Source organism: Pleuronectes platessa, chromosome 11 (assembly GCF_947347685.1).
Source record: "Pleuronectes platessa chromosome 11, fPlePla1.1, whole genome shotgun sequence".
Taxonomy (NCBI): domain Eukaryota; kingdom Metazoa; phylum Chordata; class Actinopteri; order Pleuronectiformes; family Pleuronectidae; genus Pleuronectes; species Pleuronectes platessa.
Genome location: NC_070636.1, coordinates 19345110 through 19417198, shown reverse-complemented (window position 1 = coordinate 19417198; position 72089 = coordinate 19345110). Strand labels below are relative to the sequence as shown.

Below are 72089 nucleotides of genomic sequence, written 5' to 3'. Positions count from 1 at the left end.
ATGCAAACAATGTAACTAGGATATCATATAGGCCTGTCTTGCTTCAAGAACTTCCCAACACACACTTAAATTCAAAGTTTCATGATTTTATTTAATCCCAAAACCCCAAAAAGGCTTGGGACCACCAATGTGTATTTGAGAAACATAAAATGGCCTTAGCTGTAAGGCTTGTTTTAATTTAAGGGGAATATTGGAAGTTGATAGAGGTATTCTCTTTAATAGATGTGATTCTATTTTACATCCACCATGGAAGTTATATTTTCATATGCATATTTGAGGGATTAGGCAAAAACTACTCAACTGATGACCTCGAAGTTTTGAGGAAGGCTCGGGGCATGACCCACAGAAGATCCCAATAAGTTTGGTGTAGATCCAGGATTTTATTTCCGCATTTTTTTTTAACGTTGTATAATTGGAGTTTTTTCATTCATTTCATTGATTTCTCAGTATAATTCATGGAATCTTAATGAAAAAATCAAGTATGTTTGGGGACTGATATTTTTTAGTGTTTACTATTTGGTGCAGATTAAAATAAAAATCCACATCTAGTGAATTTAAATGTTGTTCTGTTACTCCTTGTTGGAGGTATGAGCCCTTCTGGACGCTATTCTATTTACAATATATGATGAGGCAGCGTCTGAGTGCTTAATAATACAATTTTATATATATATATATATATATATATTAACACATACTTTTAGTAAATGTTTGTCCAAGATCAGTGTATTTTCCTTTTTTCCATCCATCTCAGGGATTTAATCAACTCAAGCCTCACAGCTAGGCTAAAGTTTTCTCTTTGTCACACTGACCCCACAGCCTGTGCCACAATATTCTCTCTCAGACAGAGTTGGGAGCTAAAGCTGAGGGTCCGGCCAATACCTGCAGCCGGAAAGCCACTTTGGGCTGTTCCCCTTAAGGCATAATTTCCAAAGAAAAAAAGAAAAGGAGCCGTGGGTGGATGGGCCTTGGGTCCACGAGTTCTGAACATCTGTTCCCTCTACAGGAGCGTCTTGATCCAGTATATCAGAGGGGGGAAATAATGGAGCCTGAGGGAGGGCTGCTGGCCCTGTCGGAGGGCAGGTCTTAGACAATGAGAAGGCTCCGCAGGATTTAATTAACCTTTGCTTGGCTTTGTCGGAGAATGCAGTGTCAAGCAAGAAACACAACCTCTCCGTAGAGTTTCCTGGAGAAGATTGTTAGTGAGATGAGCAATGCTGACAAAATAAAATGAGCTCATCTGATCCAAATGAATTGCCACATTTGCATCCTATCAGAAGTCACCATGATTAAAGTGCATCACTTCTTTTAAAATCCTCTAAAATCCAGAATGGGGATACAGCATCTGGAAACCAGTGGTGACCAGACAAACTCTAACTGAAATACAATGCAAAATGTTCTGTTTGAACCTGAGTGGTGGAGGCTAGAACCGTCTTATAACACAGGACAAGATGGTGCGTGTCCCTGGTACATTTGTGGGTCTTCCACACTAGTTTCATGAAAGGTTGCCGACCACCAGCAGATGTCAGGGGATGTCAGGGGATGTCATGTCCCACAATGGATGTGGGACATGACATCAATTGGCTCCATACAATCGCATTGGGTATTTCAGCCATTATTCACCAAACACCCTCTGCTATGGCAGGCCGAACACAGGCTGATCAGACCTGGATGTGTGTATCCCTAACATCTAGGGGCCCATGCAGTCAGGGTCTCAGGGATTCAGATCCACTGGCCGCAGTTTTCTGCAGTTCAGGATGTTTCTTTTATGGTCTGGTGCATAGATATCCGTGGATGGTTCTTTGAGCAACCTAAGAGGGGATGTTCTAATAAGCTCCTGCAGCCTTTCCAGCCATATTGTGTCGCGCCAACTAAAAAGATGCTAAGTGATTTATTGTCCAGTCTGTAAGAAAGTCACACATAAAGAAGAATGTAAGAGTCCTACTGGACAAACATAACTTTATCATTAGTCTTTGATGAGGACATTTGTAAACACTGTTAGAATTTTGGCTTTACCAAGGTTTGACAAATGACCACTTTCCAAGAAATGCCAACATTTAGCCTGACAGTTAAAATGACGAGTAGCTTGATGTGTAATGTAATATATCATTGATTACAAAAACTCAGGAGATTGGGCACATTTGTATGTTGCAGCAGGTTGAATTGTTTTATTCACAGGTTGTGCAGACCTATTTTTATTCAAATTACACAAATAATATCTACAACTAAAAATCCATATTTATTTGTGATGTTTTTGCATTTCTGCTATATTGAGGGTAGACAGGTAGGGCAGAAGAGAGAGGGGAGATGACAAGAAGGAAACGGCCGCAAGACACTTCCAAACCTTGGCCACTGTGGTAAGGACGCAGCCTCATGGTATGCACTCTAGGTAAGCTAGCAGGCTTCCCTATAAAAAATTCAAACAAATATTTATACACAAATCCTACCAAGTGAATCCAGATCGCCATGGGCATACACACGCACGCACACCCACACCCACATGCTATAAAGCTCTCCTGCATCCACCTCTCTACCAAGATGCCGTATAGGCAGTTGTGTAGTAACTAAATCTGATCCCTGAAACTTGAGAACCACAGGTCTACAGTACAGAGCTATAGTTTATTTATGATAATATACTGTATCTCTTTACACAAGGCCATTTTGGGACCGAGCTGGAAGAGCTGCTCAGGGAAAACTGCCTTTACTGCTGCCACACTAAACATTTATAGTGTTACAATGCATTTGGCAGTGATGGCAATGCTGTCAGACTTTAAGAGAAGTCTACAAGGCTTTTCAGAGACTTCTAATGACGTCCCTTACGCGTTTTTGTCACACAAACCTGACAACCCTGAGCACAGGACACATGGACAGTATTTGTCGTTTCACATGGTCCTATAATCCCAACAGGCAAAAACTACTTGCACTTCTCCAAATGCCATCTAGTTCAGCCCATTCATATTCCTATTTAACTATTACATAGCCAAAGTTATGTTAATGGTAATTAGGGCTTTCTAGTCTTATCAACCACTCCAAGTGCTTCAGCATAAACAATACAGACACCCATTCACACACTCATTTCAGAGTTTACTGCACTATTCACATACAGCCATCAGGGGCAATTCAGGGTTCCGGATCTTGCTCAAGGACACTTTGGCAGGCGCACTGGAGGAGTCAGTGACCGAACCACCATACCCTGGTTGGTGGATGGCCCGCTCTCCCTCCTGAGCCACACCCACCTATGTCACATCTAACGAACTACAACAGATAATCAATATCCCAGTAAATGAGGAGCAGAAAACTTCTTGGACATTGGATCAAATAGGACAAAATACAGCCAACTGCAGTAATATGCTCGCATCTGAAAACAGTTGTGTGAATCTGATGTGCCTCATCCCTGGGGAGCCACACAGGTGAAGGGTTCGTCCTCTGAGAGTGCACGTCGTAAAAATATATTGTATAACAGGTTTGTACAGTGACTGAGGATTTTCACATAAAGAAAGGCAAAACATAAAAATGAAACAAAAACACATTTACACAGAAAGTCTTTCACAAACCTTGAAATAACCTGTGATTCTGTTCGTGTGTTCCTTGACAACAGCAGACAAAGTTATGGCCTTGTCCAACTTGATTCTCCTCCATATTGTTGAATCGTCTCTTCACTCCGAAACGTGTCTGAAGGGAAGGTCACAGCTCTGTGCTTGACTGCAGCGTCCTGGCCACGGGGTTTGAGTCAGCACTCCGGCCTGGTGGTCGCTCAGATTATCCTCCGTCTGTGAAAGACTGGGGAGACATTGGCCTTGGCCAGGGACTCGGGAGCAGTCACAGAAGATTTATTAAAGCAGGTCTGATGAGGCCGCTCCACTCCGGCTCAGCCTGTGCGGCACGGAACGGTCCAACACTTGACAAATTGAAGTTTGTGTTATCCTGGAAACAACCAATGGAAGCTCTTACGATGACTTACGTTGAAAAAATAAGAAATTGTTATTAATATGAAGGATCCCTGGATCAGTTCACCTGCAGTTAGTATGCAATAATGAAAATGTGACCTTTTTATAAAATGATATTTCCATAATCATTCTGTTCCAAATATTGATGAGAATATGGCTCATACTTCAACCCCTTCTGCTTACCATTCCTAGGTATTACATGAATAACTTATAAATTATGCATAAGTCAATTCTTTGAATTCGATGTAGTTTAAAGAAGGTATTGGGACTTTTTTTGTAGTGTATGGATGTATTTGTCTCCTAATGTGAAGCAGTAACATGTGATGAATCAAATACAATGTAACATGACAACTGTGTTATGTTAAGTTTGTGTATTTTAAGGTAACATTAAATATGGCATATGGATTTATACCTATCAATGTTTTCTATTTGGACAGTTGATTTGTTTTGCATTTTTATATGACATTTACATTTTAAAAGGGATTTAATTTGAGGTATTGGTCCCTCTAAGATGATATATCAGTGGTTTAAAGTCGGAACTGCTGCAATGTGTATTTCCATATCCTCTCTTCTGCTTCTCTCTGGAGCTACAGACAGAACAGGCTGTTTTCGCCTGCCTCTTGAGCCCCCCCTCTGATTGGCTGACTGCACTTTGAGTGAAATGCGACCAGGCCATCACCGGTCTCATTCCTGTGCGTTCCCTCTGGTAAACACAGCGGAAAGACAAGCTATGTTTGTTTTTAAGTTTTAGCAGGAAAGTCAGCCAATGTAGGAGCAGTGTCCTGAGTTACAGTGAAGGGTTTCACATAGTAAGGACATTTTAGCAGATATTTGACCAATCTGGGAACTAAATCCTTACCAAGAAATTTCTTCACAATTGTGTTTAGGAAGGTGTGTAATATCATGTCTTAAAATGTTGAAATTCAACTCCCGTGGGAAACCTCCTAAAAAATTGCTCAAAGTTGGGGTACCTTCCTAAACACAATTGTGAAGACATTTCTTGGTAAGGATTTAGTTCCCAGATTTTCATATGTTGCCCTCACTAACAACAGAGTTCTATTCTAATACTCCGTATTAGAACTCTGTTGACTGCCCGTCAGAAGTAATAATGCGTAACCGCTGGTCTCGAGCGGTAACCTTCTAAGGAGGAATGGGGACACTTTCTCTTCCTTGCATCCCTGCAGTGTTTCTTCAGTGGTTTCTCAGTGTTGTTTATTGTGGTTAGCCCTTGTTAGTGTTGTGCCCTGAAAAGGGGAGATGTTAATAAAGTGACTCGGACACGGTGTTTCCTCTGCGCCAGCGTCATCAAGAAATGGTTTATAATTTACAGAATAAATTTACACATTTAAAATAGTTTTTTGAATATAAAATACTGAACAGTTTCATACATTTTATTTTCATTCACTTAAATGGACAGGTAGCAATAAATTGAAATGGCTTATTAATCCTTAAACATTAACATAACTTATTGGTAATAAACTAAAATATCTTAATCCTTATTATTTACACCCATAAACATAGTGAACATTAACCACACACAAACACATCAGCAACATCATACTTTCTGTTTGTGTGTCTGGCTAAGCTAAACATGGTTACCATGCACACAACATCTGTTGCACTCATGCTACCCACGTGCTGCCCCCTGCCTGCCACTGGTGCAGCTAGTTGACACATAAAAGTGTCAACTAGCTGCACAAACACACATTCAACAATCAAAATAAATCTTATAACAAAACAACTCAATATCATGTTCACAGAACATAAACACTCATTTGCTGCCTGAAAAGGGGAGATGTTAATAAACTGACTCGGACACGGTATTTCCTCTGCGTCAGCGTCATCAAGAATGACACCGTGCCCAGAGCTCCCCTAATCCGGCCTCTGCAGGTATATCCAATCGATCAGCAGATCGATCAGCAGATCTTTCAACCAGGCTATACTAATCAAGTGCAGATTAACTAATCTCTATCACAGACTTGAATATTATTTAAACCACTGCTTTAAAAGTAATGTCAGAATATTTAAGTTTAATAACATGCAACTCTCTGTTTGACACTTGACAAAACTAAAACGGCACCATCTGCATTTGAACTATCTACCACATTAGCTAACAAGCTGCAAGCTCAACAAAATGTCTGCTTAGCGTTGAGTTTGGTGTTGAGAGGTGGGGGTGGGGAGCGGGGCAGGTGGGTATGGAGGCCAGACTGGTGCCGGCTGGGTGGGGCTGAGTGTGAGCCCGAATGACATCACATGGAGAGGAAGTACGTAACGAGATGTTTCGATAACATATTTTTAGAATGGACTGAGTGAAAAAGTCTGCGGAGAGACGTTTTTTATACTTTGAGGGTCCTTACTGATCCCTTCAAGTCATTACGGATAGTTAAAGCCCAGAAAATGAATCTTACACGATATGGGCCCTTTAATATAATTATATTCAGTGTATTTACAATTTACAATATAGATTGTGATCTAATTGTGTTTTGTGTCTATTGCTTTATTTATTCACTCACCAACCAGGAGAAGCAATCGTAATCTTGCTGTATTTTGTACAATGCAGTTTAGGGATGCACCGATTTATCAGCCGAACATCGGTAGCGGCCGATATTCGCCTCGTTTACTGATATCGGCTTATCGGTAATAAACTTGACGTTCACCGATATCATTGGCCGATGTTCATGTTTGTGGTAAAACCGGTGGGCACGTGCCGCGGCTGGGGGAGCAGTCCCTCCGTCGCCCTCCTCTCCGCGCCGCCGGAGGCTCAGTGTGCGGCACCGGGAGGTCCTCATCCGGTGGCACCTCACGGCGTCACTGGTGCGGGGGCTTTCTTTCTCTTGGACCGCGGGGCGGTGTCCATCGCCGGCACGGAAGGCGGGCCGTTGGAGGGGACCGGGTACGCGGTCAGCGGCGGCCACTCTGGACGCGTGTCGGGCCCTTCTCGCGGATCACCTCAGCTACGGCGACCGCTGGGGGAACCCTCTATTCGCGCGGGGGGGGGGGGGGGGGGGGGGCACCCTGCGGTGCGCCTCGGCTGGCGCCTAGCAGCTGACTGAGAACTGGTGCGGACCAGGGGAATCCGACTGTTTAATTAAAACAAGCATCGCGAAGGGCCACGGTGGGTGTTGACGCGATGTGATTTCTGCCCGACACTAAAAACAGGTAAATCTGAGGAGGGCTTGTTAAGTTATCTTGACTCACGCAGTGTAACTTGGCGTAAAAAGTATGAGCGTAGCGTCTGTTTAAGTACTTTATTATCATGTGCACCGGCTCTATTCATCCGTCTCATGCACAGGTAACAAGGGAACTGACAACATACGTCATACACACACAAGCCGTAACACATCTAATAAACGGGCAATACCGTAAATCAATGAGAAGAGCGTTCTCTATAATGATACTTTAACAGGGCTGTTTTAGACAGGGTAAAAAGGTGCTGTTTTAAATTATCCTTGTGGTATTTTGACCAAAATATGTTACAGACATTTCATTAAGATCCCAAGGAACCATTTCAACTTGCGGTAAAATGGACATAATATGTCTCTGTTAAATAAAGTTTAGTTAAATCAAAGATTGTTTCATAAATCTGATTCAATTTTTGCTCATTAAAAGATAAGAGTGATGAAGGGCTGACATTTAAAAAAAAAGGTGTTTTTTAAATAATGATTTAATTATTTTTCTGGCACAAAAGGGTGAATGAATCAAAAGAAAAAGAAAATAAACAAATATCGGTATCGGTATCGGCTATCGGCCAGATTGTTATTTTAAATATCGGTATCGGTATCGGCCAAGAATTTCCATATCGGTGCATCCCTAATGCAGTTACAATAAAAGGCTTTCTATTCTATTCTTTTGGTTAATGAGCACACTCCATGGGCTAAGACCGTGCTGTAATCAGTCAAAAAACTCCAGAAGAAAAACAAGTGGCTCTTCAATTAAACATTTCTTGTGTAACAATTTCCGAGGTTAAAAGAGACCTTGATTCATGTCTTAATGACTACTGAACACATTTCTTAAAAAAAATTATTGAAAAAAAAATTGTATAAACCTACTCGCTCTTTATGACCCACTAGATTTTACATACATGTGTAAACACCGATTACATATTTTATCACATGCTCAAGATTTGCCCAGATGATCTCTGGTCTGAGGTAGAGTGATGCAGGAAGAAGAGATCTGTAACATAAGAAGGGGAGAGACCGTTTAATACCCTGCACACAAAGGATTTTAAATGAGCTCTGTTTCTAACAGGCAGCTGGTTTGGGGAAGCAGGAATTGGAATAATGTGCTCCCTTTCTTTTGTGCCTGTTCAAAGTCTTGCTGCTGCATTTTTTGAAACACTTGCAGACGAGATAAACAAGAGTTACAATGATGGAGGTGGGAGCAGGATACGAAAGCATGAATAACTTTCTCAAGGTCAGAAGTGGAGAAAACTGATCTCAGGTTGCAGATGATGCACAGATGCATGAATATTAATTTGAGCTCCTGAATAGTTTATCAAACTTCCATACTGAAATGAATGTGACTCTTGCATATGATTTAACAGAGAGGGTGATGAGCCAAGATGAGGAGGAATAATTTTGGTCTGTTTATGTAGTTTGTTCTCAACGGCTAAGGAGAGTTTGCTGCCATCCAAGGTCACTGAGGTCACAAAGTTAGTTTGAGTTATTAGGCTCAAGCGTGATAGATCTGTGTATCATTCACAAAGCAGTGAAAAGTCAAATAGTGTTTTTGAATAATGTGGCCTTGTGGATGCAAATTGATAGATCGGACCAAGTATCGAACAATGGGGGACAGCACATGACATTGAGGCTGAGGAAGAGGATAGAAACATGCAACTTCAGTTTAAAGTGACTCAATGCAAAGTTTACTCTCAGCAATACTCAGACTCTAGCTTCACCTCTATCGAATTGGGTTCACATAAAATACGGTTTGGGATATTTCCTGAACCCTTTGGCTTTGTTTAGCTCACCAAGTGAAATATGGTCCAATATTGACTCTTGTTTGGTTTGTTTGGTTTCTTGTGACTTTCTCTTTACCTCTACTTTGTTTCCTCCGACAATGTACTCTACAATGTCTCTTTGTTTATTTGTGTGACATATGCCATAAAGAAAGTAATAATGTTCCAGCATGGTGTTGTGCAATAGTAGGAGTAGAATTGACGTTGGCTAATTATTAATAATCATGAAATATGATTATTAAAATAACAATTATTTCTTAAAAATAATCAAAAATGATAAAGCTATTAATTAAGAAATTTAACACATTTAATTAGAAATGATACGGTTATCCATTAATAATAGTTAAAATAATTAATGAAAACAATAAAATTATCAATTAAGAATAATACAAATCTGTAATCATTGCTTATTGTCGCGGGGCACCACCCTGGTTACAGGGACCAACAATTCAATCTTTAAATATCAGTCTCAATGATATAAGTTATATTAATAATCTCAATATTTTAGTATTAATGATTATATAATAAACAATGAAGGGTTTTAAGTTCGAGCACAGGCAATCATAATCCAGCTGTAATCACATACATATGCACAAATAATCACAGACTACAGATACTTTCATTACAAAAGCATTTATTAAAAAGGGGAAATAAAGTTATAATGTTATTCAATGATTCATCATTTTAACAAGCTCCGATATTTCAAAGATAAACACAGCAGCAGCACTTATCACAATTCAGAAAATACATGTAAAACCGGCGGTCTACCTATGTATGTCTGTCTCGGTGTGTGTGTGTGTGTCTGTGTCAAAGTGTCTCTCTGTGTGTGTGTGTCTATGTGTATGCATGTGAAATAAAGTTAGTGTTATTTAATGATTCATCATTTTAACAAACTCCCATATTTCAAAGATAACAACAGCAGCAGCTTATCACAATTTAGAACAACACATGTATTCATCTATGTGTGTATCTGTCTGTGTCTATCAATGTGTCTCTGTGTCTGTGTGTGTGTGTGTGTGTGTGTGTGAGAGAGCGAGAGAGAGAGAGAAAAAGAAGGGGGCGTGGCGATGACGCAGTCACGTGGTGACGTCACATCTAAGATGGCGGCCGATCATGATTCGTGGAATCAAGGCCTAAAAACTCTCAAAATGGCGGATTGACTACAAAACAAGATGGCGGAGCCGTTATGAATTTAGAGCCAGAATGGGAGGAGAGGGAGAGAGGAGGCGTGGCAATAATAGATTCCAAATGGTGGTTTAACTTGCGTTATTCAAAATGGAGTCTATGTTAATGACACCATGTGGCCGGAGCTCACACTGGTGGTCGTCACATGAATTACACCAAGGGATTTTCAGACAAAGAGAATTATTTGTCTCTGCTTTGGCGTTGGGCCGCATGGCTTCCAGATGTGTCCAGCCTCTCTGAATATAGATTTAACTATGTTACATGAACTGTATTCTAAATACAGATCGGATGTGTGTATAAACAGGTTTAGGAGAAAAGAGAAAGAGAGAGAGAGAGAGATCAGGAAACATCGTCAGAGACAACTACTAGCAAAGCAGGCAGTCCAGTTACAAGAGATTTATCTTTTAACAGATGTAAATCTCCGCACAATATCTCTGACGGTAACACGTTAAAAGGAAGCGACGGCTCGTTACCGCGCGCTTCTCGAAAACACAGTAGACAAAGGAGCCGGATGTGACGTCTCGGTCCGCCGTGTAACGGCTAAAAACAGATCAGCGATCTACAAACAAACATACAATCAAACAAATGACACGCTAAGTATTTAAACTAGTCTCTGCCCAGACAATAAAGCCTCTTACTGTGACCTCCGCGGTGTTGCTTGCGCGTGGGGCGCGGATTTCCGGGAGTCCAGTGAATGTCTCGTTAAACCTCAGGATGCGTGCGAACGGGCGGATTCCTGGAAAACAAAATCAGTGTCCTGGCCTCTTAAGCGGTGCTCCGGTGGGTCTCGTGGTTGCAACGGAGATCAGCGCTGGGCCGAATCGAGCGAACTTCTCTTGTTCTTGGAACGGAATTCGGCTTCGTCTCTTCTGCAGGGATGAACAGCGGTTGACGCAGCTGTGGATTTGGAAAGAAAGTCTCTGAGCTCGGCCAGCGAGCGAGCGAGTTCCTGTGCACGGCCTTTTCAAGTTAAAAACAAAAATAGTCTCTATCAAAGTAAGATCAAACTTAAGATAAAAGACAATGAAAGAAATGAAAGAAAGTAACTCTGGTTGCCCCCTTTAGCAACTAAATCATCTGGAAAGACCCGGAGGGGTCTGTTGACGTCTTCAGAGCAGGGAAAAATGGCTGATAAACTAAAAGTTAAGGTTGCCCCCTTTAGCAACTAAATCAGCTGGGAGGCCCCGAAGGGGCCTGGTGATGTCTTCAGTGCAGGGTAAATGGCAGCGATTATTGGGTTGCCAGGGCTTTTATTAACCTGTGGAGGCCCAGCCTCCTTGAGGTGTGGTCATGGGATAATATTGGCTTTAAGCCAATTGAGTGTCAGAGGTCAGATCAGAGTGGGAACGGCCAGGAGCAGAGCAGGGGTTTCTGGGAAAACCCCAGGGAGGAAGTTACCCCCAGAGGAGATGCTATCTCCATGCTTGATCTTAGCTGGAAACTTTAGAGCTGGTTTCATCTTGGCTCACAGGCCTTACTTTTACGACTCATTGTGTGGATCCCACCACATGGCCAGTTCAGCAGGGACTCTTGCCCAACAATGGTACACAAGAGTTACATTGGGCATTTCCGGGCGTCCAGTGACAGACATACAATTCTGCCTATAATAAGTTTGGGTAACACTAAAATAATTTTGAATCATTTCTTGAGGAACAAAAAAAACCTAGTGTTGTTTTAAGGTGTATCTTTAAGGCACTGACCCCTTTGTTGGAAATGTGAATAACATTTGAATGCTTCGAGGGTACTGTGTCTGAGGAAGGAGTTGGATCTAGTTGCAGGAGGATGGAGTAGTTACCTGAGTGTGAAGCTGAAAAGAAAAGATTTGTTATCGTCAGTAATGTGGGTTCAGTTCTGTGAGGCGCTCTGAAACCAGACTGGTATTTTTCAAAAATGCCATTTTGAGCCAGATGGAACAACACTTGTCTGTAATTATTAATTATTATTATTATTATTATTAAGAACTGAAGGAGGAGAAGGAAGAGGCGCTGTTTGTTTTTGTTTTTTAAATAATTAGTCAAATGCATGTTCGTTATATTTGGTAACATGTATGGTTTCTAGGGACATATTGATGATTGAAAGAATGCTGGGGCCAATGGTACCACTTAATTTATTTAAAAACTTTAGCTGGAAGAATATGGAGATACAGATGAAAGTTTTCATAGACAGGATAACATAAAGTCGCTCAGGAAGAGTGATGCTGTTCAGGGAATTTAGTTCTCAGACGAGATGGTTAAAGTACTGTAGTATGGGGTGGAATAATTCAAGGTTTGATGTCAAGCACTTAAAGAAATTCAGAAAATCCTGACATTTGGAGACCGACGCTGCCAAGTGTGAGGTGGAAGTGAAGGAGGTGACAAGAGTTTAACAGACTAAGAGGAAACCTAGAACTGTGATTTATTTTTTCCCCCAATATGTTCAAAGGAGTATTGTACTCTGGCATTTCTGACAGCTAACTGTTATTTTACCCAAGAGATCCTTCAGGATTCGATGTGAGACCTGCAATTTATGCACCTCTTTTCTGTCCTTCTACATTCTCTCTTCATTTCTCTGATATTACTGTTATTAAGCCATGGTGAATGGTGCAACACAAAGCAGGGTGGCTGAAAACAGTCCTGCTGATAAGAGGACCCTGTGCAGCCTTGATACTGGTAACGATCAGAGCCTGTGAGTCTATAAGCAGCTGCAAACCCAGTAGCTGTGTAATGCGGGAGTTGGGAAGAGCAGGGCGGACAGGGGAACCGTGCGGCAAATCAAGGTCCAAATTGATTGCTGTGCAGTCAGAAAGGTGATACTCGTCTGTCACGGGGTCAGAGATGAAGAGAACTTGGGAGAAAATGAAATCCAGTGTATGTTCTCTAACATGGGTTGAGCCTTTTTACACAATGTTGGAGGTCAAAGGAAACAAGTGAATTGATGGACTCATGGGTCAGGGAGTGTTGAAGGTTCAACAAATCTCTGAGAATGAGAATTTTGTGATTACTGACATTCAACAATAAATCCAATACGAGGGCTTTAAGGCTTAGTTCTCTATAAGGGTGGGCATAGGACCAGAGCGGCGCCATTTATTACCTAAGTCATATAATTCACGAGATTAAAACAGGCCGACAGAAATAATTTACCTGGGTTGATGAAAGTGAGAGTGGGCTGTCATTGGGGCTTCATTGAGAGGGGAGAGGTGTCTGACTTGATGATACACTAACAGTCTGGTTTTTGAATGATTTCTTTTCATGTCAAATCAAGCAGACTAACTTTGGATGGTGAGGGAGAAGTGGAAATATAATGACTTAAACAGTAATGAAACTGTTAAACTTTACTGAACAAGACACTTTCCTAAAAATAATGATAATATCTGGGTGTGTCATGGGCCTGATTTACGGATTTACTGGAGGAGCAGCTGCATGTTTGTAGTAGTCAATGTGTGCAGAGAGCAGCTTCACCGGGTTAGGATGATGTACATTAGGCCTGTACAGATGACTATGCTTCTAGAAAAGGTCATAATAGTCATTAAAGACCAGGTTCATCTGTTCTGCTCTGTATTCTCTCTTCAGCAAAGCGTGCAGCAACAGTATCAGGAGAAACGGCCATGGTGCCGCTCATTGGTTGGGACTGTACCAGGTATACTGCTGCCATGGGCCTGGATTGGCTGGGGGCGTATGACACATGGAGCTTCTCTTTCCTCTGTATTCATCACATTAAGGTCTCTTCAGTACATGTCACTGACTTGACTATGTCCTGGGAGTCCTTGGGCTCTATCGTTGTAGATTCAGGTTTTAGGCTCGGGTGTTGTCGTTATCATGGATCGTAGATCATGGATCATGGTGGCAGCGGATTATGGATTATGATTAAAACTTGATTACCTCATATATAATATCCCTTGTCAAATATTCTACCATTACTGATAACACCTCTATGACTACAATTGTCATTTATATCTCTGTCAGACATGAAGATTTACACACCTATCCTTTTATGTAAGAAACTGTCTTTTCTCACCAATGTTGTAAATATTGTAACTTTGTTGATGTGCTCTGTTTCATGCAACATCTGTCGTACTGCTGTCTGTCCAGGGAGAGGGATCCCTTACATGAAACTCTCCCTGAGGTTTTCATGTATTTTTTTCCTGTTATATTTTTGGCGATAGCTTTCAGGAAAGAGATGTAACACCTTGTTAAGCCCTATGAAACAGAATGTGATCTATAAATATGGGCTATGCAAATACAAATTGTATTGATTGATATCACAAAGTCGTTCCTTAGGGCAGAGGTAAGCTGCATGGAGGATTTCAGACTGTTGTTGGCCGATAATATTTGATCAGTTAGTCTCAACCTTATTATGAAAGTGCCTTGAGATAATCCTCGTTGTGATTTGGTGCATTACAAATACAATTGAATTGAACTAGTGCTGAGGTATGAGGCTTAGAGGGAGATTGTGGTGGTGGTGGTGGAAGATCTAATGTTAAGGATGGTCCAAGTATTTTGCCCACAGGCAGGTAAGGACACGTTTGCCAAGGCCGCTGTGTTGAAAAGGAGCCTGTTGAGGTGTTTCATTGAGGGATCAGTGGTAGCAGGATGGAAGAGGCCCCTTGCAGCAGAAAAGGAACCTGGGAAGGTGTTGACATTGCAGCTGTGGCCTAAGTGCGGATGACAGAAGCACCCACAGATGCAACACTCCTCCTATACTCCTACACTTTGGGCCAAAAGTAGAGCAAAGCTTGGTGGATCCATTCATGGAGAAATCAGTTGGACATAGTGGTGCTTCCTCTGACGGGAGTTGTTGAAGGCTGCCTGATGATTCCTCTTCTTGCAGCCTGTAAATACCACCATGGTCCAGGTAACCGTGTGACTGGTAGCTGAGCAGGAGAGTTGCAGCTGTTTCAATGAGGCTGGACAGGAGACAGTTGTTCGTCCACTGATCCATGTCTACACATGTCTTTCTTGAAGGTGATTGTGCTTCTGTGAAGCTGTTTTCAGACGTGCAGTAAACTGAAATGATACAGAAGAGGTCTATGTGAATCCGTGTCTGGTGGCTGTACCGTGAGCCAGTGTGAAGGTCGATGACTTTTCTAACATGTGACAGAAACTGAAAAACACAAAAGTGATTACAAATATCCCAGGGTGAAAAAGAAGAGCCATTCACGAAGAAGACTCTGAGGCAGATGTCAACGTTGATAGACGACAAGATTCAAAGGGATTTGGGGATAAGGGCTAATGCTGGTGTTGATGTGCTGTAAACAAAGACAGGTGATCCCTGCAGTGGAATATAGATATTACTTCCTGCATGATGTGTCACCCTTCACCTGAAAACTCCTTATATCACTGTGTTTTAAAGATGGGAGAATCTCCTGCTGCGTTCTTCATATGTGAAAGGCAAACTTAGAACAAAATCCGGATCCCATTGTGCGGACATTCTCCAGAGTTCATTCTTAAAACTTTAGTTCACAACAAACTGTAAATGACAATATTCCTGGTGTCTGATGCTTGTATAAACAACTCATACGAATGCATTTTCGACGGAAACATTTTCTCTGTAATCTTGAGATAATGCGACATCATCTTGCCCTGTTTAATAGAATGTGAGGGTAGCAGGATTGTGTTCTGTCCCTTCCGAGTCTATTTCTCTCGGGGCGAAATGATTAACTACTGATCTATTCCGGCAGGAGCGAGTTGTTGATAGATCTGTTCCGGGCTCAGAAAAGTCTCTGTGCTGAAAACATGGTGAAGTTTGACTAAAACTTCTGATATTGGACTGATTTTGTTTCACTATGAGCCAGACAGGATTTCTGCATTAATGGAATTCTGTTACAGGCATTAATAAAAAGTTATTACTTTATGGATCACTGTCACGCCTTGCATTTCTGGCAAATAAATAAGGATTTTCTCATAAATCTTAGAGTTCACACAGTAAATTCAAAGCATTACAATATGCTGTATATCGTTGTATATATTGCCCGACATATAGTTTATTCTCCTGCTTCCCAACAGGGGTAAAAATCTAACGCAATGAGGGTTTATGGAAGCTCATAACTGGACTGGAAAGCCTCATAGGTTTCAAGCAATATAGTTCATATTTTTTTCAAATGCAATAAGCTAATTCTCACTAGTCCTCACACACTGAAAAAGGTGTATTGATTCTGTGCAGGCAGGCAAGCTGAAACAAGGTCATTCCAATAATGTGACAAAGAGTATGAATAAGAAAAATGCTCAAAACTTATACCTGCCACTTATTTTCAGTCTATACGGCTTTAATTGAGGGGCCTATTGACACAGATCTAATAACACAACGTGCCAGACTTGGACGGCGCCGTGCACATCTATACCAAAGCACAAGTTCTCACGGGAGAGATGCTTTCTGTCTGCATAAATAAAATGCATGAGCTCCCTGGCTGAAATTTAAGAGATAGCAGCACGGGAAAATAAAGTTGATTGATGATTAATAGATGTCGTCAAAACTTATCTCCCGAGGTGCGCGTCACCACGCCGAGTTCCACCAGCTGTTTCCCTGACAGTGTGGGCCTTCATTAGTACCCAAGATGAAGACATCATATGCAGCCAACACCACACATGCACCAGTCCCGTGAGCACACGCCTCTACGTCCTGCTAACGAAGCATGTTCTGTCTTTCCTGTGAGCATCCTTCAAAGACTTCCATACATCCATCGCATCTTGTGCTTACAGCAAATTAACTTGATCCTCTCTTATCCTCAAAGCTTTGTCACCTGGTCCATTCCCCTTCATTATGACAGCTATCAGCCGTGGCCTCCTGTTAATGGGATTATCCTACATGTTTCACTATAGGAGGAGTGTGTAGGCTGCTGGGAATTATCTCATCTGTCTGCACAGGCCTCTTTTTTCGCTGTGGAGCAGCAGTAACAAGAGAGTGTCTTCCTACACAAGAGGCCCAGAATCCAAAGGAATGGTGTCTGCAATCGACTATTCTGCTCCGCACCATATATATCAAGTATCTATTCAGGGAGAAGGTACTGTGCTAAGGGGAGTGCAAAACAGAGCAGCCACAACATTAAAGGAATAGTTCAAAGAAAAAGAAAAATGCCCTCATTATCCGTTCACCACTATGCAAATGAAGGGGTGGGTGAAGTGTTTGAGTCCACAATAAACCTTTGGAGTCTCAGGGGTAAACAGTGTTGCAGGCAAATCCAATACAATTGAAGTAAACAGAAAAGTTCACTGGAGGTTGCTAAGCTAGTGGACGCAGCCACACGATGGTGTGTCCGAGGGCCTGGGAACGCACCTCGTAGGGAGATATAAGTGGACTACAGGGCTTAAAACATGGTGTAAATTACCTTGTTTTGAGTTGAATATGAATGTCGGGGCTTGTGGACACTTTGGTGACACCACACGAGTAGTATAGAGGCAGGTCATATTTTTTCTGTTATTTTATTACGTCTTAAGTCTCGGCCGCCATTTTTTTGTGTGGACTCAAACACTTCATCAGCATAGTGGTGAGTGGATAATGACTGGGTTTTCATTTTCCTGTGAACTATCCCTTTTTATACCACTTTGAATGCTGTGATAAAAAAAGGTTATGTAAGAGGAGAACAAGGTGGTGGATGGCCCAGTGAATGACGCCTGTTTGGTGCATAGGTTGTGTACGTCCTCAACAATGAATGCGACACATGCAAGAAGCAGTACCCATATCAAGGTCAGGGGCAGTAGCGAGTCCTTTTGCACGTCATTAGCGACAGAAATGGCAGAGAGTTTGGTGTGACCAGATCCATAATAACCCACATATGAACAGTGTGTCATTGCTTTTTATGTCTTGAACTTATCTGTAGTAAAATGTTGTTTGCATCAATTGTAGCCGTCTTTGTTTATGTTTACCGAAACACAAATTTAGAAGTGGTAGAGAAAGATCGGTCGGAGACAGAGCTTATTGAGCGGAGCGCTCTACCATCGTAAGTCAGAGTTCTGTGGTTGTGTGCCCTCTACTGGAGCCCTCTAATAGTTTCTTAGCAAGAATGTGAAAATTAATGTTCCCGATGCAGCCAGCAGTCTACTCTTCAGACCTCACGTCCCATCAGCTATTTACCAACCACAACTGTGATTAATTCCTGAACCCTGATAAGAGCTGTAATTGCTCATATTTCACTAAGTGTTCCATAACCATTTATTTACCAGTCATTAAACGTATCTATATGGCAGTGGTGTATTTTGTATTTAATTAGTGGAATTGGTCCCTAAAAGGATTTTGTCGCTGATTATAATTTATAATTATTCCATATCCTCATTCCTGTCAGGTATTAGTGGGACAGGGATGAAGTCACACACCTCTTGTGAATTCAAGTGTTGCAGAGAGAATCAGGCCTTGACTTGAAACTGTCTCATTTTTAAAGTCATAATATACTCACGCTGCCTGCTTCATTACAATTATACTTTAGAACAAGTTCTCACAGGAGAACAGCATTCTGTCTGCATAAATATCAGGTAGGATGTGTCGGGCTGAAATGAGGAGATAGCAGCAAAGAAAATTAAAGTTTGATTGATGAAGTACTCTGTATTGAATTTACAATTTGTGATCTCATAGTAGGTCTATGTTTGATTTAATAATGACAAACATTTGTTGGTCGCAAACACCCACACTTTGTGAAACTGTTTGCAAGATTTGTTGGGGCCCAAAAGCCTGAAACAACCTTGTGTATTTGTTGGGGCATCCTAATCCTCGGATGGACAACTGACGAGGCCTTCAGGGACAGTGTTTTTATGGGGCAGAGGAGTTCCCTTTATTGCTGAATTTTGCCTTGCAGATCTTTGTTTATTTACATATTTTTGGGGTGTTTTGCCTTCATTGAGAGGACAGTGCAAGCATTAAGTGGGGAGAGAATAGAGGAAGGACTGGGTCTGAACGGTCCCTGTAGTCACAGAAAATACATTATATGCTCTGTTTATAAGGACGGGTGTGTTAGTTTGATGATTATTGAAACTAAATGGAGACTTGCACCACAAATGGCAGGTTGTTGCAGTAAAGTTATTTAATATGAGAAAACAGGCTCACAGTAGCTCTGGGTGGGAGACAGGAGAATCTCGGGGAATCCAAAAAAGATGAGAACAAACTGAAAAAGAGGATCACAGTCCGGCATAGAGGAGAAATACGATGGAGGAAACTGGATGCAGGTGAAACACATGCGGGTGGGGCTGCAAAGTGGGAAAACTGGACAGGAATCAAAACAACCAATTAACACACACGGTGAATGATTTAAAAAATAAAACAGGTCATTGAGTTAAACATCTTTAGATTTTTAAGAGAACTTTAATAAGGGCAGCTCATGACATGGAAACTTGCCTCAGACCAACTCACATTTTGTGTTGTATTTCTGATAGCAGGTTGATGTATGTGGGATTGAGTCAAGAGAGTACAGTCTGTGTGTTAATGGTAATGGAGACACATGTCACCCACTGTAGCACTGCGGCTCATAGAGGCAGATCAAAATAAAAAAATGCTATGCATCTATCACGTCTTCAAAAGAAGAAGATGGATTTGAACCTTTAGTGACTTGTCTTCTGCCAGAGAGAACTGAAACAACTCCACTGGACATTCTGCAACTCAAACCTGGCACATCTGACGCCTCCAGATGAAAGACAGAAACCTCAGCAGCTTTAATCTGCTGTGTCACTGGTATTGATCAACCACACCATCAACGCCTACAGACATTTCATCCTCCTTTTCTGCTACATGGCAGGAGAGGCTGCACGTATGTCCCCTTCAATCCACCCAAGCAGCTTATCACGTGAAAGCATCTAAATATCCTGCAGCCCAAAATCCACAGGAGAGTTTCGCCGACTGCGATGGGCTCGCTGCGTTGTTTGTAGTCTTGTCACATGGTGTTGAACCTTGTCTCTCTCGCAGGGGGAAAGTGGCACTGCTGTCTCCATCCACTGTGACTTGGTATTCCGGTCCTCGTGGAGGAGGAAGGAGCGAGTTTTAATGCCAGGGGACGGAACAGGCAGTGACAGACTCTCCCCGACGTCTCTTTATGGAGTCTTCCTGAAAAACAAAGTCAATAAGACTTTGACCAATATCTGCGCCTCGGATATTGATTATCTGTCCCAGACTATGAGTCCTGGGGTGAGGTGCGGGTGGCGGTGGGGGGCTGGGGCTGAGAGTGAGGCAGGGTCGGGGATATGAACAGAGAGACTGAGAGAGAGGAAGGGGCCAACAGAGCGATAGAGGGAGGGGGTCTTGGATGCTTTTTGATATTTCGCAGACATCATTGAGATGCAGGTGCTGGGGGGGGCACGCTGCTGCTTTCAGTCAAGATCCAGGGAGAAGTAAAAAGGAGGCGGGCTGGCCACGAACCAGAGGGGGGAGAGGGAGAGTCAGCATTCTGAAAACAATGTGACAGCATGCACTGCACCTCTGTATCTTTCTGCTGTGGGCGGCTGTGGCTCAGGTGGGAGTGGGACAGTCGGTTGGTCACCAACCACACAGGGTTCCTTTCCTGTCTCCCCCATTTCGTGCGCCAAAGTGCCCTCAGGCACGATACTGAACCCCAGATTGCCCCTGAGAAAGGTCTACCTAAAGATGCACTGTATGAATGTGCAATGTGTGAATAAGTAATAATAATAATAATAATAATAATACATTTTATTTGGAGGCGCCTTTCAAGTCACCCAAGTTCACCTTACAATAAAATAATACAGGATAAAAGATAAAAGCATGAAAGATAGAAACAACATTAAAACAGAACATCAACATAAAAACAAGTGAGGTGCACAGGGTCCAGTTATAAAGAGTATGCCAGTTTGAACAGGTGAGTTTTGAGTTGAGACTTGAATGATGTGATGGAGTCTGATAAAAGTATTTGCTCATCACTCCCATGGTATCTATCTAATCATATCGGGGGAGTGATTAAGTCGGAGCCTAACCGCCATACACTAAATACACTTCTACTGCTGAAATAAACGTTTGAACGTGAGTTGTCTGTCTGAACCGCAATTGTGCGAGACGTGTGGTCACCGTACAGTGAGCATCCTGCAAGAACATTTGGATACTCTGAACTCTTTTCTGTGAGGTTTTCTCACATCAATGTTTCAGACACAAACTTGTCATAAAATGCTCGTTTCAGCCTGATGGATGTCACCAGTTCAAGAGGAGCTCCGACTCCTATCAGATTTTATCATTAGATTATATTCCACTCCCCTGAAACAGCCTTATATGATGCGATGAGATAAGATGATAGATTATTACAGCCCTCGGCAGGTGATGTTGTCAGTGCAGCTGAGGATAATACTGGACAAATGGCTGCAAAAAGACTCTGAGGCAGCTGTCAGAGTGGAACGATCCTCCCTCAGCTGCTAAGCTGCTGCGCTGAAAAATGTCATTAAAAATCACACAAAGTATAGAAAATACAAAAAAACTTGTCAGTAAGTTGGCAAGGTCGTGAGGATGGTGACATGATGAACAGAATATTAACGCTGAATTAAGTCGTAGTTGTATATTTCGTTTAACTTGATTTTTTGCTTCATGTTTAAAATCCAAATTTTAATTCCAGCTCCTGTCTAAATGTCCTTGCCCTGAATCGATGCAGACTTTTCAGCAGCTGTTCATAGTGCCTCACAGTACAAGCCACATTCACACTCACATTCATACAGTGCTTCTATACGCAGCCATTTTCTCTGTCACACACCTTTTATCCACTGCCAGCACATCCATCAGGGGCAATTTGGGGTTCAGTATCAGTATGCGGACTGGAGGGACTGGGGATGGAAGCATCGACACTCCAGTTAGAGGACAAATCTATACCTCCTGAGCCACAGCTGCCTCACTCATAAATTGTGTATATGCTGTACCACTCAGGATTTGTGCAGGCCCATATGCTGTACCTATATTGGCATGTTCCACTAATCAGTTGTATAAGCCACTCAGGAAAAGATGTGTTTGTATGACTGTTTCTTGAAAAAGCTGATTATGTCAGTGATTGTGTTTACATGTATTACTCCTATTAACATAGCATAGCCTCCTAATGATTATTCACATTAACATTGCATCCTTACACTTGAACACAGGTCATGTGTCATCAAGCAGATGGTATCTGTCACACATGTTGGTGTCAAATAATAGGTGCAGTCATAATAAACTTGGTCGCGTGTCCGTCTGCACCTGACGTTACAACGTGATCTGCCGGCAGCTGCAGGGGTGGAGTTAAAAACATTAACGTATTGTATAGTGGCCATGTGCAAATTCATAGCCTGAGTGTCAGGGGATGAAATTAATTACATCCTCTTTGGAGGGAAATAAGACAAGATAAAATAAGAAGTAGTGTATTAGTCCCACAATGGGGACTTTTGCAGAATTACAGCAGCAAGAGTCAAAAAGACCTCAGCAAGTAATGGGAAACAACGAAACAGAAGTTGTGTCTATATATATATATATATATATGTTTGATTAGCACTGCATCATCTTATAAGGGTTATAATCATCACCTGTAGTCACATGCATCTGTCTTGTCAAAAATTACCTACGAAAAACCAACGCATTCTTCTATTGCAGGGGTCTTCAACGTTTTTCAGGCCAAGGACCCCCAAACTGGTGGAGAGATGGAGCAGGGACCCCATACTATATATATTGTAAACAATTTTGTTTTATATTGAATTGGGCCTAGTGCCATGTATAAAGATAGCTACCCTGTTGTTGTGCATTCAATACTAAACTATTCAAATATTACACAGTTTCATATATATTCATGTTTTTAATTTAAACATGTGCAAGGTACAGGGGTGGCCATGCCACTGCCTTTTACAAAACATACATCTTGCATACAACAATGAGCCATTACAATAATTCACAGATTCATGTTTTTATTTTTAACATACATTTAGAAGAGACAGCGAATCCTCAAGCCATCTGTGGATGTCACACATACTGTCACATTGAGATGTCGGACCCTGATGGGTAGCACACAACTCATCTAATCTTGGACGGATGGAAGTTGTCAGGCAGAGGGTCATAGTAGCCTCACAATATGTTGGATGCATGTTAATGTGTATTTAAAGACATTTAAATTTGTGGAAAAAAATCGGTTGGAAAATCAATTAAAAATAATAAAATTTAAAAACATTGTCTCAACCAAAATTTTGCGACCCCCCTGCAGTACCTCCACGGACCCCCTAGGGGTCGCGGACCCCCTGTTGAAGACCTCTGCTCTATTGTATTTGAAGGATTGCTCATGTAGACTTTATCGCCACCTACTGGCTTGGCCTGTCAATATTTTACAAAACAATAATTTGTTCAAACAAAGGGGAAACTATCTGTTCAAATAAATATCTGCACCAAAAAAAACATGATTTATTTCGCACAACAGGAAGAAAGTGTGAGGAAATTGTCCCAGTCAATTTACAGCACAACCATAGCTTCTTGTTCAGGATCACCTTTAGACATTTCCTTGATGTAACAAATTAAACAACAGGCCCTGATTGAGGTGGCGACATTACATTGACATAGCCAGAAGAAAATGTGGCCAAATGAGTTTCTCATTACTGGTTAAAGCTGGAGACAGTCTCATCATCTCGGTGAGATACAAGCTCAGAATACAGGTGGTTGTTATATAACTTCGGATGTCCGGCTGAGCTCATTGTCTCTCCACTGTGACAGTATCTCACAGTCAGTGTGGCTGCTTCAGAGGTCAGCCCCTGATACCATAACTCCAGGAATGCGGCAGCGTCACCAAGGATCCAATCCACCAAGAGTCTTAAGGATCTGATAAAGAAAAAAAGGGACTTCTCTCATCCCTGCAGATCGGGAGGAAAAAAGAGCTTCAACAGCCCGCGAGGTGTGAAATACGAGTCCGCTGAGATCAGAAAGGTGGACTGATGTGAAATTGGATGATAGAGGGGAAAAGGGGGGTGGGAGGGGGTGTCTCCCCCCCCCCCCCCCCGGCCTGCAGTGATTGATCTGTAGCGCTCGGCTGAAATTCATGGGGCTCACTCGTCTCTGCGTGACTTAATAAAAGTGAGACGTCTCACGCTGAAAAACAATCAACCAAGTAGCTCGGTGGAAACAGAATGTGGACTTTAGTGATGCATTCAAGGACCAAGCAATATGTTTTCTGCGTGTTGTGATAATTGTCCCCATTCAAATTAAATTTACTTTTCGTAGGGTGTTTCAGCACCTGAAAGTCTGAACCAAAGTTTAAATTTGATCCAGTTAGTTTTGGTCCTGTCATCATTCCTCTATGGCACGCATAGTTTGTCTCTTCCCTTGTTTACAGGGGGCATTTATTGCTTTTATTTATTATGATGAAAATTGGAAAACGCCAAATGATTTTGGCACGACACCAAAAATATAAAACTTGTATTAAGATAAGTACATTCTCGGAATACAGGAAAAGCAGTTGCACGAAATAAAGATTTGAAAAATATCCATTTCTGCCATTTCCCACGATATGTCCCGAAAAGTGCTGAGAGAACAAACATTTGAAAAGAAACCTTTCTGCGACAAAAAACTGATTTAATCTGCTGATGACGATCATGTGATATGACCAATTGTTTCCAGATTAGCCACTAAATGGATGATAAAGAGATTGTTGTGTGTGATTTGAGATACAGCACTAAACTATATGATCAACCAGTGTTAATCTCTCAACAAGCTGAATTTGACTGATTTAACACGTATATCTTTGTGCCGTTTGCAGTGTGGAATTTTAAGATATGTAAATGAAAATAGGTAATAAAATAAAACCAGTTGAAACAGACAGATCTTGGTGCCCAGGACAGTTCCTGTAATTCCCCTCTCAACCCTAATATGAATTTGGTGTTGGGAGGTGTTTGAGTGTAGAAAACAGGTCATTAGAATTTCACTCTGCAGCAGGAACCGCAGGTAGAGAAAAAGTATGATCAGTGGTTATGCTATCGACTTGTTATCCTCAACCAAACCTCAGCTACCTGCTGTGATGCAGATATTCAAAGTTCTCAGATTCATTTGTCTTCATAAAACAGAACCTGAGGCTGAAGGGAAAATGTTGTTATTTTCCAGTCAGATGTGGAATATGCAATTAAATCGTCTCCCTCTCGCACCACAGGATCTTTTCTCCATCTGCACTGGTAAGCATTATCTTGCTGACATTCATTGAAAACCTTCAATCTTTGCTGTCCTTGCATCCGGAGCTCCTGCGGGACCTGACCTTTCCATAACAAGTTAAGTAATACACCCGGGAGTTTTGAGCGTATGGAAAAAGCAATATCCACCCCCCGCCACCACTACTGCACCATTACTAGCCACGGCTTAGAGAGGGCTTTAGCCTGCAGTGCAATTTATTCTTATTTCATAGAGAGCCGCGGTGGGGGAGAGCCTTAGAGGATGAAAAAACACTCACGCTGCTTGATCTGAGGGTTCAGCGCTGTGGGATCACAAACAGAGAAGCCGTGACATGCGGGAGGGAAGGTTTCCCTCTGCTTTTGTTTCTTGCACTGGGCCTCTACCCATTCAACAGCGATTGCTGCGGTCGATGGAACTCAACAAACATTAAACCTTGTTTACCGCACATTCACAAACAATATTTCATCTCACTCAAATACTCCTCAAGGTTTCTATGTTTTCATTCTGGCCGATATAACACACGAACCTCTGAAACAGTGGCTCCTTGGGTTCAGACGCAGGTACAACTGTGGCTGGCCGATTTGATCAGCTGGAGGTGGCTGATTAAAGTAACAGCTGCTCCATGGGTTGTTTGGAAAGTCTTTGGTTGAAAAGCACCAGAGGGGAACCAGCCCCCACCTCCAACCCCACTCACTACTTGGCTGTAAATCCATTGAATGTGTGTATGAAGTGGAATTCAGTGTCTCCACTTCCTTCTGATGTACATAGATTCTGCGAAAAATACTAGAGAAACGAGTGCCGCCATCTTGCGTCTTTGTGCTGCTGGAGTTTAAAGGTCCTGTTGATACACGCGCTCGACCAATCATGAGTCAGTCGAAGCTATCATCTACGTTTCACCCAGTTTTTATAGCATCAAATTACTAATTGAAGCCAAAATTACTAGAAGAGTCAAACTAACAAAAAAACATTTAAGGTGTACTTTCTCTTCTTTACTTTACTGCATATTCCTTGCACTAACATGGAGGAGTCAAGGTTTATGACGTTTACTGCAGCCAGCCACTAGGGGGTGAACGTCATGTCATCCATCTTAGAGTCAATGCTCCCTTCAATTCATTGTGAATACCCATATGTATTTGTTTTTTATGCATAAAGCTTAGACAAAGTTGGACAAAATGTAACTAATGCAAAGCATTAGGTCTATAGCCTCATTTCCAGCCTTGTTTTCACATTCATACATTTCCTCTGCCTAGTAGAGAGAAGCGTTCATTTCCTTCATTTCTAAAGCAAACTTGATCTGAAATGAGGCTTAAGTTAGAATTAGAGGAAAATGATGATAAAAGAGGATCATCCTGTTATCTGACTCAGAGATCTGGCTGAAAACTAAAGGGGACAGAGGATTTATTGTGGCAGCCCAGAGGCTCTGGAACGATCTGTGTGAGGAAATCAGGTCATTTCTCATGTCCCCTCTTAAGACACAGACTTTCCTAATTTAACTTTTAACTGCCTGTTTTTTTTACTTGAATAAGTTATTGCCCAAATTGCCCTCCAATTCTGATGAATTGTTATAAATAATACTTGATAAAAGGCTCTCACTCTTAGGCCCAAACCTAATTCATCCCTTCTCCCCATCTCTTAGCCCTTTCCCTTCGTTTTGCTTATTCCCATGTCGGCGTAGTGTGTCCCGATCCTTGCTGGGATGGAGGGGGAGAGCCAAGGGTTAGCGCTGTTTCAGACCCACACTTCAAATCGAAGGCCATGAGAATTGCCCAGAATGCCTTGCGAGTCACTGCCAAGCTGGGAGAGACATCCACAAATGTAGTATTTTCTCCATTAATAAGGATTTAAAGATTAAGATAATGGTTTATAATGTCTTGGTTTAATATCGTTTCAATGTATTGTGGTAATTTTTTTTAACAACAACCTTATAAAAAAAAATCATCAGCATGCGAACATGTCATTATTATTACATGATCATCCCGTATTTTCACATAATTGCCGACACACCACTGCTAGCAAATGGAAGCTGTGTACTTTTGATTCAAAAGTGACGTAATGTAGAACATTGAATCTTTTCACTTTCAAATGTCATTGATTCACCTGCAATAGTATAGATGTTATTAGGATATTATCGGTGTGTCACTTTAGTAACTGCTAGCAATAGCATTGGTTTATTTTAGATATCAACAATGTTATTACCATGACATTGTAATAAATGTTGACATTCCTGGCAAAACGTTTGTTTCGTCTGTTTACATCGACGACTGCTGATGATGTTACGGCCTCTTGAAGTGCTGTCTGTCAGGCCTGGACTGAATTGAGGACTCAGATGCAGAGGATTACACGTACCAGCACACTTTATTGAATTCTGATCCTCTAAGAAGAGTGACAAACAATCGGGCTATGAAAAAAACTCACTTAATATATACAAACAATCACTAGAAAAAGAAAGAGGTATAAAACATAAAGCACTCCCAAAGGAGGAAAACCAAACTACTATGAAACGGTACAAAAGAAAAGGCTCACCTAAACAGGAGGCTCATCAAACTAACTAAAACTCTCTAAACATAAATCGCTCCAAAAGGGAGGAAGAAAAACAGATTACAAACAACACAAAACGAAGCTAAACTAGAAAACTTTAACAAATGAAAATCACTCTCAAGGAGGAAACAGAAAACAACTTACGTGGCGTAGCAAAACTCATAGGCAGAAAACGACAATGACTGTGGAAAAGGGCTTAGGTGCACGGACAAGTACGAAACACTTTGGCACAAGACAAAGGGGAGACGCAGCCTATAAGCACATGAGGGTGAAGGGAACAGGTGGAAACAATCCGGGATCAGTGACACATGAGGAAAGCAAGTGACCTGAAACGAGAGGAGAGTTAGGATTTCAAAATAAAACAGGAAGTTACGAGACAGAAACCCCAAGACAAGACAACCGTCACCGCGGTGTGACACTGTCCCAATTTCGCAAGGGAAGATTTCTTGCTTCATTGAAACTTGTGTTGTCTCTTATGTTTTTATTTTGTGAAGTATAATCACTGGCAATTTATAACTGTTTTTGTTTGCGTTACATCATGCGTACCAAATTCGTAATTTCTGTGTGTCGATTAATAAAGGGAAAACCAAGTTTCCTCTGTATCTCTAAAAGAACAATCTCAGTCATCTCTGTTGTTCATTCTATTGTTCGTGCAAAATCACAGGGGAATTCCAAAGCATCTGTTTCCAAAGCACGCTGCAAGATTGGCACTACCGACACTACGAGAAAGTGTGACTTGACGCCTGCCTTTTTTTTAAGTCCACCCTTGCAGCTGCTGACAGATCCCGTAGGCGGATCAAGTCAGCCTCAGTCAGACCAAGTCCATCTCGAACGTGTCATTGTTAGGGACGTGGGATTAGCAAGCAGTACTTTAGCATTTTTTTGGGGGATTCATATCAGGAATTAACCCATTAAATATTACAGAGATAAAATGTATCCAGATTTGTCTGAATAAATGATGATCACTATTCCTTGGTTTATTTTCCGTGTCGCAAATCCCACCCATCCTGCAGTGCTGTTTATTTATAGGTTAATTAAGTGAACACACAAAATCAGTCTGAGCCCATCGCTGCTTTGTGATTGTGATACTCGTTGGTCATTAGTTTGTCCTATTTGCCATTCTGAGACCACTCCGGCTGCTTTATTGAAGAATCGATTGTTTTCCTAGACAACCACAAATATATGCTAATTTACCATTGATGTTCCTAAACAGCCCTAAGATGAATGTCTGGATTGACCTTTTGATTAATGACATAGCTGGCAGAGCTAAGTAGCATCATTTAGGGTGTAGATCTGAACTAATCCTTCCAGGAGCTTTGTCATTTTGTCTTAGTGGGGTGTCTGTGAATAGTGCACACTCACTTTGGCAATACCATAGCTTCCCTGTTTTGCTTACACTACACCAAAGTAATACCTCCCTCTCCATTTGTCCCCGTTCTGTCAGGAGATGCTGAACTTCCACTAAAGCCTGCGAACGCACAGCGTGACCCGCTCTGTTCAGCGCAGAGAGAAGTCGACTCAGTTATCTGAGGGACCTCGCTGTTTCACGCATCGCTGAAAAGTGGTGGAAGGAAAAAGTTGCTTTGTAGAACAAAAAGACAACACAAGTACACCCACTAAACCAAGTTATACACTGCAAACTGTTGTAAGATAAAATCTCACAACTAACACTGCCTGGTTGTCCAGCAACCTCCCCCCCGTGGTTTCGAGTTCTGCACAATGTTTCCCAGCATGCACCATTACTGCTCAGCTGCCCAGGGACCGGTGTCTGCATGGCCACCGAGGAAAAGAGAATAGAGACAGATGTACATTCTAGCGCCATTAGCGCCGTCAATCAATAATTTATAAGCAGAATTTGAGACGGAAATAAAATCATGAACAGCTGGCTTCCAGGGTTCAAGTCGAGTTTATCAAGCAGACCGGAGCAGTTTTAAAAAATTTTATCAACATTTTGAATTTCTTCGCAGACACACTGTAAACGTCAAATATTTTAATACTTTGTGATGGTTGGTGATTGTGGAGTGAAGTGTGGTGAATGTTGAATAACACAAAGTGACTGACTGGAGAGGACTTTAATCCTCAGCATGTGTAATCACCAGGTCTCCTGAGGTGATTAAATATGTAACATAGTAAATTACATGTGTTGTTTACGTTCCAAAATATCCCACTACCTGGTTTTTAATTCTCCATGAAGACACTGACTAGTATGATCCCTCCACAAAACATGATGAATCCAGGCTTTTTATGGATCTGGCATGACTGTTTGTAATTGTTGGATTCCGTTGAGGCACAAAACATGTGTTCAAAATGAGGAGAAGATAAAGGCCATGTATCTGTGAAGGTTCTCAGTTGTCAAGCTAATGGTATCCTCAGGAGTTATAGATGTGTAGATAGACTACTGGACTTGCTTGCTGTTCTTAAAGACGTATCACTCATCTCTCAACTAAAAGGCTTCTTCAGTTCAGGCCGTGGTAAAAGAAACAGATGTAGGTAACTGGGAAGCAACGGTTTTCCTGTGTCAAAGTGATGCATTGATCCTCATTTTCAAAAGGGTTTAGAGAGGCAGTGTGTTAGATGTCTAAGGCTCTTTAAAGGGCACATGTTGTATTGTCATTTTTTGGTATGTTAATGTCTCAATCACATCAACTGCAGACCTGTATGCCTTCTGATGTACGCAAGCAAGCGCTACGAGTTCAGGCCCCTGGTTTGAGTCAAGAGTGCTGATTGCTTTACCAACCATGATAACTGCAGAGGGCAAAGAGATGCAAGTTATAATTTACATCCACAAAAGAGTTGTATATCATATAGTGAGTGGTTTAAAACTGTCATTTCAGCTTCAGAGGGCTAGAGAATGCCAGAAGTTACAGTGTCTATGCCCTGAAAACACACAAATCGTATGCCTACATCCAGGAGCTGCAGACCAGAATTCCTAATCACAGAATTTGGGTGTCTAGTAGAAGAAGCCTTCGTCCAGTTGACCCCACAAGGTTTGGCCTGGTACCCCCCCCCCCCATTCCTGCACCATCATTATCCGAATTGCTGCAGTCCCGGGTCAGGAGAGGCTCAGGTTAATTGTCTTACCCTTCTTCTTCTCTACAAACCCTGTGATACAGTGAGATGTCATTGCTTCAACAAAACTGAATAAAGCTGTGAAATATACGTATAGGGATCTAAAGCCAGGAAAAGAGTTCAAAAGAGGGGACTAAATGTTACCCCAGATGCCTGAGCCAGAGTTTCAGCAGCGGTTGGTTAAATTGCGCCAACATTACTTTGTTGCCCTCGGAGGTCTGACCCTCTGTTTGAATTTGAACTCTGGCCCCTCTCTCTGGTCGTTGAGAGCCAACAGACTCCGCCTGACCCCCAAGGGCTGCTGCCTGTGTCGCCGCCCAGGTGATAAAAGAGACCCTGCTCCCCAGCTCTGTGCTTTTTCCCGTGTGCTGCTGTAACTACAAGGACCTCTCCAGGTCGTTCCGTGTGACCCGGTAGCCAAAGGGAGCAACCAGTTTAACTTTCAGACCTGGTTTTACCTTTCCTTTTGTTTTTCCTTACCCTTTAAATTTTAAAGAACTAGGCCACAAGCCTTTCACTCGCTGGACGAGCTAACAGACAACTATTGCATCCACAGTCTGTTTCGCCTGCTGAAGGACGAAAGATTTTGTAAAGGAGACCGGATCGAGTTCCCTCATTTTGTCAACTTCACTGTTTCCCCACCGCTGCCACTGAGGAAACCAGCTCATTTCTGCTGTTCAAGGACAATACACTGGCCCCCTGGCCCACAGTCTACGTGTGGTAAAGTAACATATTATATTTTGTGTTGATTAAGATCTCCTCTTTTCACTTGTTGCATGTTTCCTTCTTTTCTCTTTCTCTCCTATCCCGCTTGCACACACTCAGAGGCACCTACACACACAATCGCATCTACATACCACTCCGTTCCCCCATCGCCATCCGGTGTTTTTTTGATCAATTCTATTTGTAATTACAGAGCCATAGTTGTGATCATTAGTACGTGTGTGTGTGTGTGTGTGTGAATACAGCTGGATTGTGATAGTCATTGCTTGGATTCAAACCTTCACTGTTCATTTTATAACTATGAATGCATTATTGATATTGTTGATTGAACTTGCTAAATTGAGACTGATTTACAGTTTGATTATTGGTCCCGGATACCAGGTTGGTGCCCCATCATTACTTTTGATTAGTACTATCATTAATATTAATAATCACATTTGATGATTATTAATTATGAACCGATAATCAAATCCGCTCCTTCCTGTGCACAACATATTAATTATTTGTGCCACTGTTTTCAACAGGACCACTGCTCCATGGAGCATTGATGAGGAATCTATTGCACTTGACATTCAAGTATAATCTCAGATCAACAAATAGATATCATTAACAATATAGTTGTATAGCCTAGTACCATAACATCCTCCCAGGTAATGCCTGTGAATTGATAAAAAAACTTCATCTAGGCAGTACTGGGAGAGGTGTGGTAGTCGACTCACACAGTTTTCATGATCCTGGCTACAGTGTTTCCTCTCCCTGTCAGTAGGCATGTCTTTACAATTACCACAAGTACCCCTATGGCCAAAGGTGGGTCACCATGCCTGTGCTGAAGTATTGTCAAGGCATCAAAGAGTAACCCCCGCTGCCTCCTATAGGCTCACTTCCTGAATACGTCTCTGAAGGCATAAAAGAAGGAGTAGCACAGATAAGGGTTTATTATTTGCTGTATTTGTCATATTATTTTCGGCTAAATTATAATATCAATGAAATAAATGTAGCCTTTAATTTTTTCATCGCACATATAGAGAACAATACCAGGTTTACATGTCAACATATTCCTGTAACATACTATCACTAGAAATCATTACTGGTGTCTCTGACATTTTACAGTCAATAACTGACATGCACTGCACAGCTATTGTTACAGTAACATTACTCGGTAAGATGTAAACAGAGCTGCGGTAAAACAAAAATAAAAATAGTGTTTCTGTTGTATTGGTGTTGTTGATTTCCCACAGACCTTGTGGGAATATTATAAAATCACTTTCTAAAAATACAGACCTGCTTAGCTCTAGTTTGGTTTCTTGGAGTATTTCCTCTCTTCCCTCCTCCTCTTCCTCCTCCTCCTCCTCCTCCTCCTCCTCCCTTGCAGTAGCTGCTCCAGGAGATATCCCTCATCTGTCCCTCACAGCTCCTCTGCCCCTGCCACCCCCACCTCTACCTCTCCTTCCTCCTCTTCCTTTTACCTCTTTGAATCTATCAGCTGTTTCATTCTGTAAACGGTTGAAAGCATTTTTCCTGCTAACGCGACCTCGCTGTTATCAGACTGATAATATTCAATGAAATAACCCGTTTCCATTCAGCTAATTCTACTACTAAACGTCAGTAATAATAATTGCGCAGTAATAACTTTGATACATGTTAACTATCAACTATACTCTACACACCAAACACACAATACAATTTGTAAATATATCAATCTAAAAAGACCTCATCACTGGAGAGAAGAAATTTTGACATACTTGGTCCACTTAGAACACATTTCACCTTAAACATCATTGTACTTGAAGTGCCCTTTTCCTAGCCTGGATGCCAGACGAACTTAGCCCCGCCCACAACATTTGAGGTCGGGAAGTTCGGTCTGGAGTCGCTCCGTTGGGGAGAAATTATGCCCGGTTCGAAATCGACCGGACCAATCAGATTGTCAGGGCGGGCTTTATACGATGATGGACAGATGATCAACAGTAACGTAATTAACCACTTCATCAAAGTGCGCTTGGGTTGAATTCGTTTTCAACAAACTTGCCTGCCGCTGGAGAGCTGAGATGTGTAGATGCTGCCATTGAGTCTGTTTTAGGAGACATCGACAGCGCATTCATTTTGAAAGAGGAACAGAGAAACGCGATCAAGGCATTTGTAGATCGAAAAGATGTTTTTGCCGTCCTTCCTACGGGATTCGGAAAAAGTTTAATCTATCAGCTGGCCCCGATGGTCGCGAAGAAGATGGGACACGGGAATGTCGCGTTCCAAACGTGTTATTAAGTTCTTACAGGACCGACAAATGCGATACGATTTGTTTGATGTGTTGTGGAGCTGTAATCCTAAACGGAGAACTTGTACGTACGTGCATTCAACTTTACTGTAACTGACTGCTACACCTGCCACTTTATGCATACTGTTCTATTCTGTTATTTTGTGTTGGGCTTATTTTGTTTTACACATAGTGACTCCCCTCGCATAACCACCTGCAGTTTAAGGAGCGGACCATGTTAATAGACGCACCAGATCCCTCGCTTGCGGACCAGTGCAATAAGACGCCGGCTGTGCGGCATTTCTCAAAAACTAGAGTTTAACACCCCGCGTCAACCATAGTGTCACCATAGATGGACAATGCCTTTTATTTGACTATAACCCGAATTAATCATTAAATAAAGTGCACACCATAATTTTTCCCTAACCTAAACCTTACAGAAGCTGCTAATATGACAGATAGTGAACATTTGTATAAAGTGACCTTTGAAATTGTAGACATCAAATGAGAATAGTCCCAATTCGTCTGGTATGTATATTCTTGTGTCTCCCTCTGCTTCATTCAGGTTTGTTCTATTTCTTTTTCTATCTTTTACTAAAAATTCATTAGCAATATACATATACAATATACAACATCTAATGTTATACTTAATCTAAGAATGCTACTGCAAGCACATTTTTCTCATCAGTTTATTCCATCCAATTATCATTAGGTTTGTTAAGACTGATATTGGTTAACACATGTATCAACCTAAGCAAAGAACTATTTTTTTCTATAATTTGCCTGTATGAGTCAACTCCAGCCTCAGAGGACTCTAAGCTACAGTTGGCAGGTGTAGAAAAAGAAAGGAATAAGCATTTAATTTCTATAAAAACCCTTGACGTCAAAATGGACCTAGCTGATAAGCAGTGAGCTATCCACAGCGAGTCCCTGCTGTTAATCTGGCTGTTGATTCCCACTTTTTCCCATCCAAGCTCTGTGCTGATTGTCTGACTGAGCCGGTGTGTTTGTCAGCAGGTTCCACAGGTCGTCCAGAGGGATTTAAGACACGGCCAGAGGGAATAGCTTCCAGGACACAGGACGCACAGGCAGCTCTACTCTGAACTGAGCTGCATATCTGCCTGGGAGACGCTCTCACTCTCCCAGAGCCTGGTTTATCAAACTGCTGCTGGAGGATTGATACTGGATACACACTCCCGGGCCAGTTACATACTTTATTTTTAAAGTCAGTATCTTTTTCCTGCTATGCAAAATTTCACCGTTCTTGCAGGAGACAATTTTTAGAGACTCGCCCCCGTGATTGTTGTGGAGCAAAAATAATCGCACCGTTTTCTTTTGCTCAGTGCTCTATTTTGGGATTGATTGCTCATGTACGCCCCACTGATACATTTATTACTGCATCACCGAGACCTCCACAGCTGAGAGGGAGAAGTGGGGGTGATGTCTCCAATGCGCGTTTCCAAAAATACTCCCTGTACATGCGGCTGTACATCCGCTCACCCTGGGAATTTATAATACAGCCATATTCACTGTGTGAGTTGGAAAAGGAAAACATCAAAGCACTAATTGCCTACACATATGTACGGTATAAATGCCTTCTGTAGCTAACTGCTGCAGGTTAATGATGCGGACAACAGCACTAAACAACAGCCATATGGAGCTGCATTATGTGTGTTAATATCCTTATGTCTTGATTTCTTTGCCCCACTGTGACAAAGTGTACTGTTGCCTTAGTACTCCTGGTCCTTCATGTAGAAATGGATCATTAGTTATCGGTTGTTACTCTATTGTTTCCCCTTATTGCTGCTCGCCTGAACAATGGATCTTGTCAAATGGAGATATGTTAAAGCTTTTACTTAGAATTAAGATAAATTTGTCTAATTTGAAATTAATATTAGACATCAATTATTAATATTGCATTACTATCAAGGTAAAATGAGTGTACAACTTGATTAATTGTAATAATCGATTTAAAAGTAACTAAACCCCACAAAAGTAGGAATATAGAAAAAAACTGCCTTTCGTCTTTTCTTTGTCAAATTTCACTAATTACTGGGTTTATGTACATATATTTTTTACATTTATTTCAGCTGATTGCAGTGATATGTCAAAGTATATGATTCTTCGAAGGGAAACTCCATGAGAAGTGTGTTTGTGTATATTAAGGAAGACAGGAACTGTGCCTTTCGCTCAAATTGCTCATTCAGAAAGCTTTATGTGGTTTTATTGATGTTGCTAGGATTCATGGATGAAGCCTATATCCTGTTTCGACAAAATAAATCAAAAAGCTAAAGTGGGGAGATACTGGACCTTAAAGAATAATTGAATCATTACATGCTCCTACACTGACATAGATACCCTCTTTATTTTCTATGAAGACATACAGGCAATATATATATATATATATATATATATATATATATATAGTATACCCAGTGTTTCAAACCGTCTTTGACCTTTCAGAGCCAATGCTCGCATAGAGTCAACTGTTTGGGATGTGTCTACATCATGACATTTATATACGTTTGAAAAGGTTAACAGCCTCTAATCAAAGGTGGACAGCTCCCCACCACCTGCAGCAGCTTGTGAGAGTGCGAATCTGGAAAGTAGCGTCATTTTGAAATCTATGCTGAAGCGAAAACCCTTAAACCATCACGTAGCATTCAGAGATGTCCACCATCCGCTTGTGTCCCACGGCTGTCTCTGCAACAAACACACACACACACACACACACACACACACAGACACACACACTGACACACACTGTTTGATGCGACATCTCTCTAAAAAAGTGTGTTGTGTGTGCTGCTCTTGGAGCCGTCGCTCATAGCTTGACAACCTGGATAAGCTGTTTGATATGTTGTGCGTGTGTGTGTGTTTGTGTTTGTGATTGGGGATTTCAGGGAGCGTCACTTCAGCCAAGTTTACGGTTTAAAGTTACACCTTAGGAAAATAATAGTTTCCTAGTATAATTCAACAATTGCTTCCACAACATGGTTTTATTTTGTATTATCGGAGTGTATTTCCTGTCCTAGCTTTATGCTGACCTTAGATCAGAGCCCGCACCAGAAGCGAATCTGCAGCGGAGGTCTGCATGTGGACTGATTTCATGTCATATCAGATTCTAACACAGTATAAATGTGCCTCATCTCAGCTGAGTACATCAAGCGCACTGGTTCAAATTCAGCCTCCCCTGGTGAAATATGTGAACTATTAGTAAAGGCTAACAAAATATATATATAACCAGAAGATGAGTGCTCACCTGGCAGTTCATCCTGAGAAAATACCATTTCTGTTAATAGGAGTTGTGGATACGGCTTATTTCCTGCACCATTTACAGCTGAAAGTGGGACATAAATTATTCATAATGCTTGTTTTTGAAAAAGGAAATCTACCCTCAATTACTAAGGCAGTTTTTATGCATGAGATTTGCAAACACTTTTACCCCATATACCTGCTACAGTTGGATGTAGTAATTTAGTCACATTCATCATCCCGAGCAGCTGGATGACACGGAGGTGGATGGCGTCGCGTCGGGTACGGGCACCACAGACGGGAGCGGTTCAAGGTTACACACACAAACACACACACACAACCACACACATTTCCTCTGCTCCATTTACTGAGCGACGTTTACACAGTGTTCTAGGAAGAGGTGAGCTGAGGTGAGCTGCTGGGATACATCATGGCGACATTATACTGTGCTCATCGGTTGAGGTACAGCGCTGACATGAATCAGTACATAACATTACCTTCTTAAAGCCTCAGATAATATTTATTCTCCATGTTTGGCAGGCGATGTGTCCCTGTCATCGGCTGCTCTAGCGAGAAGTGTTCACCTCTACATCACACTGCTGAAAGTCAGCAATAAGCTGTTGGTATAATCCCCTGTTAATGTGATGGATAGTCTTTGCTGGTCACACAGGGAACTGTGCAAAATTATAGGACTTTCTTTGAACACTTCATTGTTTAGCTACGTCTTTTTAGATTCATTAAAAAAGACAATGGGCTAAACTGGGAGACAATTCTCTGTTGGTTCATCACTGTGAGAGAGCCTATGCATATTATGCATATTGTCACCTGAGCCGTAGTTAATATAAAAGGGCTGATTAAAACTGCTGGCATTATACTTTAGAAACTGTCAAACTTGTTTCGGCTCATTTTAGGGTTAGAACCTAGAGCGCAGACAAGGACACTGGTGTGGTGAATATATAAAGGCTTTTATTGAAACAGGTGAATGATGGCAAGGAGGTGCAGGAGTGAAGGCAGAGTGGCAGAAGGTGAGTTGGAGGGACTGGTAAATTCAGTCACGACTGGGTCACAGGTGCAGGGCTGGGCCAGTGGAAGTCCTCCTCCAACACTTTGTCCAAGTACGGCTGTTTCAGAGGTTCGAAAAAGGACTGAAAGAAAAAGCCCCTTGAGTCGACCAAAGTATGCTGCAATAGAGTTTATTAGGTTCTATCACACAGAAACCAAAATGCTATGAAACCAAAATTGTATGGGGTGAGATTATCATGTGAGTCTCCACCAATCCTCTTCTTAGGATATATCAAATTTACCATTTTTGTAATGGTGTAACATTACATTGGGGAAGTTAGGGGATGTCCAAATAACCTAAACTGAGTTTCGAGAACTTTCTTACTCCTTCTGGACCCTTCTATGGTGGTTGCTTCCTGCTCCCACCTGTGGTACTTCCTACTTCCATTTGTGGCAACTGACTTATTTTTGGGCCCAGTAACATAAGCTCCCTCTCTCGGCTACGTTCTTGATTCAACCTTTTAAGTCAGATTGCCGTGATCAGCTGTCAAGTGATTGATGTATTAGGTTAGAAGTTTTTTTGGCATGTGCAAAACTGCAACACGGAAAAGATAAAGTTTAAAACCTTGTGCACAAACAGACTTTTAACTTATTGCAGCGTGTGTATGCTGATAAGCCCATTTGACAGGAGATTTATGTTTCAGTTTTGTGAAGTTCTGTGAGAAACTGACATGCTCGGTTATCGACAGCAGACAGAGGAGATTTCAGGGCTAAATCTCTTGTCACGTATGAGAACAAAGAGTCCTTCGGCCTGGACGCAATGCCAAGAGAAGAGATGAGAAGCGGGAGGTTATGAAAAATGAATTACTTGAGGTGGAGAGATGTTGATGCAACACAAGGCTCACAATGACTATTGATTTGAAAACTGAATGTATACCCAGTTTGGAAGGTTCAGGGGAGCTCAGATTCTGAAAAGTCACGAGGCAGAGATTTTACAAAGTTGAACAAGATATCAATCATTGAGGGGCAAGAAAATGGGGTAAAAATAAAAAAAATTCTTCAAAAATGTCCCTGCAAATGGTTTTAATATAGTTAGAGATATCAAGTAGGTATTGCTAGAGTTGCTTTGTTATGGAGATTTAAAGTTTACGATATCGATGCTCTCCGACAATAGCCAATTATAGCTGATGGGGTGATGGGTACTGCAATAGGTTGTTGCTAATGCAAACCAAATACTTCCCTCTGCTGCAACTTCACATTTAAATTGTCCAACAGGTGAAATAGTTATTGACTTTTATGAAGGAGTAAAATAAATGCAAAGTGTTTGTCAGAGTTTTGTGCCTTTCGTTATTGGACTTTGTCAAAAATGTGACATGTTGCAGTGAATGATGGAAGCAGCCCCTGAGTTGTGAGATGAAGAGCTGCAGGCAACAGCTCTGCACCATAGACTGAAGATAAAGTAGGACGATGTGTTTCCACTTGGTCCCACTATCCAAAGATGAAGCCTAAATATCCCAGAGAGGAACGCTGCCATCTTGCACCAAAGACGTAATTTGAAGGCGGAGTCTGCGCAGTAGCAATGGGGGAATTGAGTTGCGGCATCAAGGTCTTAATTATACACATGCTCGGCGGTTCAATCCCAGTCTTCCCCATGTCGAATTGTCCTAGGGAAATAGAAAAGGGCTTTATAAATTCAGACTATTTACAAAAGGATGTTTCAATGAATTCTTCATCAGAACAAGACGTGACCAAATCAGGATGTGGCAAAAAATGTCTGTCCTTACCCGACAGAGCCAAATAACTCAACCCGAACCAGACATTTTCAGTGCTGAAAGGTACGTGTGTAGATCATCCAAAGTGACCAAAACCAAGCCATACTGTTTTTGCTCTGAACATGGCCAGAAGTGTTGGGTGGGCTCGCGTCAGGTTTCCACTCTCTGGATCACATATACTGGACCTCATGTTGTCATAAGCAAACTGGTGCCTATTCACAAATCCAAAAGACAAGGTGGTTACTCCTCTTTATGTTGCACAATATTATTCAACAAATAAACAATTTTTTTTTAAATTTTAGCATAACTCACACATATTTTTCCAACATTATAGTCAGTATAGTCAATGTCACACATTCTTAATGCCAGACACGGGTTCGTCTGGACATTCCAAGCTGAAAATATGTGACACCTCCATGGAAAAATATCACAAATGACAGTTGATGTAATAATGCGCTGATGTGATTGCATTTTGTAGACATCCAGAGGAGCATTTCATTGCATTCACATTATTACAGTATCCAGCAGCTATCACCTAATTGCTCATTAGTGAGAGAGGAAGAGTGACAGCCAATGAGATACTTATTAAGACTGAGTGAGAGGAGGATACCAGCTCTCCAGACGAGACTAAATAAACTGTGGCAGGATCAAATTTCACTCTTCCAATCCTGCCGTGAAACTTATCCCTGCCCGGACAACTTTGTGTGTGAGAAATAAACAAAAGCCCACACATTTAGTCAGCCTTTCCCTCAGGCATTACTAATAATGAGGTTAATAATATGTGACTCTGGGACTCAAGAATCCCCATGGAAGTGGAGATGAGCTGCAGAAGCAGACAATAGATAAGGTTTGCTTTCACTAAGCTCTCTGTGATGAACACACACTCTTATGGAGGATACAGTGCTTCATAGAACCTAAAAAAGGTGAGGTCTTTTTTGCTACAGTTCTCAAAGTACACAAAATGATAAGGTCTGAGAGGAGCAGGACAAATAATGAGTGAATCCTTTCTTCATAGCAGCGCACATTCATTCATTAATTCAGCTCGTCCTGACTGCTCGTTCTCTTGCCCTCACACACACACACACACACACACACACACACGTGTAAACTTAAAACAACATAATTATTGATCACTATATCCGTTCGATTTGGCTACTTGGCTGCGCTGTATTTTTTCATTACACGTCTGTAATGGTGGACAATTAGCAATAACCTTGCATGTGAGGGACACGGTTACATTAAATGCATCAGGCTCTGTTTGGGTTCTGATACAAAAAACAGAAAGCCTGTTGGATTGGGTCTTTTAGGTACTGATTTTCAATTCTAACAACTTTGGTGAACCCCCTTTTCATGTTCCCTGGAGTCAGGAGTTAGCAAACGTGGAGTGGATGAGCTGAGCTCTGAATACATTTGTGGGTAGGAGCTACTTTGACTCACAAAACAACTCAAACATTCTGAGTCTGCAGTTTACAACGAGCATTTGCTGATGTGAAAGATGCCTCACAGACAAATGGATCTCAGAAGACGTATGACTAAGATATGCTGATTTGCTTGAAGTTGCAAAGTGATGTGAAAAAGTTTATACAGCCTATTTGTCAGTCCACAGTTTGAAAACAGTTTTCGTTCCATCTACTCTTCCTTGAAGTGAGCGCCCAGTTAAAATGAGGCCAAAGGCAGAACATGTGTGAGTGGGGAAAAGGAAGAAATAGAGTAACTAATTAAAGCTGGTCATCTTTCTTCATGACAATGGAATTTTTGACCATCCTCCAACATTACTGTATATGCCACTATATATTATGTATATTGTATATTACACATCATATCTGTACAGGAGAAAAGTACCTGTCTAATTCCACACACTCCCTTCTCTCTCTAAACAGTACCAAAGGTCAGGTTATTGATAAAGGACGAACCAACAGTACATTGTAGTGTGTCCGCTTAGAGACTTTCACATCTAACTCAGATGAGCCAGACAGAGAGGCAACTTCAACTCTCACCAGTTTCAACTCTTTTGCATATTTCACCAGTGGCAAGATGCGAGAACACAATGTAATATAGGCATCCATTATTTAGGCTTAACTGTCCAATAGGATGCAAACACCTGCATGTAACATGGAGAGTGACTGCAATTCTAGCCATTAATGGATGTGGTCTTGGAATGGGTGATGCAAGTAGAGGGAGATATGGAGCGACGCCTGCGAGCTAGTTCAGGCAGCCAGCTCGAGCTGCACTGCTCCAATCATGTGACCTACATCATGTGACATACCTCACTCTCCACAATCATCTATAATACGCACCCACCTTAGCAGGTCGTCTATTTAAGCAGAGAGACCTTTCCCATCATCCCCTTTGCTCGCACTGCTGCTGCAGTATTGCTACCAGTTGCTTCAGCCCCTCCACCAACCCAGCATCCACCTGTAGGCTCCAACGGGGGGGTTACAGGTATTTGTTCATAACTCCCATCATTCCTGTGTAATCATACGGGGGAGTGATTAAGTTGGAGCCTAGACTCCAAACACTGAACCTGTTCTACTGCTGCAATAAACCTTTGAACGTGAGTTGTGACTGAAATGGGGATGCTGTGTGAGACATCTTCAGACTTGTGGGAGACCTTGCTCATATTAATCTGTTGGCGTTTGTATATTGTTTCACCTTCTGGTCACCTTGATGCATCAAGTCTACATTACAATATTCAGCACAAGACATCAGCTGCTGCCTGATATCTCCTTTCGCCAGCTTCCTGAAAACCTCCATAACAATAGCAACCTTTATCATATGAAAATCACGTGAGGAAGCCTGTGTCCTCATTGTGTCCAGAACACTATGGAGGAAGCTGCTGCCCTCAAAAATAAATGAATATATACATAGCACTGTGAATGGTGTAAAGAGGGAGACACATGAACATGAAATCATCAACCCAACAGTGCAGTACAGTTAAGGGACCCTCAGGACTTGGGCCGTTGCTGCCTCTGGGCCCGGTTAGCTCAGTTTAACGGCCGGGTGGGTGCTGCCATGTAGAGCTGAGTAGACTAACTACTACTGTCTGAGGTCCAACATTTAACTCAAGAGAGATGCTGTGAATTGAAGAGAGCCTCTCACAGCAGACCTCCTAAGAAAGTGGCTGAGCTGAAGCACTAACGTGAGGAGGAATGAGACAACATTTCTCCTGAATAGTGTCAGGTAGGATCCACATATACCTGAGGCACTTGTTTAGGCTTAATACAGCTAGAGGAGGTTTGACCTGTTGTTAATTTGTTCTACTGCTTGAGAATGGTTATTTCCTCAATTCAGACATGAACGATCATTTCAGTGCGTGTGTTGTGAAATCATATTTTGCAATGCATTAATACAGAAAACAGGGGCATTCAAATATGTTCACTTACCTCATCTTGCCACGATGCCTTTCCTCAAGGTTTTCCTGTTATTAATGTTGGTAAATGTTAGCATGCTAACACGTAAGGCTAATAAGGTGAATATGATTAACCTTATACCAGCTACATCGGAGCATTTAGCTCAACACACCACTGTGCACGAGCACAGTCTCTCAGCAGGGGTGGACTGAAACAATAATGTATCTATCCCAGGCTCATGCAAACCATTCGCCTGTGTTCAAACCAAATGTAAACAATTTTTCTTACAACACTATTACATAAGAGGTCAATGCAAGGACTCTTGCAACTCATTGTTGCCATCTGTGAGTTATACGGTACAACTTCTCCATAGACAAACACAAAATGAGAGGGCTTGGTGAAAAGTCAATTGAACATTTGGACTACCAGGTAAGTTACTTGATTTCAGTTATTTATTTGTTGTTAGCGTTAGCGGCCGTCCCCATCGTTTGCATTAATCCGATAAACAGATCAGTGGCTGCATGCACGAGTAACACCAGATGGAAATTTGCTTTGAATTTAGTTTAACCACAACTTTTGAAAGCTAAATCTATTGGCTGACATCAAGGGTAACAGACTTTCTGTACATTTGGTCAGTAAATGTTAATGTGGGAGGAAATTTATCCAAGTTAAAAAATGCCAAATTTGGGACTAACCAAAAGACATTGAGTGTTTATTAATGTACATATGTTCTTGTACAAGTGGCTGCTGCCCCTGAATTACCACCACAGACTGATCATTTCAGCAGAGGAAACTGACTCTGAAACCGATACTTTGAGTGTAAAATCTCCTGCAATTTTATCAGACACAAATGAGGAGACATTCTAAAATAATATTATTAGGTCACTCAGAGGGGGAGAGACTAATTAAAAGATGCCTCATAACATCAGGGTTCATTCTCCACTCAGCACGGTTACACAAAGCAGAGAGCAACAACATGTCAGCCTGTTTTAGTTTTTTTGTTTCAGTAACACTGAAACAGCTTGATGAGTTTTGAAGTTTTGCAATCAAATCACTCAATAGAAATGTTTCATGTCTCAACAGCTTCAGACACATTTCCTCACATACAGACTTCCTCTGTTAGAACGAATGGACACCTACAGTTTCAAAAGTGTCTTGTCATTAACCAGTCGTCCAAGTTCAGACATCAGAAAACGCTTCCTGTTGCGCTCCATCGCTCGAAAGACGTTCACAATATGCATCAGAGGATTATTATGCAAATAAACATGACCTGATGCTGGGATTTATGCAAATCAGATGATCTGCATATTAAGAGAAGGAAATATTCTAATAATATTATAATGGACTGGGTTTACTGTTGTCCAAGATAACTCTGTTAATGTTAAGTTAGTTTAAGAAAAAGGGCTGTTAATGCTGTTGTAAAAGTTTCAGAAGGTAACACATGGTCAGCTACCGATGGGAGGAATCTGAGACAGGAGAAGATTGGGGGGGATTGGTTAAGAGGCAGAAAATGTTGTGTTGCTGTTGGTCCTGTGTGAGTGTTGTTGGACAAAGCGAGTGTGGAGTGGCTGTTAGGACAGAGAACTCAGAGCTACTTCTTTTCTCCTGTTTTATTGTTTTGGCGTAGGCTGCGGCCCACGGTAGTTTGTGACCTGAATTGTGAATGAACAGTTGGCAAAACTAATTGAAGCTGCATATGCATTACTTTTTAGAAAATTTGCATTTACACTTGGAGAAATTTGATATAATCAAATTTTTGGTTTTGATGAATCAGTTTTTCTGCCAAATGACACCTTTTTCTCCTCAACCAATATATTTGCTTTGATTTCAACGTCTTCTCTGTCATGACAGTACAAACCGACAGTACCAACCTTCCTCCACTCAACTCCCAGCCGCCATGTTCCTCCCGAGCCTTCAGCAGGTGCAAATCGCTGTCTTATCATGTAACACTTGGCCCTCGTGAAGATTATATCTACTCTGTGCTGCCGTAAGCACCTTTTCTGACAGATTATATGAATTAAGACCTTAGTATAGGCTCTGGCCAGGAGCTGCGTGTACCAGTGATTTGTAATAAGGGCAGTGCTGAGGTGAGTCAGCAGCGGACTGGCCTGATTACAGCAGCTGGACCTCAGGAGGAAAAGCCTTGGCTCATCGACGGTAAACAAAGACAACGAGAGGAGGAAGGACTCACCATTAGCCGCCTGGTTTATTTGTGGCCAGGAACAATAAGGCAGCAGTTTCAGCCCAGAGGAATCTAATTAGTAACATAATCCGAGGCACATGACATCATTTGTGAGAGGTTGTCAGAAGAGAAAACACAGAGGAGCCAGGTTGGTTCATAGGAATGAATCAGTATTTTATATTCTTTTGTAGCAAAATGTTTTCACACAGAAACAGTTTTTTTTTCTCGTTTTTATCCTAGAACCTCAGGTGAGAATCATGTCTATGTCGAGTCAAGTACACACTTAAATGGTGTTCTCAGTTAGCAGAGTAAAAGGGATTGTTACATGATGCAACAAGTAGAGAAGTTAAAGGGTTCATTCACCCAAATCACTTAAAAAAATAACTTTTGTTCATATACCTCTTGTTGAGTCCAGCCGTGAAAATAGTTTTGTTCAGGATTTGAGATATCTGTCTTTGAGATTGTCGCCTTTAAGTATTTACAAAATGTTGCTACAATAATTAAGCAATGCGTCAGAAAGAAGGTCACATAACCCCTTATCTGGACAGATTTCAGCAAAACATTTACATTTTCACCAAAAACTACAAGGTGTTGCAATTGTACTTATCGTTCCATATTTCCCAAATATTATCCAAAGAAGTTTTTCTGAAAACAATAATGCATGTTGTCAAAAAATACAGGAAAATTGAATTTTGAGCAAAGGAAGTTTTAACTTAAAACCGTCTACCTCAACTTAACTCTGCAAGTGGGGAATATGGATACAATCCTTATGATATATGACATCTTATGCAGGAATATCAATTATCAAAAGGCATTGCAATCTCTGAGGAATGGTGATATTCTGTATTCTTCTTATTAACAACACATCTCATGAAAAGACCACAAACAACAACACAATGATAAATGATGCACTCAACCCTGAGTTGCTCAATGTGCATTAGTATGGGACTATTTTCAGCAGTAGATTAATACACAATGGGCTACATCATTGTTTGTGTATATTGGATTGACAGTACAGCGTGTGCATGTGTGTTCAATTGAGAGTGGCTCACTGATGTCTTTTTAATAGTTTATGGATAACAATGGAGGCAGAGAGGAATAATAAATATCAGGTTTTAAGTACACCGACTATTGCGTATTATTGTAAATCAGTGGTCTTTTCATAGGATTTGTTGTAATATATATATATATATATATATAGTATCTTTTGCATCTGTATTTTCAATGTATCTAAACATAACCAATATTGCACAGTTGATTTGACAAAAATTTGCTCACAAGACTTAAAATAGCCAGATATATATTAAAGGGACAACTCGTATGGTTTAAACATTGTGGCAAGATCTCTGACATTTGACACATATTGTCTCACCTTGTCGTTTTTCACACCCTAGCCCCAAATATATTGTAGTAAAGGTAGACATCTCATAGAAGCACATATCAAACCCTGGGAAAATAAAGACTAAGAATATTTACATGGTTTAGTACAACTTGTGTTAAGCCATACAACCTGCTTTTTTGTAATTTGGGTGAATTGGCCCTTTGAAAACAGCCACTCCCTCACTTCTCTCCACTTGCCGTCATGTAAAATACCGTTCCAGTGAGCCAACTAACAATGACCAAGTTGTTACACCACAGTAAAGCACCTTCCCACTGTTTGCTTCACAGGAAAGAGTACTATTTCACAACCCCCCCCCCTCCCCCCCCATTTACATTCTCACCCAGTTATTGTACAAAAAAATGCCAATATACAGAACAGTACACCTAGGGAAGAAAACAATAATAAAAAAAATGATGACCACCCCACATCTTGAAATGCAGCAGAGACCAACAGGGTACTGAGAAAGGCATCAGAATGTGTGGGGATGTTGTGGTTAATCTGAATAGTCAATAATTCAGAGTATTTCACTGCAATGTACAGTCCAGTATGAACATGAATGAGAGATAAATAAATCAATTAAAAATAATACATAAACCAATACAGGTTTAACCATTCTTGTAAAAAAAAATGATTTTCAGGAAGTTTTAACTGTTTGGCCCTTAATCATTTTTCATTCTGCCTCTCCTCTTCCAAACAGCATCGTGACCTTTATCAGCACAATAAATGTGATTTTGGACTCAATCCCCCCTTTAACCCTGCGGAATGACCAACTGTCCCACTACTGATTGTGAATCACAGCTGAATCATACATCTTGCTGTGGTTTTAATCATGTGATTATGCAGGGTCCCATGGATTTCAAAGACCATTCACATCTGGCTACTGTAGTGTGCGCTGATAGCATCTGAAACCATACCCTGAGAGAATTCTCTGTTTATATCGATGGAGTTTTAGCCCACAATATAGGGCTGCAACAAAAGACGTTTTGTTGCAGCAGGATGAGAACTTACTGAATTCAATTGGTTTGAAACTAAATATATTATTTTGCAAACAACTATGGTTTTGTGTTTGCAATCCACCCATTTACATTAAATTCTGGTTGTACTTCTATTCATAATATAAATAACCTCATATGATACATAACCTGAGGTTGAAAACACAACTGGTTCAGTGTTACCGATATCTAGAGACCAGGACTGCTTTTTGCCTTGTTGTCAGGTTGTGATTTAAACTTGATATAAAGCAAAAACTTAATTGATGTGAGATAGCAGTATGTGAAGGGACACTGTAGCTTATGTGTGTATTTTTGATTCCAACATCTACAACTACCTCATTACAGAGCTGGGCGTCTGCCTGCTGATGAATCACCTCAAATAATAAATAGTAAAAATGATAGAAAACCCCAGATGAAAATAAAGATGACTTTGTTTTAATTCTCTACTCGCTCCACTGGTCCTTCTCCCTTCTACCATTGCAGTAGTCCCATTTCATGCTGAGGATCCACAACTTTGTGATGTGCATTCAGTTCAGTTTCACAGTCAAGGAAAATCCTCTTGGTGCGAGACATAGTGTATCCACTTTTGACTCCTTTTTCTCAGAGAACACTCTCATGTGCCCTCTAAATTGGGAATTAGTCAACATGGGCCATATATCTGCACAATCCAAGATTCGGTGTTGTTCAAAATGTTTTTTTTTTGTTGTCAAATACAGAGAGAGTTGAGATCATGGCCAGGAATCTATTAATTCAAGTGTCTTTTCACACATAGTTACTTAGACAGTATTCACATGGATGATCTTCATGCAAAGTTGTATTCCCAACGGAACACACGTTCCTCTGCACTGATGGTCCTTTAGTTCCTGATATAGATTTATAGTTCGACCATAGACCTCACAGTTCGACCAACTGCACTCAAACTGTGCTCTCCATCACCCACTCGGTGCTCTCAAATGTGGGCTTCTCATCCTCGCTGTCATCATACTGCAGCAACATGCCGTTCACAGACAGACTGCGTTTAGTCCAGATGTTACTGATCCTGCGGGGGTAGTTGCCGCGACATTGCGTGGACCCCACATGGCCCATGTCAAACGAGTGGCTCCTCTTGGGCTTACCCTCCTGGGGTAGCCCTAGCAGACGTCCCAGCATGTTGGTGGACTCTGCCCTTCCTAGCAGAGGTTCTTTATCAGACAGGGGAGCAATAGCCACCGTCATCATAGTATTGGGAGCGGTGGAAGGGCCAGAAGTCCCTTGCTGGTCCCTTGCTGCCCCTCGCAGCTCCAGTGAGGTAAAGGCCCCTAAAAGGTGGTCCAGGTTTGGCCGTGCTTTGGCGCCATGCCCGTGCCTCCTAAACTTGCTGGGCAGGGTGCTGCATTCACTGCCCTGCATGCTGTAGCGGTCACCAGCCCCTCTCCCTGGTTGGCTCTCTAATGAGTTAGAGGAGGAGGAGGATGAGGAGAGGCTGCTCTGGAGAGATCCACACTTGAACTCCACCATTTCCTCACGCATGACAACCACTGTAGACTTGACCTGCGGCGGAGCCCCGTTGAACCTGTTCAATCCCCCGTTGGTCTGCGAGTACGTGTTGTTCACAGTGGGTAATTTGTTAGTGTTGACACCACTGGTCACCTTGTAGCGCACCATGAGAATGATGATGAATACCAGCAGCGTGGCCACGATGATTCCACCGATGACCAGGATCATGGTGCCTCCCAGGAATCCACTGTGAAGAGACTGGCACTGCGGGTAGTCCTCCGTAGTGATGAACTGGACACAGCCGACAATGTTGGTGGCGGTGAGGGTTGTAGCAGTGTCATCCCAGATGGCCAAGACACACAGGTCATACTGGACCCCCGGGACAAGATTTGTGACTACAAAGGCTCTGTTCGTCATGGGAATCATCCTACATGGAAGATAAAGAGACAGACAGAAACATCCTTAGCAACATGGACTTCTGGCTTTGAGAGTTCAAGACAAGGTTATATAACTTTGGCATTAAAAGTAGCACTTGGTTAATTTATTAAGTTGGGGCAGATCAAAGAAGGAGCAAAAAGAACGCATGCTAAGTAGATATTTATATGCACAGAGTAATTCAGAAAGACGACTTCATTAGCCCCAGTTTCATTATATTTGATATGCATGAAGCAATAGTAATGAGATAAGTATTGAATGGCCACTTTTTGAATATTGTTTTGGCGGAATGTAATTTCTTGTAGATTCAGTTTAACATTCATTGAGTTGTTTGAACTGTTATTATACCAGATCCTAAAATATGACTGATTAACTCAGCCTTGCTTGCTTTCGACTGAAAGTCAATGCTGATGTATGTTAATTTGTTCAAACACGTCCTGCCAATCAATGGAATTCTGAAAGAAGCTCTGTTTTTGTTGTATACTGTGCAATGAGAAAAGCTTTTATCTATCAAGCTCATCCGTCTAGACTGTAGATCGATCAGAGGCATCTAATTAATATGTACTGAAGTTGTCGCATTATGCCTTGTCGAGCTTTAAACGTCCCTGGCAGTATCTAAACCTCTCTTCCCTTATATGAAAGGCCTTGCTGTCAAAAGCTATACATGTCAATTGAAAAATACATGAGATTTATTCTTTTACTGCCATATTGTCCTTATCGCTGATTTGCCCCTTATACATGACTCGGAAATGGGACACAGATAAGATATTCAAAGCATGCACATATTTAATGAATGTTGTTTCTATTGATGTGCAATTCCACGCAGTGCTTGACTTGTCAAACATACTGCAGTTACAATTTGAAACCTTGCACAAGCTGAAGTATAAGTGCTGTGTTTTGAAAGATTTAGATCAATCCTGCTGAGATGGACTGTCAGCATCAACTCTACTCACCATGTCTTCACTAACAGAATGGAGTATTGTGGCCAGAAACCACGTTGCACAGCCAAATATCCGAAGGAGTAACATCCAAAGTGGGCAAAGGACAAATGTGAACAACCGACTTTTTTGTCTGCTGACTAATGCAGGAAAAGGGAACACAGCATTAGGTCTTGGAGAATGTCAGATTGTTGAGGTTGGGTTGCTGATTGGGCACTTAGCCTTTTTGAGTTTAATTTAAGCAAAAGTTTGGAATGTCACTAACCTACGTCTAATAATAGCCTTTTTTTTTTTAAATACATCCTGTTTCCATAACCGTAAACTGGATTTATATTTCTGTCTTATCAACATTTTACCCACATGTGTTGGTTTCAAGGTTACACCGAAGGCTACACCATGAAGATGACATGAACCCCCTCAAAAAAGTCACCTCTCACTGGTCTCCTATTCAAAAATAAAACATAAATGTAAGGGGATGCAACTAACTCTCAAAAACAGATGAGAATCATTTCTGAATACAACTTGAAGTAACAATCAATTTGGGTATAAAATATCTGTCTGGGGTCATAACCATATTGGTAGTTATCTATGATTAGATTCCACAGTCATCTATCCACTGTTAGCTTGTTGTTCTCCTACAGAACGAGCGTACATAGTTTTGATCCATCCAAAGCATCTCCGCCACTGCTTAATAACTTGAAAGAAACTGTGTTGCATCACGTGTTTGAGACGATGCGTGCAATCTTTCTCCTCCCCCACATGGCTCTGATTGATTTTTAATCATGCTGCTGCTTGAGCACGGGCAGTGCCCTGGGAAACTGTTTCAGCCAACTAGAGCACAGTAGGTGTGCATGTGCAGTCAATGAAGTCATATCAATATTAATTCAAAAGCAGTAGGCCCCCCTATGTGTATTCATTTTTCCTTGAATCTCCTAATTTGTCTTGAGACCTGCTGAGGGCCTGCAGAGGCATAATTTATAAGCGCACATACAGTAAATGTATTCCTTTAGTTCCTCTTCCTACTCTATATACATCAAATTCAATATACCCTGATTATAATGCGGAAATCATTTTAATGCATCAAATCTCAGTCGTTTGTAGCAGTTCATATTTTTAACATAAGTTACCTACAGAGCATAAAATTCCCTTTGAGAATACATTTCAGTACTAAGAATGAAAATCACAGAATAATAGTGATGTAAATATAAATGTTTAAGTTGCTAGGCTTTTTGTTTGCAAAAACTGAGTTTCTACAGTACCAGGACCGTCATTAAGAGTAAACACTGTTTCAGGAAAGGATTAAGAGGCTGTGAATCAATGAATGCATAAATGAATAAAGTTCACAAAGGGAAAATCTGTGTTATGTTTGTAATGTTGTATAGAGTAGACACTATTTTATAAAGCAGTTAGGAGAAAGACAGATTAGTCTCAGATTAATTGTTCTATCACTGGAAGGAACAAAATAGAGAATTCATATTGTTCTCTTTGCTCTGGCGTGACAAACTGGCACAGAAGGAAAATCAGATAAACGCCTTATTATTGAATTTGCAGGGATGCTGAGTTGTGTTCCGAGCAAAGAAATATATTTCTTGATTATTGTGTACAGTTTTAATCTCATATTCTCAGCTAATAATGAGTCATTTTGCTCTGCCATATTCCATCAATTATCTTTCATTAAATGGCTCTTGCTGGAATGTACAGTTCAGATACATTGTGCAGTACTATTGCACTAAATAAATTAGAAACGTCAATGCTAATTCATGAAGAGGTGCTGATACATTAATTGCCACAGATGACATAAAACAGCTGTAACTGCTGTCAACTATAGGACACTAATGATTTTCACACGATGCTGATTCAGGGGCACATAGGGAATTAAGAAAGAACGCAATATGAAAAGCTGTACTGTTTGCCAGAATGTGACATATATGAATTGCATTGTTCCATTCGTTTGTTCTTACAACACATCCCAGAATTTTGGGATCATTTGATGCCCCAATGTGATTAAATATTAGGGAAAGGCTGTTTTGAAATGTCAGGTTTAATTATCTTGGTTTAATGTCACTGGTTTCAGTGTCTCATTTGACACATGCAATTGATTTCACAGAGCCCAAAGATCTCCAGCCGCAGTCTCCAAGCTTATATCTTATGGACTTGAGCAGCTTAGCAAATATACATTAAAAGGGGGTCTATAATCCTTTTCTACTTGGATTTGTAACTAACAGTTTCACTTTGGGTTTGCCAAAAATGTGAAAGCAACGTCTCTTCCTATGGTCAATTTGAGGTCAAAGGAAAAAAAAGGAAAATCAGGGATTTAGAAAATGTATGTTGATCTCCAAGGGATACCTCGAAGTAACTGTCTCAAGTAGTCAATAAGAAAACAATGATATATCGGCGTCAGAGGCTGAGAAGACACTGTAATGAAGTTAAAACGTCTTTCTGAAACCTAATTTATTCCTTTGAACAGAACGATATCAGCTCCTACTTGAAAGTAATTAAGTTCCATTAATCATTCTTACCTGTAAATGAGGACTTCATCGTCAGAGCAATTGTACTGAAGCTGAAACATTTTGACCTTCGGAGTGGATTTGCTCACAGTCCACTTGACCAGAGCCGAGACAGCAGTCACTTCTGAAACAGTCACCACCTTCTCTGGAGGAGCTTTAGGTTCCCCTTTACCTATCTTGGTGGAGCTAGTTATGTCCGAAAGCCCAGACTTGGATTGTGTGGTACGATTTGTACCATTACTCAGATGAGGGAGTTGAATGATTGATAGCTCAATGGAGGCTGTCGATTCCCCAGCAGCATTAGCAGCAATGCAAGTAAAGACACCGTAATCCTTGGATGTGGTGACTGTAATGTCCAGGGTGCCATTTTCATATACCGTCGCACGGGAGGAGTTGCTGATCAAGCGGTCATCGGGGGCGACCCAATGCACGGTTGGCATAGGATCCCCAACAGCTTTGCAGCGTAAACTTGCCGTTTGGCCTTCCAGGACGAGCAACTTGTGCGTATGTTGTGTGATCAGAGGGGGCTCACAGACAAACTCATCCTCACGGACGGACCAAAAATAGCGTCCTTTGAGATTGGCAGGAGAAGCACAGGTTTCCATGTCATCATCACGTTCCAGCCTTCGAAGCCAAAGCACTTCACAGTTGCAGTGCAGTGGATTTCCACCGAAGCTTAGAGAGAGCATAGGTGTGTATGGAGTGCTCATCACAATGCTGCTCTGAGAGCGTGCAAAGATGGGGTCCGGGGGGAGCTTCTGCAGACGGTTGGAGGTGAGGTCCAAACGGGCCAGTTTTTCTAGATCTGTAAAAGTCCCCTCAGGTATGAAATTGATGAGATTATGATCCAGACTCATCTGATGGAGGTTGACCATCTTGCGGACGGATTCCCAAGGCACGCTGCGCAAGTTATTATACGACAAATCCAGATCCTCCAGTGTCAGAAACACATCATCGAAAGCTGAATCGGCGATCTGATTCAGCTGATTGTTGTTGAGTATCAGGTGCTGCAGGTTGATCAGCCCTCGCATGTCGTCCGGCCCCAGCTCGGTCAACCGGTTAGTGTCCATGTGCAGAGATCTGAGGGTTTCCAAGTCAATGAAAGAGAAAGGCTGGATGGTGCTGATGGTGTTGCGGGATAGGGTTAGATCCACCAGACCAGTCATGTTGGCAAAGTCCTGAGTGGTGACCTTGAGGATGAAGTTGCCGCCCAGCCGGAGCTCCACAGTTCGCCGGTCGATGTCCGGTGGGACGAACAGCAAACCTTTGGAGGGACACAGGGTCCCGAGAGACTCTGAGAGGTTCTGGCAAGAACAGTATTTGGGACATGCATGGACCATCATGACTGCGGTTCCCAGGAGCAGGAGACTGATGACCACTTTGTCCATGTTAGTTCATAGAAAGTGGACCTGCAAAACGAGAGACAACAGAAAATAAGATTACATTTAATATAAAAGATTTTACCATTTTTGCAACATGATTGTTTCAGATGTAGGTGCTTCAGTCCAGTCTTACATTGAAAGGGACAAGTAACCCATCATTCCCATTAGATAAAATGGTCAAATGAAATCCAGCTGGGGTCCTTAGACCATATCGGCAAAAATTGCCCAAGTGATGAGCTGGCACACACATTAATATTCTCTATGCATGTATTTTGTAATGCAAAGAATGAGTGAGAAGGATGAGAATTGTCTAAAAGAAACTCAGAATTAAGCGCTAAGAAGCAATTTGTAATAACTTACATACTTAGCTGTCATTATAGATGTAATAACGATGGAAACTAGTTTATGTATGTGTGTGGCACATGCATGTGTTTGCAATAAGAAAGAAGAAGATGGAAAGAGACAATGGCTTCTCATGCTCTGTGTGTTTTCTATGTATTTACACTGTTCTCCTCAATCTGTATCTCTGTGTACGTCTTTATTCTTGTGACTTATTTGTTTGCTTTAGCCGTTATCGCTGCACGGTTTTGATGAGAGACAATTCAGTTTGGGAAAGAAACACTCCTCGAGCTGCAGGTGTTACACTCATCAGACGTGGCTCACAAAATTCGCACGCCTCTGTGAATGTCTTAGAAGCTCTCACACCTGGCTGACTCCTCTGAATGGATGGCCACACTCGGCTTAGTCCAACGAGCTTTTAATTCCCTCAGACATTTGTATCATTAATTTCGAATACACTCAAAGCGTAAAAATCTATTTCAATCATCTCCTCTTTTTTTTCCACCAGCAAAATTCATTAATGGGAAACTCTGCCTTGTAGTCTGTGTGTTTCTCACTAGAACCACTGGGAGGGAGGGCTGTAATGTTTTAGTGATAACCAAATGTTTGTGCTATCATTTATTATTCATGTGAGATGCTGGTTGCAGCACGAGGACTTCTTATCTCCGACTTCCCTGCAACACCCCTTCATGTGTACACGCTTCTTTTCAATAACTCATAATTACAAGAGGAAATATGTAGCCTATAAATAAATCCTTCTCCCTTTCAAGGAGTCATAACCATATTTCAATTATACCATGAAGTGCCACTGCATCTAGACCGTGTGTAACACATAATTAGAAATTAAATGACAGACTGAAATCCATTTATTCAAGAGTCTGCAACAATCATTACAATTTTACAAAGAACATCTTTATGAAATGTGCCAAATTTATTATTGGACCAAAAGTTGCAAACTGACTCTGTACAACACTAAACACGGTGATATCGATGTTTTCTTTTTTTTACCATTAGCCAACACTAAACACCATTTGTTAGAGCAGGATGTAGCTGTAAAACTAAACTATTAGTTGCTTTTTACAATGACTCACCAGAAGTGCGGGGAACCATAAGGCTTTTAGGTAATAGGCATCACTCATCAGTTACCTGTTATGTGAACACCTGCTGGATAATCGGCCATTCTTTCACGTTCAATGTTTTTGCACATGATGTATATTAGAGGGGGGTCTAGCAAGTTGTCTCTCATGGGCCTAATTGCGATGATAACAAACGACCAGACCAGACAACAAGTGTTCGTCTGTAATCCCAGCATGTACACTGCAAGATGGTTTGAATCACAAGGCGGGCGGAAATAGAGTAACATATGGAGTGCCCAAACAACTGATGAGATGCCAGCCAAGCTGAAATAGAAAACTACAGCCAGTGCACTAACATAGGGACTGTCGAAATATAAATCTTTGTAATTGCAATTGTTACGAAAAAAAGGCAATAGCACATATACTGACTTCTTATCTTGATTTCACTTTGGTTTATCAGGCATCGTGCAAAAATGTATGATGCAACCATCCTACAGTTAATCCTTGTTCTCTCTCAGATGCAGGTTTCTGAAGGACAATTATATTGTATCAGCCCTGCACAGTGTTCATTTAAGCCAAATAATTCCAGACTTGTTCCATACTGTTCTGTCCCTCTTGGCGCTCAGCAGAAAATCCCCCATAAGGCCTCATGGTGAGGGCTGTCACTGATGACAGACAGTTTCTCTCATGGACTCATTTTAATGGACGGCATCTAGAAACACTGAATGAAAAACCCAGAAGCAGCAGCCTTTTATCATTTTCTTTTGATCTTCCTTTCCACTGAGAACAGACAATTGTGGGCGGGGTAGGCTTTTTCAAAAACTGGGGTAAGAATATACAAATTTGAAGAAATGCACAATGCGGGCTGGCTTCAGTTAGAAAGTTCAATCTTGCAGCAGTTTCCCATTAAATTGAGTGTGATTTGCAGGGAGCATCGTGGCTACTGGGCTGAAGAGAGGCGAGGTGACCTTTAGGGGACAGAAAAGATTCAGTCACAAAGAGATGGGAACCGAGGATGATGTTCAAGGTCCACATCAATTTATCCATGGCCTTTACCAAGCCTGCAACATCATCAACCATTCAGTGTAAGGGTCCAATTTTGTCCTGAAATACTTGCTTGTATTCCACACATATAGTTACATAGGGTATTAATGGCGATGACATTTATTTCTAACTAGTTTGAATCGAAGAGACCCTGTGGCTTCTTCAGCGAATTCAGTACTGCCCTTAAACGCCTCTGTGGCAAATACATCAAGGTAACTGAACTTTTCTTTCATTTAAAGTGTTTCAAGTACAGCTTACGTAAGTTATTTATTCAAAATAAGAGCATATTAAACTTCACACACTGCTTGATGTGTTATCAGTGGAAGATAGCAGCTGATCAGGCCTTCTCTAACAGTGAAGTCCAATGTAGCTCATCAACGCTATGTTTTTCTCCACATTCTGAAGCAGTGTGTAAGGGGCTCTTGTTTAAGTCACACTTGCCATCTTTTACTTAATCCAAAACCACAAGAGAAACAGGAATGTTGCTGTAAGGAAATGCCTACTCCAACATTAGCTGCAGCCATTAGCATATATAGCTAATTAGGACACAACTTATACTAGAAAGGCCAGCATAGTTTGATGATAAAAGGCAGAAGAGCTCAAGAGCTTTTATTACATTATATTGTGGGGTTTAGATTATTTTGAGGAATGAAATATTTTTAGCTTGGTCCAAAAATGCGAGGCTTTCGGGGAAACATTAGCAACTCTGTCCTGCTGCAATTGTATTTAATCGAGCACCTCAAACATTACATTTTTACATTTTTACATTTTTCCCATTTGGAATAGTCCCATTCCTTTTGTTTCTGTATTGGTGACCATACAAATACTCATCTGTTAACCAGCCATTATCTATACCACTTTAAGCATTGCAGGGGTTGTTGGAACCATCAAGCAATTGGCCGGGTAGACCTTGGACTGGTTGCCAGTGTTTTGTCGGGGTGACATATAGAGACCACCAGCCATTCATACCATTTGACATTTTAGAATCTCTAATTGACCTAACCCCAATCATGTTTTTTGACTGTGGGAGGAAGTCGGAGTAGCCTGATAAAACCCACGAAACACATGGACAACCAAAAACATTGTTGTTCTAAGACGCCAGCGATATCCACTGCACCAACAAGCCATCCAACATGTCAAACAATTCCTTGTCTAAGTCTTTCGTAAGGTAAGCATCAAATTGGAAATGGTGTTTGGACAAAACTGTTCTCTTATTTAAATTACATAACAGAAGCTACATGTAACACTATTTGAGATATGAGACAGACATGAGAAAGAGCTGCTTTAGAGGATCATCAGCGGGCAAGTGCATAATTAACAATAGTTTGTCTTTAACGATGTGTCAGTCACGCTTTTAAAAGCAAGTCACAGTTAGTAATGATCCCTATAGCTACACTGGTAATTTTGGCTGAGGGGAAATAAATGGTGTTTGGCTTGTGATACAAGATATTGTGGAGAATTATGCATGTAGCAATTAAGAATTAATAGGCAAAGGTGAAGTGTCTGTCTTGGGACATTTATATTTGCAAACTGCAGCTATTGTTTGTACATTGTTAATTAAAATACTGTCATAAATTTAACTCTGTATCTAACTTAGTTAACGGAGTGTTGCTTTGAATATTTGACGGTTACAAGATGTTACCCTTTATGCAAATGAAGAAGCAGGATGACTCCCTATTCTTGATCTTGACAGCAACTTGACTGTCAAGACTGTCCCAAAAAGAATAATAGGCATCAAGTGCAGAGTGCAAATAGTTTCATTTATTCTGCTTACGCTATGTGAAATAAAATGTACTGTTGTTCCTTCTGTAAAAGTGAAGACACATCACTTTTCCAGCAGAACAGGAGGATAAAAAAACACCCCATTGTGTGTTTGGAGCTGCTAATAGAAAGGCTTTGGAAAATGGCCCATTGTTCACTTGGGGTACGATCAGTATCGGTGGTGTATCAATCAAAGGAGAATAAAAGGGGTAAATAGACATTTCTTTACAGTCCACATCTGGGGATCATTAGTCATATGTGCAGTCCACAAACAATTCAGTTTAGAAAGTGGATTAGAAATAAAACCTACACTTTTCTTCATGTGGGTGTTTCAGGCGTTGCATAAGGCTACATTTTGAGCCTGATCTATTTCATTTGCATTAAGTGTAATAGCTATCACCCTGCAGTGATTGTAGCGGCAGGGGGGAAAAAAAGTCACAAGCAATAAAAGCTGTTAATGTCTTTAAAAGCTTTATGATATGGACTGTTATCAAACCATTAAAAGGGTCGTAGAGTGGCAACAAAGCATTTAAAGTAACACTCAACATGGGAGTCCTCACAAGAGGTTGACACGTATATCACCATGTGAGTTTTTACAGATTATTCAGTGTGATTTTTTTCTTATTTACCATATGCTAGTGTGACTTTACGTCGAGCAAGTACATATTATACACAGGGGCAAGGAGACAGTCTGGATTACAGTTATCAATTGTTCTTTGTGCATTTCCTGAAAAGGAACATGTATTTATGGATCTGATTTCCTGTCAGTGATATCAGAGCAGACCTATTTTATTGACTATGTTGATGGACATTGATTAGTCAGCTGCTCTTAGATGACTGCTGAGTTTGTCAGACTGAAAGCTCAGCGAGCCAGTGTGGACAAGTTTGAACCAGTGTAAATGGTGGCGTATGTGTTCTGGGAGAAACTCAGTGGAACAACCTTATGTCAGCCTGTAAAGTCAAACATTCTGAATGACAGGAAAAATATAGCAGTTTACTAAGGACATGTAAGTTTTTAAAAGACGGGATCTTTTCTGAAATATCTATAGGCCAAGCAAATTTGCAAATTTATCATATTTGAATGTAAAATAATATGCGTATAACCTGTATTATATATATTTACTTATTTACTATTCAGTTTTATTAACTGTATTTTATTAATTGGAATTAAAATATTTGGAGAAGGATTATTAACAGACTATACAGGGGAGATGCATAGTAGATTAATTTGATTTCGGCAGGACACCTTTGTCGTGTGTCATTTCACATCTGTCTCTTCTCTCACTTTCTACCCAAGGATGCTTCACATATTTGAAAAGGGACAAGGACATATTTAAGGTGACTTAGATGAAGACAAGATGGTGGACAGAAATAATTAAGTCAGGTCTAGGAATTATTACTATCATATTATTATCATTGTGTTAATTGAAATATCATTATTGTCATAATTTCCTTCAAAAAGTATTAGTACATACAACTTGCCAGTGTCCTGTCTCCTACTAATACTCACACCGCAATGATAACAATGATTCCATAACCCTGACTTCTAATTGACTGGCAGATCATACAGGAGACATGCAATACATTTTTTGCAATACATTTTGTAATGTAATGACAAACAACCTCTTGCCATGGAGGGATGACAACACAAAACAGACTGTGAAGGACACACAGGCCTGGCAGAGAGACGGTCAAGATAAAATCCATCTTTGTGAGTAGGAGACTGTTGTACAAAGGTAACCTTCGTGCGAACAGATGCCTAGACAGCTGTGTTGCCATCTGTTCCACAAAAGAGTGTGCTCCACGTATTGTGGGTCCTGAGGGAGAGGACGGAGTCATTCTGATGGCTTCTTCTGCCTTGGGCCCAAACAAAGCAAGACCTTCGATGGGGTCTGAGGCATTTATGGAAATACTTCATGTCTCAGTCCATTAGATCATTTAGATATTTTCACTGTCCAAAATCACAAAAGCTGCTAAACTCCAGATAATCTCCTGACATTCTCAGGAGGGGCTGAATGTGGGAAGCACCTCCACATAGACGACACTGATGAAGATGTCAAGATAGCTTTTGGTGATAAGAGCCAATTCAGGTGTTGACGTGCTGCGAACACAAACACATGATTTCCACAGCGGAATTAATACATTATTACATCCTGCCGCCTACATGCTGCACCACCCTTCACCTGACTGCTCTGGCGATTCTGTGTTGTTGTGAACACGTCTGAACGATCAATCTCATGCTGCTTTGTTCATGTCTGAAAGGCAGCATAAGGAGAAAGCCCATCCTTATTGTGCGGACATTTTCCGGAGTCTCTGTCTGAAAATGGCTAAAGTGAGGCAACAACAGCGAAGGCAAAGCTCCAGCCCTCCTCGGCCTCAGTGATAATTTGCCGTTGTAAGGTGTATTCAGTGGCGTGATCCTTCATCACGCAAACACCGAGCAGGGGGTGGAAAAACTCGATGGCTGCAAAGATGGAGTGAGCACTCTGAGCAGACAGACATGGACTCACCAACACTACATTACAGTGTCTTTGTTCTGCTACGATTTGATAAAGCGGGTCACGGCATGACAGCTTGGTAAACCTGAGTGTGCTGGGTGCAATCCACTGATGTCATGTTACATCACACGCGGGTGCAGATGCTCAAAGTGGTAACAACAGTTATCTCTCAGTGCGGTTTGGAGGAGCCAGCACGTGTGAATTTGACTCGCGCTGCTTTAAACTGACAAACATTTCTCATCCTTTTTCCCTCTTCTCTCACATGACTCATCTGGCATCTCTGCATCGGGAGCATATTGCATGTTAAAGCGGTATCTTGGCAACACGGAAAATCTTGACAATAAGAAGGATATTATCAGAGTAGGGCTGAGACCTGACTCTTTCTCTGGATGATAATCAAAGTAATCTTTCTGCTCAATCAAATACACACACACACACACACACACACACACACACACACACACACACACACACACACACACACACACATACACACACACACACACTCATCTGTCTGCCAGATCAGAAATAACTACCTGAAGGGCTCTGCCTTTCTAGAACAGCGACAGTCAGCTACTGAGGATTACATCAACCGGCTGCGAGCTTGTCTCTCGACTACCTTTCCTGACAAGCTCCTCACTTTGATCAGTTGGGACCCTATAGTAGAACTCAGCCTTGGACTGTTGAAGGACACTTTTACAATGGATATGCTATCTACGAGCACTGGTTGAACAGAGCTTGCGCGGGTGTTTACAGAGCGAGAGAAACTGTGATTCTTAGCGGCTGCTCAGATAAACAAGTGTGACTGTATTTGAAGCGTCATCGCTGCCAAGTGTTTACTGGGTAGTATACAGGAAGGTCATTAGTCTACTTCACTCCACAGCACTCCTCAAGTGCTGTGGTAAGCAACACAGTTTGCACTTTTCTTCACTCACAAGAAAGGAGTGGCCGACCGGAAGCACTTATTTCAGGTACCCATGGATGCAGAAGTAAATGCCCATTTCATTTTCTACAAGTTGATATGTGAGGTGTACAGGCAAATGGGACACTTCCAAGGATACAATGGACATGTAAGTCTCCAAGGGGAATCATTAGGACAAAAGATCACCAAAGCTGCTTTTAAGACATCAAATGAAGTTGGAGCTGTTTGTGAATACACATATTTCAGAGTGAAAAAGAAGTGCCATACACATAGGTCAGGTACAAAGATGCCAACTTGGGATCTGAAAATGTCCTGTGATATAGGGTTGACACTGTTGTAAATGTGCTGTCAGCAAAAACATGCAATATCCGTGGGAGAATTTATACATCATGTCCTGCCTCCTGCATGCTGTACCCAGGAACCACCCCTCACCCGAATGTACCAGACAATAAAATGACAATGGTGCAGACCCAGTTTTTGTATTCCAGATATGAAAACAGCCTGTGTGTTAGAAGTAAGCTTCATGAAAGGTCGAACGTAAAAGCGTTATAAGGAGACAAGTAAATTGTGTGTACACATACTAAAGAGAGAAAGACAAGTTCAAGCATGAGAGCTGCATTATATGCAACTTGCGGGTATGCGCACAACTGCAGCTGAAACAATGAGGTCTGACTCTCTACATGGACAGTAAAAACGTTATGGCAATAGCATGAGCATGCAGGGAACGGCGATGCACACAGCCAAACGATGAAGCAATGGTGTAAAAGACAAAGTAAGAGATCTCTATTGTTAATATGATAGACTTCAAACAATATTTTGGTTCATTATTTAACTGTGTCGGGACATATTATAATATGGTGGGTCAACACTGTATAGATAATAAACAGGAATAACTGCTCTAGAATGACGTGATAAGGCATCAGCAGAGGTATAGGCTTCCAGAGTGCCCTTCTAGTTGTTTATATTTTTTACAAACAAAAGTAGTGCCTAAAATTTGGCTAAATTAGCTATTAACAGATCCTGTTTGCATTACACCCACCTAGATACAAAAAAAAGGTAAAACTTTGTTTGTAATTGAGCATTTTGATTAGATATGATACTTTTATCCCCAGGGAGTATAAGATTTGTTTGACTATGAATTTTGATGCAAGCTGTGCCGGAATCAGTTCAACCTAAATATGGACATTTTCGCTTTCCCTCTCAAAAGCTTCTTGTTCTGAACCACAGTCACAAATATTGTGAACCTCCATGTTTCAGAATGCAAACACATTCACATCATTTGCATGTTATGAAGGAATATGAAATAATTATCCATGAGTTGTTAATTTTCAATTAGTTGATTTCCATTGATCATTGTGTGATATTTCATTCATCAAACAGGCCGTCATGGAGGGGAAGGCCACACATATTCAGGATTGTGTACCGGTGGACTGTGTTGTGCTAATTACATACATTGACACCTGACAAACACACATTGTCACACATGCTGGTTAACCGAACAAAAATTCACAACCCTGCCTGGTATTTGATAAAAGCCTCCCTTGCATAACAATATCACCCAGAACAGGAGCAAATTAATTGATGCTGCTTGATGCCAGGAGTTAATAAAAAACATTGTTAATTTTTTTAAACCATTGCCGAACTAATTAACCTTTATCGCATTAGACTGTGTCTATTTGTCTTTGTGTTTTGCCTGGCGTAACATTTAGCCTGTAGAGGCTGTTAGGTCCCTGAATGAACCTCAATACTTTAATAAATCCAATTCTTCTTATTAATTTCCTGCTGAAATTAGACTGTAATGATTTGATACGCTGTAGAAAGGAAGTGCTGAAGTCAGAGGATGGATTCTGGGATGCCTGTGGCCTTCAGATTAGAGATAAAGACGTACAAATTAATAGAGGTTAATAATTTATTAAATAAATTAAGTAAACATGAGTTGGTGAAATTGAAGTAAGAAGCTTTATCGTGATGACATTAGAATGTAGACGGGCAGTCTGGGATGATGTAGGACTTAATTCATATTTAGCATCAAATGTGCCGTCGGAGGTAAGCTGAATCCACTGAGCTGAGCAGGTTGTACCGAATTGTCAGGGATATTCTGCGGTGAAAATGTGCCAGACGCATGATTAAAATGTGGATGCTGCAGATGGAGAATCAGGCTTGGACAGGTTTTTTATTTTATTTTTCAAGCTCCATAATGATGCAAGTTGCTCCAACCATCTGGAGTTTGTCCCACAATGGAGGAGCAGCTGAAGTTACTCAAACTGGATCAGAAATCACTGTTGGTCATTTCGGTGTAGTCGCACTCAGTGGCAGCTGGCCAATAGGGGGCGCTAGGGCGCCGCCCCACCTGATTGAAAGTGATTTTTAAAAATTATTTTTATTTTTTTATTTTTTTCAAAATAATAATTTAAGTACTGCTTATTCTACAAATAAATATGTTTTGAATCATCAAGAACCAGTCATACATATAATATAAACCATTAGTTAGGGGATAATTTGTGTCCATGGTCATTTCTCCTCCCTCCTGGGGCGCTGAGAAAGTTGCCCCAGCACTGCAGCAGCTCAGCCAATGGTAGGCTGTTGCTGAGGCAAAAAAACACATAGCAACGGGTAAATTAGCCAATGAGCGTCATCAAATTTGATAAGCTTGGGGCGCTAAAAATATCGCCCCAGGCTTTAAGTATCCTAGTGTGGCCAGATGCGGGTGCCCTCCCTGCCACTGGGGGGCACTGTCAGCCCCTATTTAAGGCAGCAGCCCACTCTTACTCGCGTCTCCCTGGCGCTGTTGTTTCGTTCCGGGACCTTGGTCGGCACACTCAGGGCACACTTGACTGAGACACCTTGTCACATTGCCGGACTGGCTTACAGTGTGGAGTCGCTCCACCGGGGAAGACGAGTGCGGTAGCGCGCACCAGCGGGGTGAGTAACGTTGTCTGCCGCTCTTGCTTCTATCATGCCATAGCTGACCCTGATTCCACCTTACAGCTAATGCTAACTGTATATAGTTAACTTTAATCATCCACCTGTAAATAATACAATAATATACAATGATATTGTAATTTGTACTAAGAGTATTCACTAATATATGTAATCCAATTGGTACATTTTATGTTCCTATGAGACAGTTTTTTTTTCTTTGTATATAGTTATTTTTAATCATCAACCACTTGTAAATGTCTCTCAAGAACTTGAATTTTGTATTAAGAGTATTCACTAATATACATCTCATATCATTGTCATTATCTGTCAAACTGTTGTTTTTAAAGGGCAATTAAATAATTATTGTTTATCCCTAAAACAATGGTATCTTTTGGTCTCTTCTTTTATTGGGATAGTTACCGAAAGCTTCTGGCACCTACAGCCCCACCTAGAATCATTTTCACCAGCCGCCACTGGTCGCACTATATATATTTACCGGCCCTGGCCATGTTTGTGTGTCATTGTGGGGTTCCCGGGGACACCTGAGAACTACCAGGCGAGTTTGAATAGCTTGGCTTGTGGCTGATAGCATTACAAATGTGGAAGTTTCAGTCACAAACTTTTCATGTTTGTAGTTGAAAACAGAATGAATTTTAAAAACTCGAAAGATGATTGCTGTAACTACTCAGTACTCACATAATAACCACTATAAAGTCTCTAAAAGTAGAGTAAGAGCTGGATACTGCACCTATCAAGCTCCTCTCCTGTCGGATAACCTCCCAGTTTCAGTTCAGGAGGCAGACACCCTCTCTGCATTCAAGACTTGGCTTAAAACCGTCCCTTTTGATAAAGCTTCTAGATAGAGTGGGTTCACATCTGTCTCCGACCAGCTCTTAGTTATGCTGCTACAAGCCTAGATTGTCGAAGGACACAAATGACACAAGTGGAGCTTTTCTTTCCTTTTCTCCCTCTTTATCACATTAATGTCTCATCAATATTGACTTCTTCCCCGGAGTCCTTGTGCTTTATCGTTTCCAGATCCAGGATCGCTTCTGCAGCCACATTGTGGATCATGAAGATCGTCGATTTTGATCGTGGACCATAGATCATGACAGTGGATCGCAAATCAGCCACCATTGGAATCTCAATGGTGGATTGTGGATCATGATCGTGGTGGCTCACATGTTCTACCATCACTAACAATAACTCACATAATGCAGCATTGACAAATGTAGTAATAACTACTCAGTATTCATATAATTATGAAACAATTACTGTGTACTTATGATGTAAAAATGTAATAATTGCTGAGATCCCACATAATGCAGTAGATACTAAGTTATTATCATTTGTGTACAAAGTAGTCATAACATTAATTACTGTATACTAATGTAATAATTGGTAAGTGTTAAATACTCATGACAGGCGTCACTGTTGGTGTGATCTCATTTCTGCCTTAATTACTCAGTTAATTCCACTGGACGCTGCAGTTTGACTGTCAGCAGGTGTTAATGGTTGTCCATGTGCAGCTTTGCTCTGGTGACGAATTGGCTGTCAAGGCTTGTAACTGATGGAGGGTAGGGAACAAGCTACCAGAAGGACCAGTTCTTCAAAACAAACTACTGTGTAACTGCTGCTGACACTGAGCGATGGACATGATGACTGACATACATATATACATATATATGTGTACACACACTCTTTTTGACCTCAGTCCATTTTATAGGCCTGTTTATGGACAGTGTCACATATAGCAGCTTCACCATGCTGCAGAACAAGCATTTATAATCATACTCGTAGATACAGGAATAAGGCTAAATTAGAGGGTGCCAAAGGTCACAAAAGCTCCAAGTGTCAGACAGTGGCTTTGTGCAAATGTGAACTGATGTTTCCATTGAGTTTGCATCTGCAACCTGTGTGTACTCAGTGACTGACCGACTTTGACAGCAGCTCATTACAGTCAATTCCTGCACTGCGCCTGGCGCGGAACTTCCAATACACACTAGTTCACATCAGTGATGAAAAGCTCCTATAGATGCATGAAAGTGGGAGTTCTATAGAATCACTGAGAGACATTCATTCTCAGGAGCTCTTTTCAGACCTATTACGCAAAATGTAATCTTGAAGGGGACATATTATGAAAATTCAATTTTTGTGGTGCTTCTGCACGTTAATTTGGGTATCTGGCATGTCTACCGTCCCCAAAACTCTGGAAAAAAAACAATGTCATGTTCCAACCATGCCCATGTAGGGAGTCTCGCTACATTGCCATTGCCCACCATCATCTCGCCGGCTCCGGGCAGAGATGGCCCGGCTAGCGTTAGCTCGCGAGCTAACGCTAGCTCCCGAGCTAAGGGGGCGGGGCACTCAAAACAGGTTTATCTGAGGAGGGCTGTTTTAGACAGGGTAAAAAGGTGCTCTTTTAAATTATCCTTGTGGTATTTTGACCAAAATATGTTACAGACATTTCATTAAGACCCCAAGGAACCATATCAACTGTGTTAAAATGTACATACGATGGGTCCTTTAAGGCATATAAGCATTAAGAGGTAGAAGTCATTGCGAATGATCCGATTCTCTTGAATGGCCTAAGTTGTGGGTTCCTTTTTTAACTCTGCCCAATTATCTCAATGCAGATATTTGAAATTAGGTCGAGCAATACAGGTAATTTAATACTTTTAAACTGAGTACACATGCAAAAGAGAAATTGGTGGGATGTCTAGGATTGACTCTCATCCAAATCGTATCCTTGTTAGTTTTCACACATTAACCTAGTAACCCAGCCTCCTCTCGGAAAGGAGTGGTGCCAGCTGAAATTCCAATCACTTGCTGTAACTGCATTCCTACGAAAAGGCTTATTTTTTTTATCATCAGCTTGTAGTAATAAAGTAGCCTAATTTGCATATACACTGTGTTCGTTTGGAGTCTTTTCAAAGATAACAAAATGTGGAGAATAATAATCCAAATCCGGTGTAGCACCTACTGCTGTCATGTGCTTTCGCTCCCTTCTCACTTATTTGCATGAGGGTTCTGGACTGACGCTGTGTGTAAGGACTGCAGCCTGCTCTCCCAACACTATTTCACAGTGTTTGCTTGTGTGCGTGTTTGTGTGTGCAAGCTTGCTGTGCGCACTCATGCGCCCTGTGATATCTTCCTTCCACCCTGTGGCTCGGTGAGTTATTTTGCCCTCCTCCTCCATCTTTGCTCGAGTTCTACGGAATTCTACGGTGTGTAACCATCGTCCTCTCTCTCCCTCTCACAGCAGCAGGTTTGTTACGTGAGGGCTTTCACCTTGACCATAGCTAATCGAACAACACAACTATTGATGGCCATTTCATAACTTTAAAATAATAAATATACAAATGTCAATTAGGAATTTAAACATATCTGATAATGTATTAAAAACAAGTTGGTCTCAGGACCACAGCCAGAGAGGAGAGGGTGAGAAAGAGAGAGACCTCATGTGGAGGTGGGGCTAATATGTATGTTAATGCATGAGGTGACTGAAGCAAAGCTCTTACTTGAACGACTTACATGTTTATAGCGTTTATTAAAAATGTGTTCATTGATTATTGCTCATTCGCTTCTTTTTCCTCCTATAATTCATTTTGCAGTTATACATAAGCCTAAACTTCATACAAATCTATTTCCACCACTACAACCTTGTGTTCCAAGATGAAGTAGCAGCCTCAGGACCTGCTTTATTAGGTAGGATAAGACCGAGACATCAGGTTCTGGGGTTGAATAAATATAATTTTATTTAATTGCGCTAATGTGGTGCTTGTATAAGTTGTATTCAACCTCAGATTCCACAAACTGGGGGTCAACCAGGCGATATTCAGGATGTAAATCCAGCTTTAGAGAGGAAGCCATCCACTTGAAGTAATCAAAGAACAACAACATGAGTCTAATGATCAGTTACTGACGATTTGATTTTAAACTGATGATTGAATTGTCGCCCCAATATTTGAGCAGTGATTTGAGTCCATCCATCCTCCTGAGGATCGCAGAGAGAGTGAGAGCCAACAGGTGGGATACTCCCTGGTTGCCAGCCCATCACAGGTCCAATTTTGAGTCTCCAATTAACCTAACATAAATCTGCACTAATTTGTACTGTTTGAGGACCCCGGAGTGCCAGGAGATTAGTTCTCTATTCGGGAACCTTCTTGCTGTGAGGCTTAAGTGCTCTATGGTGAACTGAAAAATATGTGGCTCTCTCCAAAAGACAAAATGATTTGCTGTCCACAGGTTGTAGCAGGCTTAGAGCTTGTTGTAACCAATCAGTACATCAGACTCCATCATGACTTCTTGCACCATCACAGAAGAACTTTGTTTTGAGGCCGGGAACTGTCGCCTAGTTCCTCCAAAATGTGCTGAAGAATTCTGAGCAATCTAATGTTCCTGGGTTGTTACAAAGTTCCTGTAGTGGACAATGTTTATATAAAGACAGATGAATCAGAAACAACCTCAATGACTGCAACACTAAATCACATTTTTTCTCCATGACTGCTCAATAAGCGGATACTATGGAGGCTCTGATATGTAACAGTACAAGACAAGAGACAAATTTAGGGATGACTCAGCTCGCTGTACATTTTCACACGGCTCCCACACAAATTGAGTTTAAAGATGACCACATGTATCTCGAGCAGTGGATCGCTCCTGTACCCATCAGATATTACCGCTCGCACCTCCCGAGGCAAGTCACAGGTTCGGCTCTATATCAGACATAAATGGGTAACTGACAGGCCATTGCCTACGCCTCATGCCTTTGCTCCTTTTATCCAGCCAAAGCATCTCACTTGTGTCTGTTATTCATTTAATATTTGGCTGGCTCCCTGCCCGGCACATCGCAGCGCTCCTGACTCCTGAACTTTCCGGCCCAAGCCTCTGAACCTCTCAAGCGTGAGATGGAGAAGAGGGTGAGATACGAAAGGCCCAGATGGTATGTGTGTGTTTGTCAGTGTGTGTGCATGTGTTAACTGTGTATGTTATTCCTGTACGCTCTTTGATGTGTTTGATGCTCATGTCTAACAGTGGAATCAAGATGCTGTAACAGAGCAGCCCTGAGGAAGCGAGATGGAGGAAGATCCTGGAAGTTTATTCACGAGGTGATAATGCATTCGACAGTAATTTGACCGAAAATGAACTGCAAGCCCAAAGGTTCAATGACAAAGGAAACATCACATCAAAATGAAGTTACAGCCTTTATACAGAATAAATTATGCAATACATTCTGCAACTCATATTCATATTGATGCCAGTGGAGGTCTGTGTGAGGGTCACAAGGGGGAAAATCCAATAACTTAAAAAGAAAAAATGACCTTTGAGTTATTTTGAAGATTGATTTTTGTTGTTACTTTTCTGACTCCTGAGAGTTGAAATTCGTGAGGGGCAGAAAAAGGTGTTTAAAAGTCATGCATTTCCCATTAGGTGTCTGACTTTTTGCTGACCTGGTTTTGTTCACTGCCAAACAATTCTACTTCTCTGGCAAGAATGAAATGCATATTAATCCATCTGTAGATGAAAACCAGTAAACAAATGTTTTTAAAGATTTGTATTGCTATTTTTTACATATTTCAAATATTTAGTCAAAAGTACGTGGGCTTTTCCCACTGCTTCTGATTCTGGAAAAGAGGAACACGACTGTAATGAATAAGTGGTTTTATTTGTTTTATGGAAGTTAATGTATATGACAGACACAAAAGGAGGTAGGCAGTGATATGTGATGTGGCTCAGGAAGGAGAGCGGGTCGTCCACTGACCACAAGGTCGGAGCATTGATCTCAGTCTCAGAAAGGGCTCCACATAGATGCACTCTATGAACCTGTGAATGGCAAAACTGATCCGTCAATGCTTTGAGTCGTCATCAGGACTAGAGAAACGCAACATAAATGCAGTTATACAATCATATAGAATATATGTTTGGCCATGTACAGTATATGAACCTTCTCAGTGGTTTGTGTGGTAGTTTTTTTTCTTCAAAAGACTATGATAATAAAGATATTTCTCTCAGAAATACAGCCATTCAACTTCACTCAATGAGATGAAGGTGCATTAGTGAACAAATGATTGCCTACTTTGTATATGTGCAGCACAAAAAGTCCCATCCTCAGCACACCGCGATTAGTAACAAGTGCAACACTAACGACTGACTCCTCTCGTGACAAGCGTAGAAAATGCTGTAGGGTTTTATGAAATGGAAGGATGATTATAGCAATTAGGTGTGTCTGCCTCTTTCCCAATAGTCACATTTGGAATTAATTGCTGAATACAAATAATGTTAGACCCTTATACCCCACAGCCACAGGTGAAACACAGAATAAAGCTTGGGAGGACCTGTAACGTGGGACATATTTCCATCAAGAAGGGGCACGTATGCTATTCAACAAAGTAAGCCTAGGAGTGAAATTAATAAATAGATGTTGCAGTATTTATCCTCTGAGGTGAACACTTCATTTGAAACTTCATGGAAAGAGATTATCGGCGTGATAAAGTGCAGCCTGTGGCTCAGATTAACTGTTCACCACCAGTGAACCACGCCAAGGCTTTACCTGGAGCATGTTCCCCCTCGACATGGGATGCCAGGATCTGAAGCAGTATCAGCAAGATCTAGACTCTCCTGGGGTACCATCAAAGTCTTTGCCTTTGTTATCTTGAAGTTAAGCCGTATTTTTTAACCTCTTTGACAGTTTTTGATAAATGGGCCAATCTTGAAGCTGCAGTAATCCATATTCTTCATATTAACAATGGATGAAATGACTGCAGGGTATGCGTAAGCTATGATAAATTGACTTCAAGTCTCCTCCCCAGCGTCATGGATAGCTAATGGATAGCAACAACATAGGAGCAATGGTGAAACATTCCGCAGCTAAAGAGCCAGACATTTCCATCAAGAGTTGGTGGAGACCAAAAAGGAGTTCAAGGTAGATAATTTGATTTGACAGACATATAACTTTAAATAAATGCAAATTTTTGCTTTATTACTGCTAGATGTATAAATATGTAGTGGTTGCTATCATATTGGCCAGATAAATTTCAACTTGGTAATAAGGCTTTTTTTTGGAGGGGTCGTGCTCCCCACTGGCTAAACACAAACAAAAACAATTACTGTTCGTACACATCTTTGTGAAGTTTACCA

The 72089-nt window shown here is 41.3% G+C and overlaps 1 protein-coding gene across 1 annotated transcript; it reads right to left on the bottom strand.

Annotated features, from left to right (window-relative positions):
• Nucleotides 1-48564: 48564 nt before the first annotated feature.
• LOC128451120 (leucine-rich repeat and fibronectin type-III domain-containing protein 2) lies at nucleotides 48565-54393 on the bottom strand. The gene is made up of 2 exons (XM_053434893.1): nucleotides 53018-54393; nucleotides 48565-49552 (listed from the first exon to the last, which is right to left on the bottom strand). Exons 1-2 carry the CDS (start codon nucleotides 54391-54393, stop codon nucleotides 48565-48567), a joined length of 2364 nt encoding a protein of 787 aa, XP_053290868.1.
• Nucleotides 54394-72089: the final 17696 nt, after the last annotated feature.

Coding starts and splice junctions, on each gene's coding strand:
- LOC128451120 (XM_053434893.1), bottom strand. CDS start 54,393: ATGGACAAAGTGGTCATCAGTCTCCTGCTCCTGGGAACCGCAGTCATG. Junction 49,553..53,017: donor GATGAAGTCCTCATTTACAG/GTAAGAATGATT, acceptor TCTTCCATGTAG/GATGATTCCCATGACGAACA.